At 42.8% G+C, this 71,631-nt stretch overlaps 5 protein-coding genes across 6 annotated transcripts in view; 3 read left to right on the top strand and 2 right to left on the bottom strand.

Moving 5' to 3' along the window:
• lmnl3 (lamin L3) overlaps positions 1-4,030 on the top strand; it is a 7,178-nt gene extending 3,148 nt beyond the window's left edge. Inside the window, exons 7-12 of the mRNA XM_072660753.1 lie at positions 110-329; positions 613-720; positions 980-1,099; positions 1,291-1,401; positions 1,809-1,875; positions 2,992-4,030. Of these exons, the coding sequence (XP_072516854.1) occupies positions 110-329; positions 613-720; positions 980-1,099; positions 1,291-1,401; positions 1,809-1,847 (598 nt within the window). The 3' untranslated portion in view covers positions 1,848-1,875; positions 2,992-4,030. The remainder of the gene's footprint in view (positions 1-109; positions 330-612; positions 721-979; positions 1,100-1,290; positions 1,402-1,808; positions 1,876-2,991) is intronic.
• A 269-nt stretch (positions 4,031-4,299) lies between these two features.
• On the bottom strand, positions 4,300-8,745 carry LOC140538195 (E3 ubiquitin-protein ligase MARCHF3). The gene is made up of 4 exons (XM_072660644.1): positions 8,582-8,745; positions 8,256-8,460; positions 5,319-5,519; positions 4,300-4,706 (listed from the first exon to the last, which is right to left on the bottom strand). Exons 1-4 carry the CDS (start codon positions 8,743-8,745, stop codon positions 4,548-4,550), a joined length of 729 nt encoding a protein of 242 aa, XP_072516745.1. The 3' UTR covers positions 4,300-4,547.
• Positions 8,746-13,672: 4,927 nt separating this feature from the next.
• Positions 13,673-15,606, top strand: gjd6 (gap junction protein delta 6). The gene is made up of 2 exons (XM_072660046.1): positions 13,673-13,982; positions 14,855-15,606. The coding sequence occupies exons 1-2, from the start codon at positions 13,673-13,675 to the stop codon at positions 15,604-15,606; spliced, it is 1,062 nt and encodes a 353-aa protein (XP_072516147.1).
• Positions 15,607-17,033: 1,427 nt separating this feature from the next.
• On the bottom strand, positions 17,034-51,731 carry sh3gl3a (SH3-domain GRB2-like 3a). Of its 2 annotated transcripts, XM_072660690.1 has the most exons (11): positions 51,542-51,731; positions 32,033-32,101; positions 31,533-31,605; positions 30,315-30,458; positions 29,321-29,454; positions 28,948-29,106; positions 28,362-28,465; positions 27,726-27,850; positions 26,663-26,695; positions 24,541-24,603; positions 17,034-23,391 (listed from the first exon to the last, which is right to left on the bottom strand). In XM_072660690.1, exons 1-11 carry the CDS (start codon positions 51,584-51,586, stop codon positions 23,186-23,188), a joined length of 1,155 nt encoding a protein of 384 aa, XP_072516791.1. In that variant the 5' UTR covers positions 51,587-51,731; the 3' UTR covers positions 17,034-23,185. The 2 variants fall into 2 exon arrangements, with proteins under 2 accessions (XP_072516791.1, XP_072516792.1); XM_072660691.1 differs by lacking the exon at positions 24,541-24,603.
• Positions 51,732-62,762: 11,031 nt separating this feature from the next.
• On the top strand, positions 62,763-70,214 carry fth1a (ferritin, heavy polypeptide 1a). Its single transcript, XM_072660525.1, has 5 exons — positions 62,763-63,036; positions 66,914-67,019; positions 68,428-68,574; positions 69,352-69,477; positions 69,760-70,214. Exons 2-5 carry the CDS (start codon positions 66,918-66,920, stop codon positions 69,916-69,918), a joined length of 534 nt encoding a protein of 177 aa, XP_072516626.1. The 5' UTR covers positions 62,763-63,036; positions 66,914-66,917; the 3' UTR covers positions 69,919-70,214.
• The last annotated feature ends 1,417 nt before the right edge of the window (positions 70,215-71,631 follow it).

The following is a 71,631-nucleotide window of genomic DNA, read 5'->3' on the forward strand; positions in this document are numbered from 1 at the left end:
ACCGGGAACTCTTACTGGTCTAGTGTGGCCCAGTCTCCCACAGAGAAGACTGGTACACACTGTGCTACACCAGTCTGTCTGTGTGTCTGTGTGTCTCGGTCTTTCTCAGGTTGAACCTCTCTCCAAGCCCGTCCCAGCACTCCTCCATCCCCCGCACACACGCCCAGGCCACACGCAAAGCCTGGGCCAAAAAACGAAAGCACGAGGGCAGCTCCGGCCTGTCTCCCAGTTATAAAGTGTCCCAGCGCTCGTCCTCCCGCGGCGTCGTGTCCATCGACGAGATTGACCTGATGGGAAACTTCATAAAGCTCAAGAACAACTCTGACACGGTACGGCCTCCTCGCACAGAGAAAAATGTTCCAGAAATCTTACCGAAGTGAGAGATGTGTGGACTGGGGTTAGGCCTAGTCTCCACTCAGTGTGTGGTTTAGCCCAGGACTAGGCTTAATCCCTGTATGAAAAAGGACCCAAAAAGTCAGTGTTAGCCTCTTGAGATTTTCTGATGTAGACATGTGGAACAGCCAGCTCTACTGCCACCATCCGTTTCATCACCTGTAGTTAACTGTTGGATGACCTGGTGTGAAGGCTGCATCTAATGGGTGCTGTTTGCAGGATCAGCCACTAGGGGGCTGGGTGGTCAGGAGGAGGCAGGCAGGTACTCCTGATATTGTCTTCAAAATCCCCACGTCCTGCGTTCTGGGTGCTGGAGATAGCGTGACGGTAAAAATACACACACTTAAGCATACGTTCATACAGTCCTTGGAGAAGGGGAGCTCCACCCATTCTACCCAACCAATGCACAGATACTGTTTTATGGGCTGAAATTAATATTAATCATAAATAAATAAATATACATATATATCTGAGTAGGCCTGTCATAGCAGGAGGCTCAGCAGACCATGCTGGTCCCCATTGCTCATCCCTGCGGTTCGGTGTGTCTGGTGCTCTGTTGAAAGTTACCTGTGCTGTATCTCGTCAGATCTGGTCTGCGGGAGCCGGAGTGGAACCGAATCCTCCCACTGACCTGGTACTGAGTGGCCCAAAGACATGGGGAGCGGTCAGCGATGTCCAGGTTTCTCTGCTCAACACACTGAATGAGGTAAGGGACCTTCATATTCATAAGACATCTCTGATCCGTCCAGAACCAGGACTGGAGAGCGCGGGATTTAATAACCGGTCGTGCAAACTCGTCATCCAGGGCTTGTGTAGATCAGTATGTGGTAGAATCCCCCTATTTCATTGAGAATGCAGTACAATGGCTGTATGTGTACGTGTGTACGTGCGGTCCAGGAGACAGCAGAGCGGAGCGTGGTGTGTGTGCAGAGCCGAGCTGAGGGAGACTCAGATGTGGAAATTGATGAAGAGAGCGGCGTGGGCTCAGAGATTCACCTTCGCCGACAGGTCTCTATATACACACACACACACACACACACACACACACACACACACACACACACACACACACACACACACACTGCAGTGCATTCCAAGCCTAATTGAAATCACACCAGGTTTAAAACCTCACTGACCTATTCAGGACCATCTGAAGCTCCTGAACCGAAGCTGAGACCCAGCTTAAACTGTTAAAATGACCATTTATTAATTTGTTTCATTTTATTAATTTATTATTATTTATTGTGAGATTATTAAAACCAAGAAAAAGGAGCATTTCCACCAAACCCTTCCTTATATCCTATTCCTTATTATGTCCAGAGAAAATGTGAGACATTGATGCCACATGACCATCATGTCCATCATGATAAAATGCAGCTAATTAATTATTTTTTTATTTCTTTTGTTCTAAAAAGCCCAAAAGAAGGAAAAAGAAATGTTGCTCTCTGTCCTGACCTGCTAAATGACCAGTGGGAGCAGTAGGTGAGACAATGACCACAGCAGCTGCCTGCTTTTGTGCTCTGCATGGATGCTTGGCTTTGCTCTTGTTCTAACCTGCCTGCAGCTTCTGGGTGCTGGAGCTCAGATGCCTTGTATTGGGCTTATGTAGTCCAGAACATCCCCAGATCCCCCAAAAGAAATGCTGGCCGCAGTAACACAGAGCTGGATAGTAAGGGGCTGGGGGCTGGGGGCTCGGGGCTGGGGGCTGACTCCGGCTGCTTTGCTTGCTTGCTTCAGTTTCTCGCTCGTCAAAACCAGTAGCGCAGAAGCTTCCTCATAACTTCATAATTTTCCCCTGTTTTAATCAACACCAGCTGCTCTTTTATACTGTGTGTGTATATTTAATGAAAAATGGACCAGGAGAAATCTTCAGACATTTTTGTAATCATATGGATCATATGTCATAACAGAAACCTACCTAAAGGGTTAACTATTACGAGGACCCAACCTGTTCAAATAAGACTTATTTTATTTTATTAACCATTTATTAACTAAGCTAAGCAAACAAACTAAGCTTGTGTGACCACATACACACACACACACACACACACACACACACACACACACACACACACACATTACGTTTACATATCCAGCCACTCCTTATTTACCTTTTCCCAATTATGTAATTGATTCAGTTGTGACTGCTTTTTCAGTAAGGCATAGTGCAGGACAGCCAATCAGAACAGAGCTTGTTTACATATCAATCTTAAAGGTACAGTAATGAACAGTCGGTTTAATTCTGAGGCAAAAAAAGAGGTTGAAAAAATGGTCAGAAGAAATTACAGTCGTTTATGCTTCATTAACCATAAACATGAGCCATAAATAGACTCCAGAGGAGTAATTCAGTAAGGACAGTGTTGGATATGAGCTTTTGTTTTATTAATGTGTGATTATTATTATTATGATTATTATTATTATTATTATAGTAGTTTATAATTGGTCCTTTTAAAGGCTAAAGTGCAGCTGGTGCTTTTTAATTATTATTTTTTTAATATAAATTTTTTATAATCCCCTTGCACAAAATAAAACCACAGTTTTGAGAGGACTGTAAATATGATCTGTATATGTGAGTAAACTGATGTCCTGTTTTTACAGGAACGTGTGGGGAGCCAGGAGGCCAGCTGTATGGTCATGTGACACTTGACCCACATCTAAATGATCAGTATGGCCAGTGGTGTGGAATTATCGCCATATCTCCTTCAAAACAGACGTAAACGCAGGGTTCATAAAACGGACAACCAATTTCTTTATCCCTCAGGCTTCCATGTGAAAGACTAGAACTTTTGAGCATCTGGTCACTTCCTTTGAGATTTAAAGGACTAGAGACCCTGAGGATAACTTCAAAGTAAAGACGCCCAACTGTTTCCTGTACATGTCAAAGTTCCTGGTGTTTACATTTATTATTATTATTATTATTATTATTATTATTATTTATTTTATTTTTTTTGCAAAAGTCCCTTAATCAGCTCCTTTAACAAACAGTCTTTACACCTGGTCTTGGACTAAGCTGCGACGCCAGTGGTGATTCTGGGCCTACTTTTTATCTGGGTCTGGAAATCTGGTCTGCTTCATACTTCTCATACCTTGCTTTGTCATGCCACAGTATCCCTAGATTTGCATTGTTTAAGGCTAAAGCTAATGCTCTACCTGTGTACAAACAGGTGAAGGGTCTATTTATGAGTAGGCCAGACTCGCTGCTGATGACCAGTAAAGATAATGGTGCCTTTTATAGCCAAGTCGTGCAAAATGTAGCACTTCAGTAAATCGGATTTCCAGTAATGTGTGACTCATTAATGCAGAAATGGACTAATTAGCATCTGCTGTGCCTTTTGTGACCGGATGGTGTTTATGATGGATGGCTCAAAGGTCGGTTTAATTTGAAGTGAAGGGGACCAACCTAGAGACATTGTCAAAAGCTCATTTATTGTTTTGTTCCCTTTTTTGGTTGAACAAGCCTCCTTCCAACACTCCTAGAACATCACGACAGATCAGACACATCTCCAGATCTAGACTCCTCACGACCTCAAGGTTGACCCTGAACGTCACTATTGACTATTTATTGCATTTACGTTGCTGGTGTGGATACTTTTATATGTAGAAAGTCAATAAAGAAAGATTGCAATGACGTGGATGTGTGGGTGGTGCTGATTATCTGCAGCTGTTTTTCTAAATGGAGAAACTTCTAGCAGGTATAAATTACAGTACAGTTCCAGTACGGTCATAGAAACGGTCATTTCAGTGTTTCAACATAGAAATATTCTTCATGCAAAGCAACAAGAGTCATCCTCTGTCCGATTTGCTGCTGCAACTCATGGTGATGTCCATCATGATGTCCTTATTTTGGTCAGCAGAGCTCCAAAACACAGTGTTCTTGCAAATGCCTTGTATCCACTCTTGTCCTTTATTGGCCCGATGTCATCCTTTGCTGTACTGACCTCAGGCTGTGCTGTGAGGATCCTGACCAGGCCCAGCTCCAGCTGAGTTTCTGAGTATTTGGATGAATCTGATGTTCATGTAATCCATCAAAAGTCAATGATTTTGGTCAAAATACTGCATATATTAACTACAGGGTGTAGCAACATAATCTCAATGCTGGTGTTCTTTGTCCGTGTCCTGCAGTCCCTGTCCTTGCAGGCCTCCTTTCACAGCAGCTACACCACAGTCTCCTTCCCTTTGTCCTTGAACAAGAAGTGCAGTGCCAGGTTTTGTTGGCGCTGGGGCGTCTGTTCGGGTCTGGGAATCTGCAGCCTCACTCTGGGGTTGGTCTCACTCCAGCTCCTGAACAGGTGAAGGTGGTAACGTAGGGACACCTGGGGGGGACAGAAAAAATATGGTCGTTTTCTGATCCTAACAGGACGTGGCCTAAAACTCAAATTTGTCAGAATAATTGGCCTAACAGGGCGTCTCCGTCATTCGCACTCCGGGCCGGAGCGCTGCTGCTGCTACTGCACTATGGAGCTTTGGTGGTGGAGCTGCAGGAGGAGAACCTCTCTCCAGAACTGCTGTGTAACGCTGCAGAACCCATAGAGTTATATTAGTGTAGAATCCTGTAGTATTACTCTACCACCTCAGCCCACGTGCTGCTCCACCTTCAGATCAAGCTTCTGAAGCTTGTCTCAGACTGTCCAGAAATGCGTCTGTACTGCTGTCCATGAGGGAGTTCTCAAAGCGTGATTTTGTATTTACTGCAGTGGAGTAAAGGTGAATTACACTCCCAACCCATAGGGGGAGCCCAGGAGCAAACTGTACCAAATCTTGCATAATGCTGCTTTAAACGCAAGTCATCATAGCATATTAATTAAAAAGCAAAATTTATGTTTTACTGATGTGCAACAAACTGGCAAAAGTTTGTGGACGTTCCTATCAACTATACATGTATATTAGAAAGACACTTGTGCTTCTATGAATAAGGAGGAACTCACAACAGTCCAGAAGAGGTAGATTGTGAAGAGGGCCAGTGTGAGCATGAGAAGTCCAAACGCCTCCATGCCGTTGCTGTAATAGAGGTCCAAGGCCCCCTGAACGCACAGCCAGCCAGACAGACTGGCCAGTGGCGTTATGAACAGGAAGCAGATTACGTCTCCACACAGCGTCCGCCTCTGCATGGATGGAGTGGCCAGCCACTAAAAGCAGCAGAAATGACCAGAATCAGAAAAGCTCTTCTATTTATTTACTGAGCAAAACTTTCTAATGTTACGTAACGTTGTCAGAAAAAGTGTGTAAAGCTTTGTTTTCAGTAACTGGTGTGACTCCATTGAGCAGCAATAAGTATTGGCCTCACTGAACTACTTCAGCTCAACTTCCGCTTCGTTACATGAGCTGTTGCAGGTACCTTTTGGGTCCTCCAGTGGCATTTATATTTGGGATTTCACTTTGCAATTTAAAAATGTGGAATTTCTCCTGCTTTTACTTTCATTGTATGCTTTCTATGTGCTGGGGTCATTGTCCTGCTGCGTGGCCCTTTCATGGTTAAGCTTCAGTTCACAGGAAAATACCCTGATGCTTTCCTGTAGAATTTGCTGGTAAAATCCAGAATTTATAGGTCCATCAATAACAGCCAGCCATTCCAAACCATTTACTCCCACCCCGTGTTTAACAGTCAGGATGAGGTCTTGTTGTCGGATTGCACCAATTAAACACTTTTTATTAAAACCAAAAAGTTCTATTTTGGATTAATCTGTCCAGTACATTTCCAGTACATCCACACAGTTTTCTCTATACCCCAAATGGTCTGAGAAGAAAGTCTGATGCCTGAGGTTTGCTTCTTTAGCTTCAGGCTAATGTAGCTAACTATAATGGAAGCATATTCCCCAGCCAGTGTTATCACATCGTTCATCATTAAAATAAATAAAAGTCACACTTCTGTATATTTTAGTCATATTGGTTTATTTTAGTCTGTGAGAATTATTAATACAAATTAACAAGTTCATACATACTGCTAATATGTTAATGCTATAAAAAATTGACGTTAATATGAGCTAACCTCATATACTGTTTATATACGCTTATATATAGTACTTGTTATATTGTTGGTTAGAATTCTAATAAAGATTTTTCATTTTGTGGTCACTATTGCAGACGTCCAGCTTATCCATGTGGCCTTGAGTAAACTTCAGACAGGCAGCGGTGTTCTTTTTGGACCGTAGATGCTGGTCTGACACCATCACAGACATTGGCGGGGAGGACCAACCACCTTTATTTAGATCCCGATTACAGATTATTACAAGAGATTAAAGGTTAACATAACATGATGCCTATTGAAGCAATCAGGTCGGCTCAGTGTTTGTGTTGGGGCTTTAGTACGAATAAACGATACGATAATAAATCAAAAGGCCATCAGCGACATTTCCTTTCTTTTATTATAACCCATCGGAGCACTGTTTGTTTGTTTCTGAAGGGGTTGAGGTAATTATAGCTTCTCGTACATTAGATACAGCTCATATTCGCCCACAGAAGCACAGAAGTGTTGCTCAGATCCAGTCCTTGGGCCGCTGTGAAGCTAGCATCACTAGAAAGAGTGGTGTTTGATTTTTCTGTCCTGTGGGCCCCAGCAGACGGGCCGTAATCGTCAGCTTACTGGGTGCCAGTCCACACGGGCGAGATAAAGGACATTAAGGAAGCAGAAAGCTGAAAGCCCCGGCCGGGCCTTGCTGGAATACACGCGCCATCTAATCTCATTACATGCTAAGTGGCTTTAGTGGTTAAAAGCAGCCGAGCTGCAGCAGACCCTCCAATGTGAACTCTGCCTATGGGTCTGGCCGGGACACAAGGACACGACTTCAGAGCCCTGCTGTTCACAAGTTTACAATCACTGTGTTCAATATTATAAATGTGCTGCAGATAAATGTGTAAACTTCATATAATTAGAAGTTTTAATTAAACAAATATCAGTAATAAAGCTCTAATAATATCCTCTAATAATATCCAGTATGAAGCTCTAATACCATTAATACCCAGTATGAAGCTCTAATAACATTAATTTCCAGTATGAAGCTCTAATAACATTAATATCCAGTATGAAGCTCTAATACCATTAATACCCAGTATGAAGCTCTAATAACATTAATTTCCAGTATGAAGCTCTAATAACATTAATATCCAGTATGAAGCTCTAATAACATTAATACCCAGTATGAAGCTCTAATAACATTAATTTCCAGTATGAAGCTCTAATAACATTAATATCCAGTATGAAGCTCTAATAACATTAATATCCAGAATGAAGCTCTAATAACATTAATTTCCAGTATGAAGCCCTAATAACATTAATATCCAGTATGAAGCTCTAATAACATTAATATCCAGTATGAAGTTCTAATAACATTAATATCCAGTATGAAGCTCTAATAACATTAATATCCAGTATGAAGCTCTAATAACATTAATATTCAGTATGAAGCTCTAATAACAATAATATCCAGTATGAAGCTCTAATAGCATTAATATCCAGTATGAAGCTCTAATAACAATAATATCCAGTATGAAGCTCTAATAACATTAATACCCAGTATGAAGCTCTAATAACATTAATATCCAGTATGAAGCTCTAATAACATTAATACCCAGTATGAAGCTCTAATAACAATAATATCCAGTATGAAGCTCTAATAACATAATATAGAGAATTAACATTGGAATATTTACATCTAACATTAACATTAATATATAAATTAATTCATACTAATGTTAATAGTCTGAATTAATTAATAGTAAAAATATATGTATAATAACAATAAAATTACAATGTGTATTTAAAACCGAAGCTTAATATTTTAAGATGTCAGAATCCTCTCTCGCTGCCCCTAGTGGCCTAATCAAGCATCCCTCCATCCTGAGGAAGTGTTTAGTGCTGTGTTTACCTCAGTGAGAGGCTTTGGCAGGCGCTCCAGCGCAAACTCGAAGTGGCAGAGCTCACAGTGGCCGGTGCCAGAGGCGGTGAGCCAATGCTCCAGACACACCCTGTGCACCATGGCCAGCGTCCCTGCACACTCACACGGGGATAAGAGGTCCCCTGCGCTGCGGCCTTCGTGGCAAATCCGGCAGAAGGGCTCCTCTCCATTCAGACTGAGAGAGACAGATTGTGTTAATGGCCAGAGAGATTAGCAAAGCATGAGTAAAGAGCTGCTTTCCTGAACTTCCCTCTAACCATGCGGAGAAACCTTATGAACACTGACAGCTGACCCACCTGCTGCAGCTGGTTGCCGGGACCATCGATGGTACGTGAGCTGGAGAACAGATCACCTCCTGCAACACAGTTGTGGAAGCCTCCTCTGCTTCATGCTTCGTCTCGGACTCCTCCAGCCCTGCTGGGCCTGCCTCGGGCCCCGCTGACCGTTCCTCACCCTGCATTGCCTCTACACACGCTGCCCTTCATACCCCAAACCTTCACTGAGCGAGAAAGGGGAAGAGGACATCAGCCATCTTCAGGCTGACCTAAGCAGCCCAGTACACTCATGTTTACAAGCAATTCATGCTGGTTCTGAAATTGGAGCCGACGTTTTCTTCAGCTTTCTAAACTGGTAGCTGGTTTCAGAGGGTCTAAGCTGGTGTTTGATGGTCAAAGTGGTCCATGGTGCAAGTGGACATTCAGATAACATACCCTATACATACCCTAACATACCCTATACTGGTAAGCTAGCTGGTCTATGTGTATGTTGCTGGTGGACCTGCTTGGTCATGCTGGTCATTCTGGATCAACCTTGGTCTTGCTGGTGATGATGGTCAACCAGCTTGGTCTTACTGGTCAGCCACCCTAGTTTTACTGGTCATGCTGGTCGACCAGCTTGGTCTTGCTAGTCATTCTGGATCAACCTTGTTCCTGTCAGTGATGCTGGTCAACCAGTTTGGTCTTGCTGCTCATGCTGGTCAACCAGCTTCGTCATGCTGGTCATTCTGAACCAACCTTGGTCTTGCTGGTGAAGCTGGTTAACCAGCTTGGGATGCTGGGCATGCTGATTGTCCAGCTTGCTGGTGATGCTGGTCAGCCACCCTAGTTTTTCTGGTCATGCTGGTCAACCAGCTTGGTCCTGCTAGTCATTCTGGATCTACCTTGGTCTTGCTGGTGATGCTGGTCAACCAGTTTGGGGTGCTGGTCATGCTGGTCAACCAGCTTCATCATGCTGGTCATGCTGGTCGACCTGCTTGGTCTTGCTGGTCATTCTGGATCAACCTTGGTCTTGCTGGTGCTTGTAGACCAGCTAAACCAACAAACAACAAACTTGGCTATGCTAGCTAAGAGCTAAGCTGGTCAAGCTGCTGAACCAGCTGGGAGCTTCTGCAGGGAGGTTCTCACAGGATTTAGGCATATACACAAAAAGCACTCTGGACCTGCTTCACACTGTAGGTCCAAATGTTTAGCTAGCATCTAAAGCTAACCCGTTTCTGTAGTCCCAGTTCAGACAAACAGTCACTCAGAGCAGTTCCGCTCCATTCTGGAGAAACTGTTCACAGTGGTGCTGAGCAGAGCCATCTGCTGAAGCCTTCACAGAAGGTGATTAGTTGAAATACATACATTTACCACTGTTTTACCATCATCACCATTCCATCTAAAACTAAAACAATGTTCTAGATAACCTCCCCCAGTCAAATCTGTTCACACGTCTGAAGCTCTAATAAAAGCTCCTCACAGAAAGTTCTTCACCTAATGGTGATGAAGACGCTGCCTGATGCCTGAGACACGGTTCTACCAGAGTTCTGTGAAGAGTTCGGCTCTAGAACCTGCTTTTAAAATCAGATCATTAAAATGGTGGAGGGATACATGCTGCAGGGTGTAGTGCAGCTACAGAAAGTAGTCCCTAAAGAGAACTGGATTAGTGGAGATTCTCTATTCACTATTTTACCTTCATCATCATCATCATCATCATCATCATCATTCCATATAAAACTCAGAAGACTCGTGTTGTAGCTTCACTGGTGGGTTTGGATAGGAACTAAACTATGGGCTGTATCTGTGTGGTAGTCATGGCAACCGACACCTGGTTCTATTCACCACCACTGTAAAGAAATCTGAGTAGGTAAGTTTCTCTAAAATGAAACATTCAACACCAAATCTCGACATTTTCATGTTTACATTTCAACTTTTACATTATTTAGAACCTTAAAAAAATCTGTTGAATTCCCCTTCAAGAAAAACTCAGCACTGTTCTAATTGCCATAGAAACGTATTATAACCTTATGGTACGCATTAAAGGGTTAAACAATGACTGTCACAACACCATTCACAACTCTTACCAGCCTGCCATCCAGAGTGTGGAAACGAAGAGTCCCAAAGCCCTGGAGATGCTAAGCTTCAGTCATCCATCCCAGCCAGATGTAGCGGTCCTGTTTCTCCTTGTGTAAAACACCAACGGCTTACAGGCATCATGCGTCAGATCTCACAAACTCCAAGAACTAACCCACTGTAAGATTCCCAGAGGACTGAAAAAGAGTGTGACTGACTCTCTCTCTCTCTCTCTCTCTCTCCCTCTCTCTCTCTCTCTCTCTCTCTCTCTCCCTCTCTCTCTCTCTTTCCCTCCTCACTCTCCCCAGGCCTTTTCTTTGGCTACTCAGATTAGCATTGAGCTGAAGGTCGTTGGTGAGAATAGCCAGGGATTAGCACAGGGCAGACGAGCCGAATGGAAATCCTTTTCACATCAGCAATGTTGGACTATAGAAGCAGCTCCTTTGCCCAAACCCCCCTAATCCAGTTAGCCGCTGGCAATAGCTTTCATTTGTCTGACATTAGGGAACTTTCTTTTTTTTTTTAGGGCCTGCTAGCCAAGTTCAAACATAGTCTAGGAGCCTATATATAAGTGTTTGTGGAGAAGCTGTACACATTAGATCACACAGGCCTAAAAAAAAAGAAGGGTTCACTAAATGGTCCTTGGCTTGGATGTACAGTTCTTGGACTACACGTTTACGTCATGTGGACTTTCGGTAAACTTTTTAAAGACAAATATTAGTTCTGAAGGGAAGCAAACGTCCATGTGGTAGACCAGGGTTCGATTCCTGGTCTGGGTGACTATATACTGCGCTGCACCAACAAGAGTCCTTGGGCAAGACTCCTAACACTGCATTAGCCCACCTGTGTGATATGAGTAAGTCGCGTTGGATAAGAGCATCAGCTAAATGCAGTGTAGTGTGAATCTGGCTAATGTTCGTTATACTGAGTAGAATTGTCGTGATGAACGGACCAATAGAAATGCTCCAAAATGATTTCCCTTGAAAAATCCTTCTGCTGTGAAGTTGCCATTGTGGATTTGTGCTTTTACAGAAAACAGTCCTGGCACAGAGCCTTAGAACCTCCAGAAGGTCTTGAGTGTTAAATCTAGAGAGGGTAACAATGTTCCAGTGGTTTGCCGTTAGCTTACCGCTAACATAGTATAGTATAAATGCAGAAATCTCAAACTGAAATTAGCATTACATGTGGCTATACATCAGAACGTGATTGGTCGATTCGTCTGTCACTCCTGGTGGTTAAATTTGATGCCTTTAGGCCGTTGTACTCTTGAAGTCCCAACCAATAGGAGAGCGTGCTTGGCCACATCTACCCAGACAGCTAGCGTAGACTGATTGACTGCACTGGTTTTCATTTCAACCCGCTTGCTGCCAATCTGAACTTTGAAATAAAAAAACAGTCCCGTGATACTGGTGAGGTTAACATCCATTTCTAAATCCCAGTAATCAGAAATTAGGCCTTCTCTGACCTTGCTAAAACCAGTGCTAGCATCGCGAGGCCTGATTTCCGTCTGGACTTGGGTCTATTTTTCTCCGGGACGTTATTTATGTAAATCCCCCAGACACGGGCATATGGCCTCTGAGGCAGACAGATATTGAAGGTGTAGAAACATGGGGCTTTAATGCCGTAACCAGACAGTCGTGAATGCAAACAGAAGAAAAGGAGAACGAGCGATTTCCTCTGAAATGTGAGAAAGTGAACTCCCACCAGAGAGAGCTTAGGGAAATCAGCCATGAGGGCAGCCAGTCACTTCCATTCAGGCTTATGGGCGGCTGTGTCTGCGTCTGCAGGGCCGCTCAGATGAAAGCTCAGAAGTAGGAAACGCAGGAGACTCAGTGTGTTTGCTTTATCTCTATCTCTCTCTCTCTCTCTTTCTCTCTCTCTCTCTCTCTCTCTTTCTCTCTCTCTCTCTCTCTCTCTCTCTCTCTCTCACTCATGCTAATCCTGTCTCCTATTCAGCTCCTTCTTTGAAGGCCTGTGGAGACGGACATCATGGAATTCCTTCATGAATGGAGCGACTGGGTGAATAATTCCTTTAGGCATTTAGGGGAGACCCCGGCGCTGTGCGTTGTGGAAGAGCACTTCTGCTGCCCACTAGGTGTCCAGTTTTTAAGAGGTGCTGGTTGACTGATTTTCCAAAATTCATAGAGAACTAAAGGACTAAGATGTAAGCAGACTCATTTAGAGTGGGGGGTTGGTGTGAAACGTTCGGTTCTAGATAACCTGGAGCAGACGTCTGAAGCTCTAATAATAAAAGCTCCTCACAGAAAGTTCTTCACCTAATGGTGATGAAGACGCTGCCTGATGCCTGAGACACTGTTCTACCAGAGTTCTGTGAAGAGTTCGGCTCTAGAACCTGCTTTTAAAATCAGATCATTAAAATGGTGGAGGGATACATGCTGCAGGGTGTAGTGCAGCTACAGAAAGTAGTCCCTAAAGAAAACTGCATTAGTTCAGATTCTCTATTCACTATTTTACCCTCATCATCATCATCATCATCATTTTATATAAAACTCGTGCAGCTTCACTGGTGGGTTTGGATAGGAGATAAAATATGGGATATATCAGTGTTGTCGTCATGGCGACCAACATGATGAATGGAACCTCTAACAGCCTAATAGTTCTGAAGATTTTGGGCCTATTTTGAAAACACCAGTTCACATGTGGGCACTTACTGTACTAAACCAGCGAACTGCAGGAGGTTAGCGAGCGTATTTAAAAGCACCTGCTATCTGAAGCATATTTTTAAACCCCTGCCCTTTTAAAGGAAGCCCCCCCGTCTCTTCGGACAGCGGTGGGCTAAAAAGAACCCCTCGGCTGGCGCTATCAGAGCGCTATCTAAAGTAGGAGAGTGCCGTCTCCCTTCCCGGACGTTTTTAAACATGGAGCTCTGAAGACATGAGAGGACAGGAGGAGGCACCATGTGACCTGCTGTGAAGTGGCCAGTGTCGGGGGCCTTATCTCTGAATGGAGGAGGGATGGCTCTGGGCAGTGATGGAAACTAGAGTGGATCTATTTGGGGTGCTCTACTGGGCCTTACTTCATCGGCCTCTCAGAGCCATGACCGAGTGGACTCTGCTGAAGCGGCTGCTGGACGCCGTACACCAGCACTCCACCATGATCGGCCGCCTCTGGCTGACCGTGATGGTCATTTTCCGGCTGCTGGTGGTCGCCGTGGCGGCGGAGGACGTGTATGCGGACGAGCAGGACATGTTTGTGTGCGACACGCTGCAGCCTGGATGTCCCAACGTGTGTTACGACGCCTTCGCGCCCATTTCTCAGCCTCGGTTCTGGGTCTTCCACATCATCGCTGTGTCCACGCCTTCGCTCTGCTTCATCATCTACACCTGGCACAACCTGGCCAAGAGGGCACCTGCACCTGGGCAGTGAGACGCTTTTCTTATTGTTATTATTACAAGACTTGTAAGGTGTTCTGTTAATGAGTTAACCTAGGGCTGGTAGAACGTTGCCTGGACGGGTCTTGGTGATGCACATTACTAATAGAGGTATTGATAGATACCTGACTGGATCTGGTTCCAGTGACTTCTGTCAAGGGGTGGATCTATTAGGCAGCAGGTGAGACACTTTGACAAGAACCCAACTGTGATGTTCTAGACAATGACAGGGCCAGAACATCTCCAGAACATCAGCAAGCAGGTCTTGTGGGGTGTTCCTGGTATGCAGTGGTCAGTACCCACCAAAAAGTGCTCCAACAGGCTCCCAAGTTTCACTGATGCTCATGGAGGTCCCACCTCAGAACTTATAGGACTTAAAGGATCTGCTGCTAATGTTTGAAGGTGGCCTGATAGATACCACAGCAAAGGTCTTCAGAGTCCATGTCTTGATGGGTCAGCTATTGGGCTCATTGATCAAATGGGGAGTGAAGGCTTGACACTATGATTTAAAGGGCCAGAGCTGTTTTAGTGGCACGAGGGGGATCTAGACAATATTAGGCTGGTGCTTTTAATGTTATGGCTGATCAGTGTATAACATTTATTAGTAGATGGTTCCAGCTACAGTGTAGAGCCATCTAACACTTTGGACATTGGCCAAATCTAAACATCTGAGGATCAATAAAAAAAATATGATATGATTACGATATCATCCCTAATTGTAATATTTCAATGCAATTCATTTCCCTCAGGTCCAATAAGAGCTTGGGCCAAAGCTTGGCTGATGTTTTGGAGGGCATTGGAGCCCAGAGCATCCAGAAGAACATCCAGAAGAGCGCCTGTGTGTCTCTGACCTGCTCCCAGGCCAAGCAAGCTTGCGGCCTGAGCTGTGACTCCGACAGCTGTTCCATCACATCCCACAGGCACCTGGGCCACAGCCTGGTCAATGTTCTGGAGGGCATCGGAGCCCGCTCTGGCCAGAAGAGCGCCCCGAAAAACGCCTGCGTGTCTCTGACATGCTCCGTAGATCGCGGAGCTCCAGACGGAAGCTCTTCCGGAGTCCTGTCCAAAATCTATGTTTTCCACGTGTGTTTCCGGGCCATGCTGGAGGTGGGCTTCCTCGTGACCCAGTGGCTTCTCTTCGGTTTCCGCGTCCCAGCTCATTTTGTTTGCGCCGTCCCACCGTGCTCACAAAGAGTGGACTGCTACGTCTCACGGCCGACGGAGAAGACCATCTTCCTCATCTTCATGTTCTCTGTGGGGGCCTTCTGCATCTTCCTGAACTTCCTGGAGCTCAACCACCTCGGCTGGAAGAAGATCAAGAAGTCCATGAGGATGAAGGACGGGTACGGAGCCACGAACCACGACGGACAGTCCGTGGCCTCTCTGACCTTCAGAGAAGTAACCAGCACCACTTCTCTGCCCACGCTGGACCTGGTGCTGGATCACAGGCCTGACTGGACGTGTGCTGGAAACTGTTCTCCAGTCAAAGACGGGAGGGAAGACAAACCAGTGCACAAACCAGTACAGCCACCCAAAGGGAAAGTACAGTCCCATAGAGGAAAAGTGTCCAAACCGAGAGGTGCTGAGGTGTGGATATGAGTTTATGGTCCAACATTTCAGACTTTGTGACTTTGTGAACTTTATGGTGAGTCTTAAAGTTGTGCAATTCCAACACCATCTCGAAAACCAGCCTCATTTAACTGGTCTGTTTATACTCCACCCATAAAAGTTTGGTGATGTTTGGTGACACTTCAGTTTAAAAGGACATTATCGTGTAGATTTAGGCCATTTGCTGAGTCTCTTATCCAGAGTGGCTCACATTAGAACCATGAAGTCAACCACATTGAACCATTAGAACCAGGTAGAAGAATGTAGTAGTCAGGTTCCAGCCCAAGGACTCTTAAACCAGCCTAGTCGCCGTACAGGGGGGAAATGTAGGCCAATTCTGAGGGCCTGTGATTGATTGGGGCCCTAAAATGCATCAATGTAGTACTTCTAGTAAGAATATTAATATTTTAGGGCCCAGTGTAATATCTTTTCATGGGGCCCCCAAATCTCTGGCAGTGCCCCTGGCCCCAGGTAAGTTCTAGGTAAAGGTGTACATATGTGTCTGTCGCATTTTACCCATCTGTGGTATTAAACACACACACACACACACACACATTAGTGAACTAGGTGTGAGCACACACACACACACACACACACACACACACACACACACACACACACCAGAGCAGTGGGCAGCCAACTCCAGCGCCCGGGAAGCAGAGAGAGGGTGAAGGGTCTTGCTCAAGGGCTCAACAGTGGCAGCTTGCCGAGAACGGGTATCGAACCCACAACCCTGTCATCAATAGCCTTGAGCTCCAAACGCTGAACACCACTCCCACCACAAGTTGTTGGTGTTCTTAGCTGCCCCAACTAAGTCTTATCCTTCCAGTAAAGGGTCTATGGCTACTAATTACTACTTAATTAAGTAATAACTATAGTAATTTACGCATTTTAGTGCCATCTACCCACCCTACAGAGAGAGCAAGGCCAATTGTGGCTAGCAGCGTGAACAGGATACGAACCAGCGACCCTCTGATCACAGGGACAGAGCCTTAGTCTCTCTGCCGGGCCACCCGGGGCCACGTCTTCACCTTCCAAGTGTTGGGGGCATTGCTAATCATTGGGGGGAGTTGACATGAACAGTAATTGGGAAATTGGCCATATAAACTGGGCAGGAAATGGAGTAAAATTAGAAATACATTATATAAGAAAAAAATTATATATAGTATGCTTTGAGAATTTCTTCATTAACATAAATAGTCACAGCTTAATAAAGCTGTATTTAACAGCCAGTTAATAAACAACTCCTGCCTTTATAGAGGCTTTATAGTGTCCACCTATATGAAGTGTTACCAACTGTTTATTCATTGCTATTCAGTTCACTTAAGTTATGGCTGATTGGTGTCATGTGTAAGTCTGGTAGTTATGAGAGTTAAATAAGGAGTAAACACACAAACAAATATCAGTCTCCACAGGTCTACAGTATTTGTCATTTATTTATGCAATATACAGTATGTAATATATTCATTTACATCTATAAAACACTTTCTGTATAAATTATACTAAGAAGAGCAAAAAGAAACAACAAAAGACAAACCACCCATGTCCTCCCTGTCCTCCTCACTGAGTACTGTAGTGACAGAAACTGGGATAAAGGTTTGGAGTACAAATGCTGGAAAGACACAGGTGGTAACCAGTACAGAGAAGGGTCAGGGGTCAGGGGTCAGTAGTAGTGTTTGGTAGTGAACAGTCCACTTTGACTGGAAATTGTTCGTTCAAGCTAAAACCGCCTGAGCACCAGAGCTGTAAGCAAGAGGATTTCACATTAAGGCCTGCGTCACGTCTGCTTGTCTAAAGCTGCGGTCATTAAAACCACAGAAATGGAAAGAAGGACAATATTAAAGGAGAACTTCAGACTTAAGCTCCATTGGCTGCGTCTGAGCTGTATGATCAGTTACCAAAAACAGTCCTTTCAACACATTTTCCTTTACTTCGAAAAGAGCAGAAAACCTCCTGACGTCAAACTCATTTATAATAGAATCCAATGGGCAGCTGCTGAACTTTGCAATTATATTTTTTCAATATGTGACAATGAAGCAAATTTGAAACTGTTTTTGAGATTTGAGAGAATGATTTAACAACATTTAGAGGAAATGGTTCAGTTTTTAACTCGGCGTTTAGGAACTACATTGCACTGTTAAAACAATTGTGTTTTTACCGTAAATGGTAACCAGGGAGCCCTAAAGTTTTACTTCTAATTAGGGAAATCCCAATTTAATTGGCGCTGATACACTCATATTTTAATAAATCAGATTTTAAGATCGATCCAGCTCTGATGCTTTGTTTTTACTGCTGTGTTCTAGCAGAGTGCCCTCTGGCGCCCTCTACCACCCAATATGTAATAACATGGAAAACATGCTGGTTGCCACTTGTTGCCACTTGGGCTAACCATACACACCCAACCTCTCAGGATCTCCCAGAATACATCTTATTGGCTTGTATCTGGCGATGAATAAAGGTGAATCTAATATAATGTAAACTGATCTAATCTAATCTACAAACCACATGAAGTCGTCCATGTGGAAAACCAATCTACAGATTTTCAAACTGAAAAGTTCCCCAGATAAATCTATTTGGCACAAATGTAGGATAGGGCAACATGACGATATTTTATCAAAATCATGATTAAATTTTGCTATTGTGATACACAATATAATTATCGTATATAATAATACATATTACATAATAATAATAATAATAATAATAATGATAAAATATAAAATAATCATTAAAAAGTGTATTGTGGATATCGTCAGTGTTTAAAGAACACTGATCCACTCTAACTGGATGAAGTTCAGCACACTTTGAATAGAAATCACTGTACTAATATTGTGATGTAGTATTTTTATATTAAAATAATTACTTGTAGCTGTTCTCTGCATCAGATTTAAAACCTTAACTCTGGCCTACAAAGCCAAGACTGGATCAGCCAGACCCTCCGTACTTGATGGCGATGATCAAAAGCCGATCTGCACCAAGAGCCCTTCCAGCTTCAAGTACTCGACTTAAAGCTGGGCTCGGCTCGACCCGCCATTCCTCAAAATCTGCGGAAGAGTCCAACACTCGCTGTCCTCAAACCCAGACTGGAGGATCAATATGGAGACCATAGTACTCTTCTCTTCGCCTGAGTACTCATATTGACCCTCCTTTTCCGAGAGTACTCAAGCGAAGAGAAGAGTACTATGGTCTCCATATTGACTTGTGTTTAGTACAGTCTAAGATTAGAGGATCTTTAAATTTTATTTTAAATTTAAATTTCTGGAGAAGAGCTAAATGCCGTAAATGTAAATGTAAATGTTAAAAAAATCAGCAGCTGCCCACTGAAGTGTGTTTTGAGGCTGGGAGTTTTTTGCTCTGTTCGAGGTGTTGGAATTATCTTCTGTGGTAACTGCCAATACACCACAGACCAAGCAGACCAGTATCAGGTGGAGAGAGGTTGGAGTATTTTTTAATATTCCAAGACCTGGTGTCCTGAGCACAACTGGCTGATTCTGGGCATTTCGTTCAGACAGTGGACTTCGGGATCTGAGCTCTGATACTAACTCCCCTGGATTTCTCCAGTGATTAATACTGTAAGCGAGCCTCTCGTCTCCCTCGGCACTCCTAATAAACATCCATCCGACCAGCAAAAGCAACGACGGCAGACAGAGGAGCCAAAAGAAGTTCAGTAAAATCGCTTTAAAAAGGTCGAAGCCATGCGAAAGCGCCGTGTCTCCACACAGCAGACACAAGAGAACCCCAAAACAAGCAGTGCAGGTCAACAAAGACAAGGTCTAGATCATGGCATAGCTGGAACGTGGCCCTCTACCACCTTCTGGAGACGCTGGGACGTTCCGTTCTGTCAGTTTACAAACAACCTTCCAGCATTCAGAGCTGGATCTGATCAGGACTCCTCCACTGAGAACAGCATCCCAAGAATAGCTCATTCACATTTTCTCAAATCGGGCAAAACATTACTTACAAGGCGAGCAAATAGTGCTTACATTACATACAGTCCAGCGTACAGTCAGTGTACGGTCAGCGTACGGTCTCTCTCTCTCTACACACACACACACACACACTCACTCACATATACAGAAACCGGTCACTTCATGAAAACCACCACCACCGTGTTTCTACACCCACTGTCCATTACATCACAGCAGACTGTAGTATTTGGGTGGTGGGTCAGTCATTCTCAGCACTGCAGTGACACTGTGACTGACCTGGTGGTGTCCAGTATGTTAGTAGTGTGTGTTATGGCTGGTGGTACAAGTGGATCAGGTGCAGCAGTGCTGTATCTGACCACTCGTACCACCAGTGCAACACACACTACTAACACACACACTCGCCACCACCAGGTCAGTCGGTGTCACTGCAGTGCTGAGAATGCTGACCCACCACCCAAATACTACAGTCTGCTCTGTGGTGGTCAGTGCTGTGGGGTCCTGAGCAGTGGAGAACAGGGTGAAAGGAGGCTATGCAGAGAAACAGATGGACACAGTCTGGACTTATGGAGCTACACAGTGCTCCTGTATGGTCAGTGGAGCTGATAGACTGGACAGTGAGTGTAGAAGCGAGGAGGTGGTAATAATGAAGTTTGTTAATTAGGTTTTTGGTCTGTATATATATATATATATACACACACATCATTACTGTCATGCAAAAACTTTGCATCTCCTTTTTTGATGTTTTCCACTTTTCTCCATAATGTGAATCTGGCAGTTGTTCTTTACATTGTATCAGAATTCCATGATGAATGGACCAATAGGAACGCTTCATTTCTCGGAATAAAATATGTTTACATCGACTTCCATTGAAAGTTAAGAAGGAGGATGGAGATGTAAGGTTTTTGCATGACAGCAAATAATAGATACGTGCATGTGTGTGTGTATTTATCAACAAATAAAGCTGATTATATCAGGTGAGACTCGTATACCTGCACTGACTGACATGGCGGAGAGTTACAGCAGAAAGTGCAATGTTCCAGAGACCAACACAAACAGAGATGTGCCACGGGAATGCGTGTCGCTTCTAAAGCTTTAGTGCAAAACAACCACCATCTCTAAATAACCAAAAAAACAAAAAAATTATAAAATAAAAAAATACAATAATAATAAAAAAAAAAGCACTTGAGGAAGTGAGAGTATCCCGGTCTCCGCCCCGTCCAACACAACACTGTGACGGCTACTATGATTCCCTATAATCACAATACGCCACATGTAAACAGAGACATAGAGAGAGAGAGAGACAGAGAGAGAGATCAGCATACTGTTACTGGAGCGGGATCAGTTTGACTAAGGCTTTCATAATTATTATTATTAAAAAAATAAAATTCTAGGTTAATACATTCCTTTTTGATTCATATCAAAAGGATTCATACGCTGATAATGATTCATTCATTCAGCCTCTTCATTTATTCCTGGTCAGGGTTGTGGCGGGTCCGAGGCTTCACTGGGAATCACTGGGAGCAAGGCAGGAATACCCCCCTGGGCAGGGCGCCTGATAATAATGCATATGTTAATGAGAAAGACGAGCTAATTATCTTAAACTTCCTAATAATGTTTGTAACCTGTGCTTCTTATAGTCCATCTTTAATGTTTCAGTGATCAGAAAATTAACTAATTACTAATCAAAACCAATGGTGACATTGACTGAGTCAGACGGGGGTGTGAAATGTGGTGTATGTTGGGATTTGATTGGTTTATTGGTTCATGATAAACTGCAGGTTTGGTCTGGAATTAGGGGACCAACAGCCTACATACATCAAAATATCCATAAAAGCAGATGCCCAAGAATCACCATTCTATATGTTGAGATGTCAATATTATCAGAAATATTACCATCTAGGAATGTCACCATACCACACATTTGGTAGATGATTCTTTAATTAAAAACAATTAAATTAATATATTTCCAAAATCAACCTTTTTATTTTAAAAATCTCCATGTTTTTTTTCCAGCCACAAGAGTGGGCGGAGCCTCTAGTTAATAAAGTGTTCTCTTCTCTTCTTTATAAAAAGTCATGAAAAAGACTAGCTGTTAGGACTCTTAGATAATTTTTGTGGGATGTTTTGATAAGTGTATGTACCCTATTCACCTGAAAATTTTGGTTTTAAAGTATTAATTAATTAAAGTAATTATAGGAGATGTTCACTCAGTCCAGATATTGTTATCTTCAGGAGATTCTAAGCTACTCAGCTAGGTCTTCCTGAGATATTGAGTACATATTAACAGAATTTAGATGAATAGATTATTCAAATGTACTTCATGTCTTCAATTATTGGGTATTTGTTTTTTTTAGACTACAAAAAAGTTCTAGTTCATCTCTTAGTCTGGTTGGAAACTGATCATTTAGAGTGTTTTGGAGCTGGAAATGCAATACTTTTGAGGAGGTATTTGTTACACTGATTAGACTGATGGATATTTATAATATTTATAAGAAGTTATTTATTATATGTGACAGTGGTCTAAATAATAAAAAAACAACAACAGAATATTCTTCATTATTTATTTCTTATTTGTGTATTTAATAGTATTATCTGTTTGTATTATCAGGACTTTTATTCTGAAATTTCTACTCTCTGAGCAGTTCAGCTTTTGTCTTTAGGTCCAAAATGGCAAAAATAAAAAGCTTATCAGGATATTTAAATCTGATCTATTCTGATATGCCGTGAGTAATCATCTCATCTGCTGATTTTAGACACTTTTGAGACTTTTGGGACTTTTAACTATTCGGCCGTGTCTCTGTGTGTGTGTATGTGATCCCCCGTGGCGCCCTCCTCCACCGAACAGATTTCGGTGGCTTCGGTATCTTAGAAAACCAGCATCATCACGTTTTTAGAATTCTGGTATCGGATTGGTACAGAAGTACCGGTTCTTATGACGTCACTTTTAACAACACGGGCTTTGAATTTCCATCGTCTGTCACTGAAGTCATTCGTATAATCTACCGTAACAGAACCTACTGCAGAAAATCCATCCATATTTTTCTCTTTAGCTAAAATATGTCCTTTCATTTGGTTAGCAGTTAGTGGTGGTGGGGTTTGGGTCAGGCTCAGACAGTATCTTGCGAGGTCTGAGACAGATTTGGAGCCAGAGCCAAAATTTCAGGCCCAATTGGAGCTCAGCCAATCAATGAAGCAGCAATTCTGCAGGTGATCCATATAGGATCAAACTAAGTAGTCAAACTAATCCAGGTCCAATAGGGCTGAAGATAGAGAGAGCAATACAGAGAGATAAGTGAGAGAGAGATTAAGTAGTAGGAGAAAGACATTCAGATACTCACAGTCCATGAACATGTGTTTCAGCAACACATAAGGCAGACAGACAGACAGACAGACAGATAGATAGAAAACCCCTAAGAGACGAATGCAGCCACCCTACTGGATGCAACACGTTTTCAGAACAACCAATGAGCAAAATTCAACGGCTAAAATCAGAAGCCAACACGGGTCACTGCATACCACCAACGGAAACTGTGGGAAAGAAGAGAAATAAATACTGGGAAATAAACCGTCTGAGAACGTCTGTGGTAAAACGCGGCACGTCCACGGAGAAGAAAGCGGCAGAGTCCACGACAGGGCAGGGCTCATTGGGGCAGGGGCACTAGGACCTCCACGTAGTTTATGGGGAAAAAGCCGGACTCTCCGTTGATCATCCCCTCGTACCAGTTCTCGTCGATCTGGTTGGTGAGGATGATGATGTCGCCCTCCTTGAAGCCGAGTTCTCCCTCGTTCTCCGGCTCGAAGTCATACAGCGAGCGGCAGCACGGCTGGTCCATTTGCAGCTCCGTCTCTGGAGAACGAGAAGACACAGAAGAACCATTTCAATGGCTGGTTCTTAAAAAAAAAAAAAAACATCTACAAGGTCTGTGAGTGTGGAGAACCTTCTGAAGGTCTATATAATAGATAAAGGTTCTAGGAAGAACGCTCGCTTAAGTTGGTAAGCTGCATACCAACATATCCAACATATATATTTTTAATCCTAAAGAGGTTCTTCTACACTATTAAAACAGGGTTCTTTAGTGAGGAGAACCATTAACAAAAATGTTCTTCAAAGGTTCCTTAGTAAATGGATGCATTTTTGTGAATGCTTAAATGGTTCTGCTCTATGATAGGGTATTTATATGGTTCTTTAAAGAACATGGCTCGTGGGGGATCCAAATGTGGTTCTCCTACACTTATCAAAAAAGTTCTTCAAAGGTTCTTTAAGAAATCATTATTGGGTGGATAAGCATGGTTCTTTAAAAAAAAACACGGTTCTTCAGGGATCCAAAAGTGTTTTTAAATGTACAAAAGAGAACCACTGGCTTTACAAAAGAACCTTTTTAAAGCTTGAGGGAAAGTCTTGAGGAATCCAAAAGTGGTTTATCCTCACTCTTCCAAAAAGGTTCTTCAAAGGTTCCTTAGTAAATGGAACCATTGGCTTTACTAAATATATTGTGAATGCTTAAATGGTTCTGCTCTATGATGGGGTCTTTATATGGTTCTTTAAAGAACATGGGTCGCGAGGGATCCAACAGTGGTTCTTCTACACTATTAAAACAAGGTTCTTCAAATGTTCCTTAGTAAAGAGAACCATTGATGGGACACATCCATGATAAGAACAGTGGTTCTTCTACACTTTTCAAAAAAGTTCTTCAAAGGTTCTTTAAGAAATCATGATGGTGATCATCCTCCAACATCCTGACCCCACTAACGCTCTTGTCACGGAATGCAATCAAATCCTCACAGCAGTGCTCCTCCAAAATCTAGCAGAAAGCATTCCTTCTTCTCTGGACAGTAGAGACAGTTACTCTTTTTTCAATACCTTTGATTTCAGAACAAACAATGAATGAGCAGGTGTCCCAATACTTTTGTCCATTTATAGTTCTTGGACTGTACTGAATAAAACAGTGTAAAAACGGCCTGTGCTGCACAGAAATACAGATCTGCTGATACTCACGACTGTCTCTGGGGCTTTCAGACCACGTGTGAGTCATGGGGGGGACGTAGGTGACATGATCAGCTGAGAGTGGGACAAAGGACACGTATGAGATGCACACACACACCACAAACATACACACACACACACACATATACACATATACACATACAGTGAGTCCAAGAAGTATTTGATCCCTTGCTGATTTTCTTTGTTTGCCCACTAATAAAGACACTATCCTTCTGCACTTTTAATGGTAGATATATTCTAACATGGAGAGACAGAATATCAAGACAAAAATCCAGAATATAATTTTAAAGAATATATTTTAATTAATTTGTATTTCAATGAGGAAAATAAGTATTTGATCCCTCTTGCCAAACACACTCAATACTTAGTGGCAAAGCCTTTGTTTGCAAGCACAGCGGTGAGACGTTTGTTGTAGTTAACCACAAGTTTAGCACACACACCAGGGGGAATTTTGGCCCACTCTTCTTTGCAGATCCTCTCTAAATCATGAAGGTTGGTGGGCTGTCGCTTGGCAACTCTGACCTTCAGCTCCCTCCATAGATTTTCGATCGGATTGAGGTCTGGCGACTGGCTGGGCCACTCCATGACCTTAATGTGATTTTTCTTGAGCCAATCCTTTGTTGCCTTTGCTGTATGTTTAGGGTCGTTATCATGTTGGAAGACCCAACCACGGCCCATTTTCAGATCCCTGGCAGAGGGGAGGAGGTTGTCCCTCAGGATTGTGCGGTACATGGCTCCATCCATCTTCCCAGTGATGCGGTGAAGTAGCCCTGTACCCTTGGCAGAGAAACACCCCCAAAACATTATGCTTCCACCTCCATGCTTGACGGTGGGCACAGTGTTCTTGGGGTCATAGGCAGCATTTTTCTTCCTCCACACATGGCGGGTGGAGTTGAGGCCAAAAAGTTCAATTTTGGTCTCGTCTGACCACAAAACCTTCTCCCAATAACTTGGTTCATCTTTCAAATGATCATTGGCATACTTGAGGCGCGCCTCCACATGTGCTCTCTTCAGCAGGGGTACCTTTCGGGCACTGCAGGATGTGAATCCATTGTTGCGCAAAGTGTTGCCAATTGTTTCCTTGCAAACTGTGGTCCCAGCTGCCTTCAGGTCATTTGCTAACTCCTGCCGAGTGGTTGCAGGACGATTTCTGACTGTTCTCAGCATCATTGCCACCCCACGAGGCGAAATCTTCTTTGGAGCACCGGGCCGAGGTCTGTTGATTGTCATGTTATACTCTTTAAACTTTCTGATAATTGCACCAATAGTTGTTACTTTCACATCCAACACCTTACTAATCTTTTTGTAGCCCATTCCAGCTTTGTGAAGGTCAACAATTCTGACTCTGAGGTCCTGTGACAGCTCTTTGGTTTTACCCATGTTGGAGACTTGAAATCTGTGTGATCTGTCTGATTCTGTGGACAGGTGTTTTTCACACAAGTGATTAGTGAGAACAGGTGGCTTCAGGTCAGGTAACAAGTTGATTGGGAGTGTCTAACTGGTCTGTAAAAGCCAGAACTGCTAATGAATACTAAGGGATCAAATACTTATTTCACTCCATGAAATACAAATCAATTAATATATATTCCTTAGATTTATTTTCTGGATTTTCTTTTTAATATTCTGTCTCTCCATGTAAGAATACATCTACCATTAAAAGTATAGAATGATCATGTCTTTATTAGTGGGCCAACGAAGAAAATCAGCAAGGGATCAAATACTTCTTGGACTCACTGTATATAGACGCACACACACCACAAACACAAACCCACATATATACACATATAGACACACACATATATAGATGCACACACACTTCATATGGATGAACATGGATGGTTACAGTCCAAAAGCTACATACAATAAAACGTATTGTCACAGAAATGCTGGATTTGTGGCTAAATGGAGCTTTTGTCTTCACAGATTCCCTGAAGGAACTGGCTGGAACATGATCTACTACTGAAAGGGTGACCCCTGTCCCACAAAACACTGCCAGCTATACATCTGTGAAGACAAACTGCTGAAACAGTCAACATGGACCAGACCACTCTCACAGCTTCTCGTATTAAACTCCACCACAATCTAAGAACCAGTGCAGGAGTGAAGAACCTACTTTTTCCATTTACACTGTGGCTGACTTGTAGATCTGCAACAGAAAACAGAAAAAAAGGTTCACAAACAGCGAGAAATACACTCCCTGGCCACTTTATCGGAAACTCTCCGTCCCTCCCACCCGCACAGTAAGTTAGTAAGTTAGACTGTAGCTCATCTGCTGATGCATAGATTGTGTTAGCTAGCGACTAGACCTTCGTCGGTGGCCGGTTTATGAGCACGGAGCCGCTCTTGGGTGGAGGTGTTAGGGTGGTGGACCCACTCTCCACCCCAGTTGTTTTAAACTGAAATGCTTAATTTTATGAGAATTTCATGAGAAAGCAGTATTTTTAATGTAGATTTGAAATATTCTGATATTAATTTAACCAGTTATATATTATATTATAGACATTATAATATTACAGCACTCTAAAAAGTCTACAAATATTATTTCTTAATATTTTACACCAACGTGTAATGAAAACTGGCAACAACAACAATAAGTAACAATGCACATGCAATGCATTTACACAGTTTGGCCAGCAGGCGGCACCAGCGAGTTCGTGATTCCAGTGCTTTGAAACTCACAAAGTGAATCATTTGTCAAAACGATCGATTCAGTTGGTTAAAGAAGCCCGAAAGCCAATCCTGGACTCCGCCAATCAGAACGATCGTTTTTCAGCTTAGCGTAAAAATCAGATGTCTAAGTGTGGGTGGAGCATCTGAGGCCGAAACCATGGCTGCATCCCAAACCCATGCTACACTACTGTGATTGATAGTGTGTAAAACAGCACACCGCTATTAGCAGCACATTCCTGATGGTGTGCTCGGGTCTGGACGCAGTCCGTGTTTCCTGGCTCGTGTCTTAATTGAGAAAGTGCTTCACACGCTTTCGCGCTTAGCGCTGAAACGATGCAGCGCTGGGACAAATCTGCGAGGCCTGGCAAACACTGTGAGAACTGGATGAACTTGTGTGGATTCCTGCAAACACAAGATCTTAGATTCCTGAAGGAACGGAGAAGAGTTGTTACTGTACAGGGGAACCGGTCCTTGGACCAGAGGCATGTGCAGGACAGGTACGGTACCTGAGGACTTTAGAGAGGAACTGTAGGAGAGGCCGTTCTGTTGGGTGCTATCGATGGTCTCCATGCTGGACATGAGGGACTTTGGTTTGAACTCTTTCCTGGGCAGGCTGCTCGCTGTGGCTATCCTGGGGGGTGAATGGTCACAAAACAAGAGCTGATTATATATACTATACGGACAAAAGTATTGGGACACCTGCTCATTCATTCATTGTTTCTTCTGAAATTAAGGCTATTAAAAGTTGAATCTGCTTTTAACTGTCTCTACTGTACAGAAAATAAATACTAGAAATACTAGTTTAGGGCATGGAGCATTGCTGTGGGGATTTGATTGCATTCAGGGACAAGAGCATTAGCCCACACCTGGCATTAGGCAGCATGGTTCATGCCAACAGGGTCATGTTTATTGTCTACCCCAGAGAGTCCTATTCTATTGACAGTACTTCTTCTCTACAGAGACTAGACAAGCTGTGTATGTGGGTGCAACTTAAAGTAGCTGAATGCATTCATTAGAGGGGGTGTCCACAAACATTTGGACATGCAGTGGAGATATGGGCCCTTTAAATAAACGTACAGTTCAGGGGCTTCTGGATCTTGAAGATGAATATTAAGGAGACGCGTCAGTGGCTGAGGAGTTACCTGCTCTGTAATTTACTGTTGAGATCCTCCAGAATTTCTGAGGACTGGCGGTGGTATTCCAACGCTGCCTCGATCAGAGCCGCTAACTGGCTCACCTGCTCCACCTGGAGGTGGGGTGAACAGGACACCAATGAAAAAAAAACACAAAAAAAACACAAGGGCTTCTACGAGTGGTACGAGATCAGCCTGATTTATAGTTGCATTTTACTATTGATATAATTATATTAATTATATCATTTCTTGTGATGTAAAGGACTGACAGTTTGGTATGGTGTCAACAACGGTTCTAATACAAAAAGTATAAAGATTATACTTTACTATAAGATCAAGAATAAAGTTAATTTAAAATTATTATTACAGAAATTCTTATTGATAAAACAAATATTACTATTATTATATTTATAATATAATAGTGCATAATATATTGATTTGCATTTCTAAAAAAAAAAGTGAAATAATGAAATACTGAACCTAGTCTAGTTTATAAAATTAATACTTTTATTATAAATTACAAATAATTTAATATTAAGAAACTTCAGAGTGCTAGTGTTTCTAAAAAACTGCTCAGATTTCCTGGAGAACTCACATCGTTCTCTAAGAAGTTGAACATGCTCCGCTCTGCCAGTTCTTTGGATTCCTCGAACTTTTCCACAGCCTGTCTGATCTCCTCGTCTGGAATCTTCCCCTGGCGCTTCTTCTTGTAGTCAAAATCTAACCGCCGTCCCTCCAGCTTCTTTAGATGATGCTGCAGCAGAGGAGGAACCGAGAGCAACACTGCAGTCTCTAGCATCCATCAGTGCACAGCGGCTGCACCGCTATACCTACTATATACTTAGGAACTGGATAGATGGATGGGCAGACAGACAGAGCAACAGAGAGACAGACAGACAGACAGACAGATAGACTGATCCATCTGTGGCTGTCAGAGAGTCCTGTTTCTGCCCTGGTCAGTCTCTTACCCCGATCTCCTTCAGGTCCTTGTCCTGCAGGGTCTGCAGCGGGTCAATGAAGTTCTGTTTCACACTGATGTCAAGAGAGTCCTTAACATCTCCCATCTGCTTCATGGCCTCACCAACGTCCACCAGAGCACAACCTGCAGCACACGGCACACAGCACACTCCCATCAGTACTCCTATCATTCAGCTCACGGCTTCATCGGACCCTCTTTACCCTGTTCATTTATTAACATATTATATCATATTAATGGGATGTTTATTATGTATTATTATTGAGTTCTGTGATTTAGTTTTGGCCACATTACACAGAAATTAAAAAATGATGTAAATCAGGAGTAAACATAAAACATTATGTAACTAATTAATTCATTAGTTATGTAATTCTATTTAAACAGTGCAGCAAATCAGTAACAGTAACAGCCCAGTGACCACTAACACACCAACCACTAGGTGTCAGCATTGAGTTACGGCGCGCTAGAAGAGCTTTGTGATCATAAACCCACATTACAGGAAGCCTGATTCAGACACACACACAGAAAGAGAGGCCAGTCAGTGAGAGACTGTGTGTGTGTGTGTGAGTGTGTGTGTGTGTGTGCAAGAGAGTGTGTGTGTGTAACAGACAGAAAGCGAGACAATGATTTCGACACCACCACAGAGCAGGATATCCGCTGCAGTTGGCCTGTGGTTCTTGTTTAAGGGAGAACGCTAAAGGGACGCCACAGTATATCGATTTCACTACAGTGGCTGCAATGATTAAAATTAGGCATCTGGGTGCAGCCTATCAGAGAAGAGCGTGCTGGACAGTGGGCGGAGCTTATGGGACACATCCACACTCAAACACCTGGGTTTTAAAGAATCTACAAATGAAGGGTGTTCTAATAAACAGCTGTAGTAGGTAGTTCTGGACGACGTCTAGACGCTGGACACTGCTGAGGTTCTGCTGGAATCTACTGGATCAGACTGGGCCGTGCGTGTGTGTATTCGTGTGGTGTCGTACCAAATGTAGAGTCATCCCCGAGTTCCCGGCCGTATTTCAGCATGCAGTCCCCTAGAAGCCCCTCCGTCTGCGGGTAACCCGTCGTCTTCACCTGCCCTCTGATCTTAGACATGGTGTTCAGCATCCCCAGCTTGGCTCGTGATGCTGCAAAAGTCCAGAGTCCAGACACACAGACATGAGCTCAAACCTGCCTCAGATCCCTGGTTAAACTGTTTAAAGTTCCAGATTTGAGATCTTCCAAGATTTACTGTGGATCAGAAAACATCAGGGTAGGACTAAATTTACCGGGGAACATCTAGACACACACCAGGACCTGGATCAATGCACTGGTGTGGTCTCTTTCTGATGGCAGACGCTGTACTTTGACATCAGCTGTGATGAGGGCTACCTGTAGGCCCTTTGATGACAGTTGGAGACTTCTTTGCTGATCTTGAGGTTCTGCTTCTGGGCGGAACTTGCTAGGACGGTCTGACCCGGTCGTGCTGGTCAGCTGTTTGGAACAGTAGCTGATTTCTAACTGCTCTGAGATCTTTTTAAACCCATTCTCAGACTCTGAAGGCCTCAGGGAGCTCTTCGGATCTGGCCAGGGTGATCTTCACCACAGTCCTTGGACAGAGGACTTCTTGGGGGTTGCTAATGACTGTATAAACAAGCAAACATGTCCAAAAGTATGTAGACACCTGCTTTTATTTTCCTAAATCAAAGGAATTATTAGTGATGTTTGCCCCCCTTTCCTGCAGACTTTACACTTGACGTTGGAATTTGATTGCATTCAGCCTCACAAGAGCGAGAGCATCAGTGAGGTCAGGTTCTGATGTTGGAACCCCACAGCCCAAAGCTGGGGGGTGAGGCGTCAAACAACTCAACTAGCCCAGTGGTTCTAACCCTAGTCCTGATGGACTGGTCTCCTGTCCAGACTCCCAACACACCTGACCCAGCTAATGAGCTCCTTAGGAAGCCCTCCATGAGCTGAAGGTGGTGTGTTGGAAGCAGGACATCAGTGAAATGTGCAGAGCTGGGGGGTTCTCCAGGACCAGGGTTGGGAACCACTGCTGTAGCCCACATTCTGCATTCAGCATGGTGACCCTGGATCGCTTTGCTCAGAGGGTGCACCAGAAAGAAGCTTAATCCACCAGTCTGGAGATTCATTTGGACTGTATGTGGTTTCGAAAATGTAACACAGCTCACATTTCAGTGAGCAACAACTGCATCTCTTACCTGGGTTTGGCTGGAGGTATTCTGTGGTTTTGGTCAGGAGCTCAAAAACAGACTTGTTGGTGACGTCTATTTTCTGTTACCAAAAAAACAAAACAACAAACACAGAAAAGCATTTTAAGAAGAGAGGAAACAACATGATTTGGAAATGATGCTGATAGAGCTGAAACAGCAGGGCTGAATCAGGTCAAGTGAGTGAAAGCAGCGAGGAGCTCCTGGAGGAACTGTGTTTGTTCTGAAAGTCAGTGGTACTGTTATGTTCCCATTTCTGGAGGAACAAAAAGACATGGGGTTTCCCCATCAGTCCTTCTTCAGAGAGTGTGTGTGTGTGAGTCTGAGAACAAGGCTGGACGAAATGCTACATTTAAAATGGTCTAAGTCACTATAACCAGAGCATCGCTGGTTCGAATCCCAGCCATGCTGCTTGCCATCGGCAGCCGGGACCCTGAGAGAGCACAATCCTGATGTAATTCTGATCATGATAACTGCACTGCACGCCTTACCCGCTCCATCTCCATGAAGTCCTCATCGAGCTTCGTTCCTTCAGCACCACTTATCTTCTCACTCAATAACTGTGATACAGAGAGAGAGAGAGAGAGAGAGACAGTTAATTAGACGAGGGGTCTGGAGGCGTGATGCAGGATGGCGTTGACCAGCATTAAATTGCATCATGCAGCTTTCGGGAGCCAAACCAGAGGGATCTACGTCATGCTCACCAAGAGGAACTGCATCTACTCATCTCCAAACCACCTCTCCAATCACAAACTGTAGATTTCCACTGTAAATCAATTCAATTCTGTTTATTTCTACAGTATTTCCATATTCGATCCATAAAACTCTGCAGTAAAGCCAATCAAAAAGCACCCTGCACTGTTTTTAATGCTGAAATAGTCCACAAAAATAAGCAATCCCCGAAGTACGTCCCAATCATTCCCAACGTGAGTTATCTTAACACCTCGAAAACCATTCCTTGAGACACAAGCCGAACCTAAATAAGGCATAAAAAAACAATTTACACCAAAAGTTATGCAGCTCTTTACCACTTAGCGCGAAGGCTATGTGTGTGTAGCCTTTAGGCCGTAGGTGAAACTGCTGGGATCAGGCTACTATCAGGTCCCTACTAACCTGTTAGAGCAACAACTGAAGTCCTGACCAGCTTCAATAAGCATGAATAAGACTCAGTAAGAAGATTAACATTGTGAGCATAGCAGGGCACAATTAGCCTAGCATTCCTGCCAAAGCAGGTCAATCAGCACACTTACACTACAGTCCAAATGTTTGTGGACACCCCTTCTAATGAAAGCATTCAGCTACTTTAAGTTGCTGACCCGTTGCTGACACAGATTTGCTGCCAACAGAATAGGATAAACATCATGACCCTATTGGCTCCATGCTGCCTAACGCCAGGCGTGGGCTAATAGAGGGGTATAAATAAAGCCCCCCAGCATTGAGGAGCTGTGGAGCAGTGGAAGAACTGTGTTCTCTGGAATGATGGACGGTGGTGGAGCTCCATCCAGTACTTTTGGATGGGATAAGTTGGAGACCCTCTTTTTAATAGCCTTGATTTTGGACAAAACAATGAATGAATGAGTAGCGTCCCAATACTTTTGTCCAAATAGCTTACTTCTTTCTTGTTTCTGAGGGAGCACCGTGTTTTTTTTAGCACCTTGCTGGACACTTTTGGCACAGTTGGATGTATCGTGCATCGATGCATCGTAGCTCCATCGTAGCACACTTCAGACACCGGCCATGACCAGGCTGTTTGTTTACAGCTGAGTAAAGGAGGTAAACACACAACGGCGTCGTTTTGATGTGAAGAAACCCAGCCATCAGTCTCTCACTTGCTTTCTGATACCTCTCGCGCTCTCTCTCGCTCTCGTTCCAATTTCAGTGCTCCATAACAAGTGCAGGCTGCGGTTACAAAACCACCCACACATGGCTACATTAAACACCCACAAGCTGTACTACTAAATTCAAGTGAGTGGGGAGTGAAACGGGGTGTTTTTTTAATACTCGATCATCAGAGAGTTAGTTCAAATTAAAGAGCCCGACCTCAACATGACTCAACTTTCTAAAATGACGACACATGAGGCCTGCTGCTTTGTGTAATAGGCACTTTCCTCAGCGCTCAGGCAAGTCGATTCAAGCTCAAAACCAATCTCTGGGTCTTCCTGATGATGACAGGGGTTTATATGTCATTTCTGATCCGTGGGAACGACAAGCAAGAGCAATAAAGGAAACAGCAGCTACTTTCTAGACCTAAACAAGGAAGGAAGCGAGACCACAATGCATGTCGCTCACTTAAACCGGGGGGAATTTGGCCTTTATAATTAACTAAACTATATGGACTTATAAAAGTATTGGGACACACCTCAGGTTGGGCTGGGAGGCATGATCAAAAATTTATTTGCATGTGTTAAGATTTCACAGTATTTCCTTATTTAACCCCTGAACACTTTAAAGCTAACTACAGGGACTTCTGTACAAACTGGTGGGACGATTCTTTGGATATCTAGTACATTTACATTTACAGCATTTAGCTGACGCTCTTAATAAGAGTGACTTACAAGGTTACTCGTATTACAGAGGTGGGCCAATGTGGTGTTAGGAGTCAGGCCCAATGACTCTTATTGGTGTAGTGCAGCACAGTCACCCAGACCGGGAATCGAACCCCAGTCTCTACACGGTATCTGTTGCGCCACACCAATCACAGAAAGCCTAGTACTGTCCTTCCTCCCTGGACAGTAGAGACAGTTACTCCAAGAAAAGCAGGATCAATTCTTTAATACCCTTTAAAACCATTTCTGACAAAACGATGAATGAATGAGTAGGCGTCCCAATACTTTTGTCCAAATAGCTTACTTATGTTCTTCAACTACTTTTTTAGCATCTTGCAGGACATTTTTGGAGCATTTGATCGTATAGCGTAGCTACATTAGTGGCTGGTGGGACGATTCTTTGGTATAAATACCTAAGGCAGCGGCCCATAGGCTTTTTTAAGGGGTTAAGTAAGGTGGACATGAAAACTGAAAGCTGTTTTGAGAATCAACCACCAGTGAGGGAACTGGGCAACACAACATTATTGGAGAAGCTGCTACAGGCCACAGTGCCTCAGTCGAAGACCTTTAACCATCAACTCTCTCACTACTATCTACTATTAACTTCCTATGTGTACCAAAAGCATGCAGACAAAGAGTCAATTCAATTAAGTGCACGCTGAATTGACTCATTAGAGTCTAAGGTCGTGTCCAATGCAGAGCATCAGCTAGAAGGGCCCAGTCCTCCACAGCCTTGGCCATGCCTGGACTGATTAGGCCCCTAATCCCATTATTTAACCCCCGTCTCTCAGCAGTGAGAGAGTTTTACTGCAGAAGCTCCAGATCTCATCAGAGGTGAACATAAATCAGTAAAAAGGAGAAACAAGAGCTTCTCATTCTGAAGAAAGTAGTGAGATCTTGATGGTGAGCTGGTCTGAAGAACAGAGCTCGGTTCCTCCAGGGTTCTCCTGGACGCCCCCCCTGGACGCCCCAAAACCAGGTGTTGATCTGAGGAGAACTCTAAATAATACTAGCCTCCATGAAGAGAACTTTGGAGATGTTCTAATGATGAACACAGTGATGGAGAACCTCCACCACTTTCTGTTTACACATTCTGAGTTTTACTGAGGAGATAAGATCAGCTTCTACTTCTGATATATAAATGAACCCAGATACGAGCATCTGGACGTCTTGTCAGAGGCAGGAGAACAGAAGTTAAGGTGTGGGTGTTGAGAGAACCTCTGGCTGTAGTTCCTCCATGCAGAACGTTCTTGAAAAGCCACATCTTCTCGCCCAAAGAAGGTGCAAAACACACTGCCGCCTCAGCGCCACGCAGCGAGCCGCCGCGTGAAACAGAGGCTAAGAATAACGGAGTGCTGACGCCGTCTAGCACGGCAGCGCTGCACTGCTGGGATCAGACGTCCAACATCTGCGCAATTATCAAGACCAGCGTCATTCTACTGAACCTCGGTCACCTCCACAGAGAGGAGACAGGTCACATGACACTAAAGCAGAAGGCAGAGCAGTTTCAGAGTTAGTGGTAACAGCAAAATAGAGAACCAAACAAAAAGGAACGAAACAGAATAGAATTCAACCCAATAGAACAGAATCTATTCAACTCCAGAACAGAATAGAATGGAATGGATCAGACAAAATAGAATATATCAGAATACAGACATAACAGAAAAGAATGGAACAGAACAGAAATGATCTGAATAGAATAGAATAAAATCTTGTTTATTAATATAGAATAGAATAGAATAGACCACACCAAAATAAAATCTAATATAGAGAGAAAATAGAACAGGCTACGTTACAATAAACTAAAATAGAACCAAATTGATTAGAAAATAACAAAATACAAAATAACAGAACATAACAGAAAAGGTCAGAGTAGAACAGAATAAAATAGAATTGAAGAGTTAGGTGACTAATTTATTTAGACTATTATAGAATAGAATAGATCAGTTATAACAGAGTAACATATAACCAAACTGAATAGAAAATAACAGAATAGAAAAGGACAACATAGAACAGATTACATTAGAATAGAATTAAATAACACAGAACCGAACGGTACAGAATGGAATAAGAGTAGAGTAGAATAGAATAGAATAGAGTAGATCATTGTGGAACATAAGCCGTGTTACAGTAAAGTAAAATAGAACAGAATGGAGTAGAACATAAAAGGACGACATAGAACAGACTACATTAGAATAGAATTAAATAACACCGAACGGAATGGAACAGAACAGAATAGAGTAGAATGTGACTAATTTATTTAGACTATTATAGAATAGAATAGAATAGGATAGAATAGATCAGTGTGAAATAGAACAGGCTGTGTTATATAACTAAACATAACTAAAATGAAAAGAATAGTATAGAAATAAATAATAGAATAATTATAGAATAGAACAGAAATAATAGAATAGAACAGAAAGGACAACATAGAACAGACTACATAGAATTAAACAAAACAGAACTGAATAGAATAGAATTGAATAGAGTAGAATAGAATTAAATAGAATTGAATAGAGTAGAATATGACTAATTTATTTAGACTATTTTCGAATAGAACAGAACAGAATAAATCAGTGTGGAACAGAACCGGCTGTGTTACAGTACTTTAGAATAGAATTAAATAAAACAGAACCGAATAGAACAGAATATGAAATAATAGAGTAGAATAGACTACATCAGAGCACCCCCTCCAGCCCCCCCCCTCTCCTTTTATTACTGGTCGGTTTCGGACATTTCCCCCATCAGAGCTGCTGTAGCTCACCAGCGCACTGTGCAGCTCGTACAGGAGCTCACACACTCCCAGTTCAGATGCATTCTGGCTCCAGTCCAGAACCTGCTGGAGGCTGGATTTCTGCACTGTACTCAAACTGTGCAGATCTCTATCACACACTCTCCCACACACACCCTCCCCCCCACACACACCGCACACACACCAAACACACACACACACACACACGCTCACCAACCTTTTCCTTCTTCTCCATATGCAAGCATGCACCTGCACATTCAGCGCCACACACACACCTGCCTGAATGTTTAAGTTGCACCCATCGCTAACACAAATGTGCAAATGCACACACACACACACACAGCTAGTACTCTGGAATGATGGTGCTTTTGGTGATCATCATCATCCAACATCCTGACCTCACTAACGCTCTTGTCGCTGAATGCAATCAAATCCTCACAGCAATGCTCCTCCTCCAGAATCTAGTAGAAAGTCTTCTTCTCTGGACAGTAGAGACAGTTACTCCAACAGAAGCAGGATCAGCTCTTTTGAATAACCTTGATTTCAGAAGAAACAACGAATGAATGAGCAGGTGTCCCAATACTTTTGTCAATTAACTTTATTTTAAAAAGATGAGACTGGTGACAGTCTTAATTAACTATACTACAAAAATAATCATCAGTTATCAGGATTTTTGGCTGCACTGCACTGTTCACACTGCTGGAACGGAGAGAAGAGAAAGCACTCAAGCATGTTCCTGATATTGAAGCAGATTTGACCCCCGGGTCAGACGCAAACCACAAAAACCACCGTATGGTGTGGGACAGCAGCGGCTATGGTCAGGAAACATGACTAATGTGTCCTTTGTGTGAGGGCCACGAAGCACAGCTCCACAAAGCATCAAAGCGTGGTGGGAGCAAAACCTGCAGGCGGCAAACATCAAACACACAACAGAGGAAGAGGGCTGCTGTCCCGGCGGTGTGTTTACACTAGAGTGGAGAAGGCCTTTCTTAGCACTGAGGCAACAGGAGCTCAGTACTGAGGGGATTTTCACCCATATTCAGCCTGCAGTAGAGAGAAGTACACACACAGATCAGCCAGAACATTAAAACCACCTACCTAATATGGTGTAGATCCCCCTTGTGTGGCCAAAACAGCCTGTAAGTTGTGAGGTGGGCGGGGTCTCCATGAGCATCAATAAGCCTTGGGTGCCCATGACCCAAAGTTGTCCTTCCTTGGGGCACTCTTGGTAGGTACTGACTTCACACCTCACAAGAACCTGCTTGCTGATGTTCTGGAGATGTTCTGACCCAGCCATTGTCTAGAACATCACAGTCTGGTTCTTGTCAAAGTGGTTCAGATTCTTACGCTTGTTTATTTTTCCTGCTTCAGCAACTTCATCACCTTCAAGAACTGACCGGTCACTCGCTGCCTAATGGATCCACCCCTTCAGAGGGGCCACGGGAACCAAGTTAAAATTAATGTTGTTTTCATCACTGGTTTTAATGTTATGGCTGATCAGTGTGTGTCTATTCATGTGTTTGCCTGATCAATCATGCTGTACCCACTGAGACACTGAGCTTTATAGGGTCTGTATCATATATATATTTTTAATAAGGTTCAATTCAAATGTTTGTGTGGCTTTATAATAATAATAATAATAATAATAATAATAATAATAAAGCTGCTTGAGTTTGTTTATCCAATGGAAGCAGTAATGAACCTAGGCCCTGCCATGGCCTGAGTGCTGTTCTGAAGAAGTGCAATCAAGCAACGGTTTGAATGCAGACTGAACATCAATCAATTTTTATTTAAAAAAAATATCAAACATGAACTTTAATAAGAATAATATCGACCTCAGAAGATCCACATCTCGTCCCAGCCCCACAGCTCAGGCCCACGGTTAGGCCTTGATTAGATTAGATGCTGTACAGTTCAGCTACACCATACTGCACATTCCTCAATGTGCTGAGTAGACCCAGTTCTCCAGGGTAGCCCATCTGGGTCCCTTCTCTTACACACTTTCTGAGGCTTCCTACAAACTGCACGCCAAAGCGATCAACTAGGTCAGGGTAAAATTAGCCATCGGCCTATCACAGAGAGAGGAAATTAGCCCAATATGGTAACACAGCCCCCGACTGGAGCTACTCTCTGAGAATCTTCTCAGGAAGACTTCTGGAGAGCAACTGCAGGAGCTGTGGCTGTGACTCGCTGACACCGCCAATCAAAACTAAACTTATTTTAATGGATGTTTCATAATTAAAGTGTTTTGGATCAACACACTCCTAAAAAAATATATAGAAATAATAGAACTTAGTTCTAGACATATAAAAACTTCATTCTGGACTTTGTATTAATTAGCTTGGGGTGAAAATGCTCAGATGCAGTTTTACAAGCCTATTTACCACCCTGTTATTTTACTTCACACTGGTTTTCCCCAGGACTCGGCTCTGACTGGCTTGTTTACAGCACCGGCAACCGCTAACTGAACCCCCATATTACTGTCCTCTGTAATTAAGAGGTTGTAGACAGTTAGCTAGCTTTTAGCCTAGCCCCCACTCGCTTCCCTGGGGTTTGTCTTCCTCGAGTCTCACTGATCAAAATAAACCGCCGCTTTCCCTTCTGCTGTGAGTTGAGCCTCGGTTCGGTTCAGCTGAGGGAGTAGAGAGCTTTAGCTTTTAGCCTAGCACAGATCCCAGTTGGCTCCCATTGGTTTTCGCTTCATTGCACGCCGAGTCCGCAGATACTGGCACAGGAAAAGCCGTGGTTACGAGGCCTGATTCCTGGTTCCCGTAGCAACCCATATTCAAATAACTAGCACATTCTGGAGGTGATGAGCTGCTCTCCAGTATCAACAACACCATGTTCTCCTGAAGTCGCTGTCGCGTGTGTGTGGGCGGGGCTTATTTAATTTATAGGGGTGTAAATATAGAGTCAAGACTGTGATGTAACAGTTCTGGGGTTTCTGAATTGGCCCGTTTTAGAGCTCTGCTTTGGTTCGGCTGGATGTTCTTTTGAAGGAGTGACAGCAGCGTTTATTTAGCTACCATCCTTATTTAAGAATTTATTTTATGAAGTATACATTTACAAAAAAAATATTTCATAATTGTATTAATTTTTTGAATGGCAATGTTTTTATTCTGACTTCACAGAAATTTACAGAAAAATCAAAACACTATGAATTTGTCAGCACTCCAGTTATCATTTGACCTCTGGTGTTTAAACGGCCTGTAATTACAGACCGGTACGTCATGGCACGACATCCAAGCCAGTTGGCACAACAGCGTTACACCAGTGAGGGAAGCGGTTACTATCGGCAGGGAACACAGCTGTGCAGAGTGTGTAAGAGTGTGTGTGTGAGTGTGTGTGTGTGTGGGTGTGCAGTGCATTTGTGTTGAGTCTCAGGAAACAACATCCAGCTGCATTTACAGTAATTCACTGCTATCACTGCTCACGATAACAGCAGGGAAACTGCTCGACATCAGCTCTGCTCTGCTCCAAGAGGCCGTTTCCTCTCAAGAGTTTACAGGAAGGTCATCATGACCCCTCACAGAATCTCACAAACTAATTCAAGGCAAAGTGGAGCTGAGATTAGATACAAAGACGAGGATAAACAGGAGTCGCTGTGAGGCCGAGCGACGGCGTGGGAGAGCAGAGCAGAGCAGAGAGAAATTGGGCATCACTTGCATGAACACTTAAATATAAGTAAGAAATCATGCAAAAACCTTCCAATAAACTTAAAATGGGCTTTTTGTAGAATTTTGTCGATCAGTTTCTATAAATGGGCTGCAGAGTGAACCGGGGATACCATAGCAACCACCTACTAACATCATAACAATAATGTAGAAACATCACAGGAACCACATAGTACCCATTTAGCAATCCAATAGCAACAACCTGGGATACCATAGCAACTGCCTAAAAACTGCTAAGTAACACCACAGCAACCACTAGGAACACTATAGCACCCATCTAGCAACGACTTAGCGAGACTACAGAAACCAGCTGGGAGACCACAGCAACTATCAAGCAACCGCCCAGCAAAAACGCCCTAGTTTTACCCTACTGACCACGGCACAACAGCCTAGCCGCTGCCTGGACGTGTGCATTTCTAGTTATTATTAGTAGATCTGGTTATTATTTTTTTAAGTTTAATAACTTTTACATTTTTACTAGCTACATCTTGTTTTTCTTTTTTTTAAACATGAGGAAAATTTGTTTTTAAAATGCTGTTGTGCCCCGATGATTGATGTCCAGCCTGTACGAGGGAATGTAATGAAAAGGGAGCTCCGTCAGAAGGCCAGTAAACCTACAGGAAGAATCCAGGGCTCCACAGGGGGCCAAGAACGAAGGACGACAATAAAGACCACATGTTCTTTCTCTCACAATGTAATTTCCGGCGTCCCGGCCGCCGCGGTGAAGACGAATGATTACAAAAGAGCTTTTTCACGAAGCAGGCGCTCCAACCTTTTTCCTCTCCGAAGAATGAAGACAATACAACCCCGTAACAAACAGACAATCCACAGTGCCTTTCCTGGGTTGTCCAAAACAAACAATCGCAGTGTGAAAACCATGTTCTTCGCTCTGCTTTTCTGTGTTCGCGAGCAGAATTTACAGCAAACGTGTGATTTCTGTTTTGATGGGTCGCTAATTAGCCTGTTTTAGTAGTAGTAGACTGTTTCAGTTTGGCAGAAAACCTCATTTACACACTTACCCTGAGCGTAGTCCATCAGACAAGGCATGTTTGGTGGCTGAAGGTGGCTACTGTAGCTTTAGAACTGGAGCTATGAGGCTAATGCTGCTACAAGCACAATGCTCGGTAATGTCTGATAGACTTGTCTGTGTGTTTTCTCACACTGAATGACTCGTTCCTTGTTATTTTTAAACGTGGTGAAAGTACATTAGCATAGCTAAACACAGTAGCGGCCACCTAGAGGCCTGCTTCTGGCCACACTTCAGTCCATGTTTAAAGATGTGAGAAACCGTGTAAGCTAGTCTATAAGACAGAGAGTTTAGACACAGTCATCCAGGACATGTTTGCCATCTGTTTACAACAGGAGATGCTAAGCTAACTTTGCTAACAAACACTGGACTTAGACTCATCTCTGTAAACCAATGACTGTAGAAAACACGGATATCGTGGCTCCACTCCCTTCCGTTTTGTCCGCCATATTGACAAATCTGCAACTAGAGTCTGAGCCATTGAGGCCAGAGGTAGACCCGCCCCCTTCTACCAGACCAAGCTCAGTGTCTCAGACCGTCTTCATTGAGCTTCCAGGGGGGATTTGGAGCCCCCCTATATTCCCAGTTTATCCTGTAAGTTCATATTTTGAGAATCTCATTGTCCAGTCCAATCCAGCCACTGCCTGGACGTGTGCGATTCTAGTTATTTTTAGTAGATCTGGTTATTAGTATTTTTAATTTGAAGAATTTTCTTACAATTTGGTTTTCTTACAATTTGGTTTTCCACAATATGATCATTTTTAATCAAATTAGCCCTTTTTAGTTAGCAAGACGTTTCCATTACTTGCTAGCTGTTAGCTCCAGTGCAAAGCTAAAGTAGTGAGTGATCATGTGATGCTGCGTACAGGTTGCTAACATAGCTTTGTTTCAACAAACCCTGCATTTTTAGATGTTGTTGCCATATATTTAGCAATGCGCTAACGCTCAAATATTGGCAGTCTCTTTTTCTCCTGGATGGAGGGATCTAACACCTTCTTTGGAAACATCTTGGAAGTTCTCTAGTTCTCTGCAGGCCTGTAAGATGTAGAGCCAAAGACATGAATCAAACGACACCATGAATCAAGTGAGGTGAGGAGTATGTTTTAGAAGGAGTCACTCTAAGGCCTCGAGCTGAGAAGTAATGGCACATCTTCTGCCTCCAAGCACAGAGTCAATCTCTTTAACTGCCACCGCGGAGACAGGGGCGGCGCTGGCACCCCGTAAATCTACAGCTGGCTGATGGAATCCATCAATATCCATCACCAGAGGTTAAAACGCAGTCATTCACACCTGAGATACTGTTTATGCCAAGGTGTTAGCTGTCAGCCACTTCAGAGAGCGTGAACGACCAGCACATCCTGCAGCTGTTGTAGAGCAGACGCAGGTTTATCAGTAATTTGGTCAAATCATGTAATTAATAAGGTGAATTACATAGATAGTCGCAGTTTTTAAAGAAGGGCCTGTATCCTTAAAAACCTCATTTTCCCTTCCTTTCACACATTCACGCTAACCCAGAACTTTTCCGGAGATTACTCGGAGGAGCTGTATGTGTGAACACAAACGTCCGGATTGGCTGGTCAACCTGGACATTACCTGGACTTTATCCTGCCAGCCACCTAGTTCAAAGTCTGGGTAATGTCCGAGTGAGCCCATGTGTGAATAGAGCATCATTATGAATTAGTATTAGTACGGCTTCGTAGATTCACCATCTTTAAAGTGCTGTAAACAAAACACTGCTGTTTTTGCAGGATGTGCTTCTGGGGTATATGCCCCAGGTATGTGTCCCAATACTTTTGTCCCTATAGTGTAACAATAACAGTAGGACGCCTGGAGATCTGAACATGACACAATCTTTCAGGAATTTCGACAAAACAAACAAAATCAGCTGAAGCACAGAAACATGGCCTGCCAATCCTCACAAAATGGGCAAGCTGTGACTTGGAGCTTCTACTTTCATTCTGAGAGCGTGGAGAACCGCCTGTGTCCCAACAGCGGAGTAAACCTCCTTCCTTTCATTCAATTGTGTTACACAGGTAGAGGAGTTAGGAGTCTTGCCCAAGAACTGAATTGGCAGGGGCACAGTCAGGGATGGGGCCCTATGAGAAGACATTACACTGGGCCCCACAATTCTGCCAAAATAATCAAGTAATAAATTTTTAGGGCCCCTGTCAGTCACAGGCCCTTAGAATCGTTCTAACCCCTGCTTATTGGTGTAGAGTGGTGGGCTTGGCTGGATGGGGAATCAAACCCTAGTCTACCAAGGGTACCAAGGCCATGCTGTTATCCACTACGCTACACTTACCAGGACGACAACCAGATAGGCCTAGATCAGCCTTCGGATTTAAACCAGCAAGCTCACGTCTTATACCACTAGGCTACCAGCCGCCCCAGCATGTGTTCCAGTATGTGTTCTTCAGTCCTGCTGGTGAAGCATCCCAGGTTGTTCTTCAGACTCTCTTATCCAGAGCGACTTACAAAAGTGCTTTGCTATTTACCCAAGAAGAACCTCAGCTAGTTTGAATAGACTAATAGTTCAAAGCTCCTCTAATCTTAGACTCTACTAAACACAAGTCAATATGGAGACCATAATACTCTTCTCTTCGCCTGAGTACTCTCAGAAGAGGAGGGTCTTCAGTCTGGGTTTGAGGACAGTGAGCGCTGGACTCTGCTGTTTGGACACCCAGGAGAAGTTCGTTCCACCACTTCAGTGCAGGACAGAAAAAAGCCTGGACGCTCGTCTTCTGTGGATCTTAAAGGATGGCGGGTCGAGCCGAGCCGTACTTGAAGCTGGAAGGGCTCTTGGTGCGGATCGCGGTACGGAGGGGCTGGTCCTTTCAGGGCTTTGTAGGTCAGCGTCAAGGTTTGGTGGTTCTACAACTTGGCATTTCCCCTTGCCTGACAGATTCCGAACCGCACTACGATGCATTGTGATCGGATTGCAATCAGATCACTCAAACCAAAGGTGGTCAGAGGCGGATTCATCTGCATTTAATACAAGTGTAAAAGGAGTGCGGTTCCTGTGATCGGATTCTGTCAGACAAGCGGAAATGCCAAGTTGTAGGACCCCCTTTTCAGCAGGACAGTTCTGAGGAGAAACCGTTGTTTACAGGAAGTAAAACAGGAAGTGATGTATGTGTTGGCTTCTAATCTGGTCACACTGGGACGCATTTTAATGACCAGTGTAAACAGAATCCGGTCAAAGTAGATCCAGATACCATCCGGATGCAAGATGCGCGTAAGCAGGCCCTGTGATTCTATAGGTGTTAGACGCCGTTCCGATGTCTTCACTCCTGTTACTGCACATTTTATGTGTGGGCGTGCCCACCTTGTTTATTTGACCCATTTTTTCTCGGGACAGCTGTTTTCAGCTGAAGACAGACACTGCTGCTCTTTCCGCCAGCAGAACCCAGGACGTATGGCTCTGAGGAGCAGTTTACATTCCTCGCATTTCTCAGAGAGATAAACTCCAGCCGCAGGATGAGGCAGGCCTTCACAGTGTGCAAACTGAGGAAGCACTCAGTGATGTGGGTAATAAACAGCTCTTCTGAAGGAGTGGACGTGTGTTATTGATCAGCTGTGATCAATATTGAATGAGGCCGGCGTCAAGCTGGAGTGTGGAGTAAACAAGGCCTCTGGATCGGGTCACTCTGACTGGAGAAGAACCACGGCATTTGTGGAAGTCAGACTACCACTGACTACTCTGACCAGCCTTACTAAAGTCTTTAGAAAAATAAAGGTCCTACAAAGGGTTCTAAGAGCGATGGCAGAACCACATTTATTAATATCATACAGAACCATTTGAGTGTAAAGAACCTTTACAGCTAATCCTTTATAAAGTTCTCCACAAATGGTTCTTCCATAGCATCATTCAAAGAACCCCCTGTAGAACCTTTATTTTTAAGAGTATATTCAGAATTATGAGAGTGATATACTATATTGACAAAAGTATTGGGACACCTGCTCATTCACTGGATTTTATTGCATTCAGCAACAAGTGTGTTAGTGAGATCAGGATGTTGGATGATGATCACCACCACACCTCATCATCCCCCACTTGTCCCAAAAGTACTGGATGGAGCTCCACCACCATCATTGCTCCACAGCTCAATACCGGGGGGCTTTATATACCCCTCTAGACCACGCCTGGCTAATAGGTCCATGTTTATTATCTGCTCTGGAGATTCATATTCTTTTGGCAGGACTTCTCTACATGGACTAGACAAGCTGTGTGTGTGTGCTATTGCACATCTGTGTCAGCAATGGGTGCAACTTACAGTAGCTGAATATGACCAATAACAAAGATTTTTAAAACTAATAGACCATAAAAAATGCCTCGCCTTCTCAGCAGCGCTTGTGTAGATCAGTAATGATTCACCAGCTCTAGATTCCCACAGCTGTACTGACACCCTGAGCCAAGCCTCTTTTCCACCTATCCAAACACTTGTAGCTCAAGAATACAGCACTCAAGCATCCCTGTGTACGAGACTCTCCGCTAAGAGATGGGAAATCAATCTGTCTATTAGCACGGCATCGATCCGACGTCTGCAAAAACAACAAATCTGATTCAATTCTGTATCGAATCAGGACCGAAATATCACAGAACTGCTGCTACTGCAATGTAACAAAGAGCCCAGCCTAACAGTGAAGTCACCCTGACATTGAAATGAACCCTTTGACCCTGTAGGTTCATGCCCTCGGTCAAATCTAGCTACAGTAAAGAATTTTGTTTTAGTAAAGACTTACATTTAAAACATACTTGGGAATCAAAAATTGCTCACTGCACACAGGAAACGACACTGTGGTTGGTTAGGAGCTCCCTATCGCAGCTTTACTATTCCATTATTAACAATATGCTGCACAAAAGTGCCAACATGTTGCCTGAAGCAGATCACATCATCTGTTAAACATGGCGGAGGTAGTATTATAGCATGGGCATTCCGACTGGAATACCTGGTGAAAGTCAATAACCACTTAGTACACAGTTATATGCAAATTCTTGACTGTGCATACTTAATTAGACTTTTGCTAGTGCCGCCCTGGCTTGGGGGTGTAGACCTGATTCAGTTATGTCATAACCACACCCACAGACCACACCCATATGATGATGAAACAGGAGGTCGGACTAAGTATATTTTTGCCTTGGACTTCGGGTCGGCTTTCTTGTGGTCTGGCTGGAAAAGAGCGGTGACCTGCAGGACCTGCATGGCGCCCCCTTTCTGTTCAGTAGATGGGGTTTTAGAGGAACTTCCATGAGCTGCACTTTTACTGTTGGAGCTGTTGTCCACTTACTGGACAAACTGGGAATCTAGGGGGAAATCTGCTCTGCTTCTGCGCTGAAAGCTCAGTGAAGACGGTCTGAGACACTGAGGCTCAGTCTGGGAGAAGGGGGCGAGTCTACTAAATAGAAAATTCAAACGGCTGAGATGAAGTCGGGTCGGTTTCCTGGATGTAGGAATGGTAAGAAAGTTTGTTCAACACGGAGTTAAACTCAGAAGCAGGGGTATATATTTAAATATGGCTTAAGGGGCCAGGAGGAGGAGTTCAGGGAGTCATAACTCCACTATATGAGCACAGATACGCTCATTAGCATATCCAACACAGGTCAGGTCACACGCTAGCATTATTTACAGTGGACGGAACTCTATAGTAAAAAAGCTATAGTACTGCATACTGTACTTCTCTGTAACTCATCAAAACGAAAATGTGCTTAAAGTGGAAAGGCCAGAGTGGAGACAAGAGGCTTTATGAGGACGGACTGAGGCAGAAGTACACTATAACAAGTTAAGCTTCGTAATATGACTAATCCAGTGTGACTAATGGCATCTGACGATGAGAAGTGAATCTTTTAAATCCATTTCAATTGATTCAACACCCATAACTAATGAGTGTGCAACCATTAAAAGGGTGAAATTCAGGCGATTTTCTGGCAACGTGATGTTCTGCTGTCTATAATGCAGCTACAGCTTAGTGCACACTACCTGCCGACTGTGTTTCTAGCTGAGGTTTGTTCAGCCTCATGTTGGAACATATTCCACTAAAGCCTAATAACAGGAAAGCTGATTCCCTGAGATTCACTGCTGTTTTCCCCATCAAATCCATTCAACCAGCAAAATTACAGCAGCAGGGGTTAAAAAACACAAAGCTGAAGAACAACAGCACTGGATCAGAAGATAAGCGACGGCGTGAACAGATAAAAAAATAAACAACGCAGGAAAATACTCATGCTCTGTTCAGGGAAAACCCAGTACTGTACCCGGTACTACAGATATTCTACTGTAGAATGACTCATGCACTCGTCACACAGCCGGACGCAAGCGTGAGTAATTCGTTGGGAAATAACAGTGCACAGAACTTAACAATATGCTTCGTTTTGCAGCAATGCACAACAAGAGTGGCGATCCTTTATCTGGAGCGTTCCACAACATCTGTCAAACATGGTGAAGGTAGTGTAACGGCAGGACTGTAGACTGTAGTGCTGTTTGAAAGCCTAGAACCCCTTAATAACTTAATGCAAATTAAACTGCACATAATAATGTGACTGACATGAGCAGAGGCACAATTACTAGCATGTATAACATAACATATACCTGTCCAAATGTTTGTGGACACCCTTTCAAATGGATGCACTCGTTGCTGACACAGATGTGCAAATGCACACACACACACACACAGCTTGTCTAGTCCCTGTAGAGAACAGACTGCCTTGGCTGGAAGAGAGCGTTGGCCTACAGGACCTGCATGGCGCCCCCTTTCTGTTCAGTACAGGGAGTTGAGCTGAGCTGTAGAGGAACGTACATGAGCTGCAATTTTACTGTTGGAGCTGTTGTCCACCTACCGGACAGACTGTGAGTCCAGGGGGAAATCTGCTCTGCTTCTGCGCTGGAAGCTCAATGAAGACGGTCTGGGACACTGAGGCTCGGTCTGGGAGAAGGGGACGGGTCTACTAAATGAGTCTGGTCTCTACTGAGCAGAGTCTGGTTTCAAATTTGACAACATGGCGGACAGTTTTGGCTTCATTTCTATAGAACGGAGGGGACTGGAAGCACGGTGTCCATGTTTCTGCAGTCACTGGTCAGCCTGGCTACCACAAAACTGCTGATTCTAAGAGAAAGCACCACAGCTTACACTCAACAGGCTGTAATTAGGAAAGTGCTGATCGTATCTGATACTGCTAACACAGCTGCAGTTACAGAGGTGAAGGAAGGTAAGCATGCTTCTTTTGAAGGTAATGGCTTTGGGTTTTGCGGGTCACGTAGTCCTGGCTCTCTGCTGACCACACAGCTCAGGAAAACATCTAACGGAAGTTCTAACCTGTGCAGACACAAAAGACTGACATCTTTCACTTTCAATATGAATACATGGAACACGTGCTAATCTTATATAATCCTCGGTTACATATAGGGAAGAGGAATGTAATGATATATCATAATTTTTAGGAAAGATTTCACTCCTGTGACACAGAGCGCTGCACTAATTAAGTGTGCAATCAGTCCTGGTTAACTGGGTGTAGTGTCAAACATGGCGGAGGCACTGTTGTGGCAAGGGCCACTGACTGCATGTTTTTATTATAAACAGCAGAATTATTCCTATTTTGTTGGGTTTTGTGAAGCAAATTATGAATTTAAATGATTGTATTTAATATTACATTATTAGGGGTTTTGATAGCACTTGGTTAGCTGGTGTATTTTGTCCAAGTCATCATATATCATATATATAGGCCATGAAGTATATGGTAAAAAGGCATTGCAGTATTTATTTTCTGAGGTATACAGGATATATTGGCATATTTAAAAATACAGGAATTTTCACTAATTTTCCCCCAAGATGAAATTATCCAACATGTCATGATGTTAATAATGCACTCTGTGTAGGGGTGGGCAATATGACAAGTATTTTATCTTATTATTAGTGTTGCACCGATACTGATACCGCATCGGTATCGGTGCCAATACTAGCACCTTCACACAGTATCGTATCAGCAATAGCACTGGTAAACACTGTTCTTTGAAGCTTATTAGATCTTATTTGGGATAAACCACCTATAAAAAGTGGAACACTGTAAATATCAGGATTTACAGCAGTTTATTGAGCATTTAAGTCAGAGCTGGCATCGGTATCATTACTCGATATCTGCAGATACTTAAAAATCTGGTATCGGTATTGGAAAGGAAAAAGTGGTATCGGTCCATCCCTACTTTTTATGATAAATGTTGCTATTGTGATACACAGCATGCTTTTCTAAGCACATCGAGGATTTAGTAAGTACTTAACGAACACTGGACAATTCATCTGGGTTCACTAGATAATGTGCAGCAAATTTGTTATAAAATTCACAGAGTACCAGGGCAGACTGATTCTATGACAAAAGTAATGGGACACCTGCTCATTCATTCACTGTTTCTTCTGAAATCAAGGGTATTAAAAGAGCTGATCCTGCTTTTGTTGGAGTAACTGCCTCTACTGTCCAGGGAAACTGTCCTAGATTTTGGAGGAGGAGCATTGCTGTGAGGATTTGATTGCATGCAGCTTATACCCCTCTAGCCCCAGCCTGGCAGTAAGCATAGTTCCAATAGCTCATGTTTATCTGCTCCAATTCTACTGGCAGTACTTCTCTACAGGGACTAGACAAGCTGTGTGCAACGTAAAAAAATAGATGAATGCATTCATTAGAAGGGGTGTCCATAAACATTTGGACATATAGTGTATTTGCCTTATTCAATGTTATAACACAGAAGTTCAGTCTCTTAAAGGTACTCTGGTACATGAGCTCTGCTCTCCAGTACAATGGTAATGGAGTAAAGTGGACAGGCTTGTCCAGAAGGAGAGTGAAGGCCACCTGGGCAGATAGTAGAGCCATATGTGGTGCTTCTTTATTTTATTTGGATCATTTGGATAATATTGTTTATGGTGATAATTATAAGCTTAATCCCCATATGTCGACTCTACAGTGTCATTGTCAGTGTAGCAGCGGGGCAGATCCACCAATCTGGGTAAGATAAGGCCTCCATATCTCCATACCATCTCCATCTCCACTTATATGCTTATATCCAGTACTGTGGTGTGCTTGTCCAGCTAGGGACCCGAACCCTAGCCTGCAACATGGACAGTGGTGTCGTTACCCACTACACTAACTAAACCGAGCTCCACCGGAGGAGACGGACCCTGCCGTATAACATCCATACGCCTGCTCGGGTCCTATGCCACCTGTAGGCCCTCATTTCCTTCCTACGAGAAAGACGACGACCAGATGGATCCAGATGGTCCCTAGATCCTGCCTGCTGGCTGAGCCTCCCTTCTCACTGTGGGCCACAGGTCCTGTGAAAATACTCATGTATAGAAATCTATTATTAGTCACCAACACCTCCAAGCAATTACCTCACAAGGGCTTTCAGGGCTTTTTTGAGTATCTGAAAGCCAAAGGAAGTCGTGAGGAGCATCTAGGCCCAAACAATTCTCATCTCCAGGCCTGTGTGTAGGTGGCATGAGACGGATCTGATGGGGTTTGGCTTCGCTTATGTGCCGAAAACCAGCTTCCTCTACATCTCATCCTGGAATCAGCTCTGGAGAGACCTGAACATCCAGCATCCAGACCAAGCCTGACACCATACTGTTAGTCCCAGCTCATTGTGTAGCTTGGTGTTAGCTAACCTGCTAATAATGAACAAGAAAGAGAGAGTGAGCAGAGCCAGGAGGAGCACACATGGACGAGGTGCTGGGTCAGGAGCAGGGTGAGCAGGGTAAACTGAGGACCTCGTCGTGTTGCAGAAAGAAACCCGAGCTTTCTGAGAAGGTTTTAGAAGATTTCAGGACAGATTAGATGGATGGCGCATCTCTGCTGCTGCTGCAGACCCATCAGCCCCACCATCTCCACACCGAGGAGGATGGAGCTCATCTCAGCAGCCCCTCACGACCACCCCAGGCGTGAAGAGGGGGGATAAAGGAAAGCCTGAAGCCTGGAGCTGCTCTGAAACCAGCACAGCGGAACTCGGGCGTCTCCTTACCTGACTGGCTTTGTGGAACTGCTTCTTCAGACCCGCCACAGACATCCTCAAGAGTGAACCGAGCAGCAGGGAGCCGAGCAGAGGTGAACGGTTCCGAAAACGTCCAGTAATCCTGCACAGGTCGAGCTCTTCTCTGGACGGGTGCTGAAGCCTGCGCTGCCCGTGGCTGCAGCTCGCGGGGGGCTTTGGACTGTTGTGTTGTTTTTTTTAACAACCCACCCGTTCTCCAGTAAACCCCGCCTCCAGCGCTGCGATTGGCTAGAGACTGCCCGCCTCTAGCGTCTGATTGGTTAGAGGTTCAAATTCACAGGCAGGTCGCCGATTGGACGGTGCGGCGGTCTTTTGCGTTACCCTGGCAACCGTAAGCTGGGAGCTAACGTTTTAGCATTAGAATCGGTTTATTACATTTTAATAAATGATGAATATATTTTCACAAATTATGAATACATTATATTTTAAGAAATAATTGTAGTAAATAATGACGACTGTGATTTAAAACAAGTTGTCAATGTTAAGCAAACAAACAAACAAACAATGCATGTTTACAACAAACAAAAAACTAATGTATTAAAATGTATTAAAAGGTTACTATAGGCTCATTATTTGAATATATGTATAGATAAAAAAGTATTAATGAATTAAAAAATTAAATTAAAAATATATATATTTATATATACGTGTGGGTTATTTATTTATTTTTATAAATCTTTCTGGGTTTAATTTCTGAATTATATATATATATATAATTTATGTACCTACACACACACACACACATATATATATATATATATATATATATATATATATATATATATATATATATATATATATATATATAATTCAGAAATTAAACCCAGGATTATACCCAGGATTTAGGCAATATATATATATATAAGTTATGTACCTACACATTTACCTACACACGATATATATATATATATATATATATATATATATATATATATATATATATATATATATAATTTATGTACCTACACATTTACCTACACATTATTATGTATGATTTCTGAATCGCTTGTTAAAGTCTAATAAGACTTAGAGATCAGCATCTTTTGTGAACTTTTAAAAATATTTGTAGTGATATAATATAGTGAAATTTTGATATTTGTGCATTGCCTTTTTATTGATTGTATTTTTGCCAGATCTAAGCTTACAGGCCGCTGGTAAGCAGGTTAGCCTGACGTATCCCACCGGTCACGTTCCCTTCAGTCCCAAGCTAACGCGGAAGTCTGTTTCGGGTTAAAACAGTGTGATTAAATCTATAAAGGACCCATATCATCACAAAGTGAATGATGTTCCTCTTATTTTCTATAAAAAAGTTTTTTTAAAGGCTCAGTTCGTGAATTCAGAGAATATGTATACAGCCTTTTTTTCAGATGTTTACCTGTGGCCGTTTGCTCTGAAGTTCTAAGGAGTGTTTCAGCCTGGTCTGATGGTAGCCAATCATTACAAAGCTCATTTACATATATCAGTCTTAAATGCATAGTCAGTTAAATTCTTATGGATAAACAGAGGTTGGACCACAGAATCTGAAATATGAGGAAAATGCTGCATATGGAGCCTTTAATCGTTTCCAGGGCGGCTGCAGAAGTTCCTCGAGCCTTTTCTGGACCGGATCATTTCAGTACTTTTTTACTTCGAGTGCCTCACTTTCATTGGAGGATGGTTCAAGCTGCAACTCCCAGCCAATCACGGCGCAGGAGGCGTGGCTTTACCGGAAAACAGGTGGGAAACGAACTCACAGTGCTGCTGAAATGAATCACGTGGGTCAGTGGAAACCCGGAGACGTCAGAGGAGAAACCCCTCCGTAAAACAGCCTTAAAACGAAGAGCGGCTGTTTTCAGACTGCTGGACAGACCCGTCTGAGGAACAGCTTCTCAGAAGGTTCACACCATGAGATATGAGGGGCTGGAGAGCTGATGAGGAGGAAGGTCTCAGAGCTGAAGATGCTGCTGTGGGGACAGAGGGTCGTTTAAGTTCGGGGTGTAATGTGGCTCTTTGCTGCCCTCCAGTGGCCCAAATTGGCCCTAACTAAGGATGAGGAAGACTGTAAACAACAGAGGGATGGATGGATGGACAGACAGACAGACAGACAGATAGATAGATAGATAGATAGATAGATAGATAGACAGACAGACAGACAGACAGATAGATAGATAGATAGATAGATAGATAGATAGATAGATAGATAGACAGACAGATAGATAGATAGATAGACAGACAGACAGACAGACAGATAGATAGATAGATAGATAGATAGACAGGCAGACTGATAGATAGATAGATAGATAGACAGGCAGACTGATAGATAGATAGACAGACAGGCAGACTGATAGATAGACAGACAGACAGACAGATAGATAGATAGACAGACAGGCAGACTGATAGATAGACAGATAGATAGATAGATAGACAGACAGGCAGACTGATAGATAGATAGATAGACAGACAGGCAGACTGATAGATAGACAGATAGATAGATAGATAGATAGATAGATAGACAGACAGGCAGACTGATAGATAGACAGATAGATAGATAGATAGATAGATAGATAGACAGGCAGACTGATAGATAGACAGACAGACAGATAGATAGATAGATAGACAGACAGGCAGACTGATAGATAGACAGATAGATAGATAGATAGACAGACAGGCAGACTGATAGATAGATAGATAGACAGACAGGCAGACTGATAGATAGATAGATAGATAGATAGATAGATAGATAGATAGACAGACGGACAGAAAGACAGACAGATAGATAGATAGATAGATAGATAGATAGACAGACAGAAAAACAGACAGATTGATAGATAGATAGATAGATAGATAGATAGATAGATAGATAGACAGACGGACAGATAGACAGACAGATTGATAGATAGATGGGTGGATGGACGAATGGATGGATAGACAGAAAGACAGAGATATACAGACAGATAGATCGATAGACAGACAGATAGGTAGATAGATAGACAGATAGGTACAGAGACAGACAGATAGGTAGATAGACAGTAAGACAGGGACAATAGTAAAATAGAAAGGGCACTGGAAGAGACAGAGATATAAACAATATAGTATATTTATCTGATCGGACTGTGTGTTTATTATAACGTCATACAGAGTTTTACAGGCAAGAACACACTCATGTCCCAATCCCAGTCGTGCTTCTGTCCTTAATCCATCCTATTAAATCCATCATATTCATTCCAGGACACAATCACACAAATGTAATTAGTAGTGGAATTCCAGTACACGATTCCAGTACACAATTACACAAATGTAACTAGTTGTGGAATGTTTGGATGTTATTATGGACACTTTGTTCTGAACAGGGTTCTGTATAGAACCGTTGCTTCTGCTATAGAACCCTTAACTGGAGTCTAGACGTGCCGTCTCTACAGCAGGTCATTCTCTGTGGGAAGAAAGGGAAGTGTGTGTTTTCTGGGATTAATCCTCAGCACAAACACACTGATGACCCGCTGTGGGAAAAGCCACATTCCACAGGGATGTGAGGGAGACTGCGCTGAAATCCACAGCTCCACTCCTGCGGAAGTGGTTCAGTGTATAAACTCCGGCTTAAGCGCCGGGTTTAAGGGCCTTTACACCAGGAACAGGAGATGATTTCCTCTCAGACGGTGGGAGAGGGAAGTCCAGCACTTCCTTCACCGTGTGAACAGCAGGAGTCAAACTCATTAAAGGGTTAACTCGCTTCAGCAGGCCTGGCTATCATTAGCAGACCGCTTTGTCCAGATGTTTTGGAAACTTGGCTGTTTGGTGCCCTGTGGTTCCTCAGCCAGGCGTGGGAATTTTACCGTGTTGGGCAGAGTCCCGTCAGAGCTGGCAGTGAGACGAGGAAGAGGAGGAGCTCAGGGATGCCTGCAGACACTTGTGTAATGCTGATATAAGCAAAGTTTTACTGTCATTTTAAAACATCATCCTCATCATCATCTTCCTCATATCTGTTGAGGCCAGTTCAGACTCACAGTGGCAATAAAGCAAGCGCAGAAGCCACAGTCTCTTCCACCAGCTGCTCCTGGTTGATCCTCAGGTGCTCCCAGCCCAGACAGCAGATATAACCCCTCCAGTGGGTCCTGGGTCTTCCTTAGGGTCTCCTCCCAGTTGATCACGACTAATCCACCTGACCAGGGGCTTCAGATAAAAGCACCTTTGAAGATACCCAAGAACACTGTGCAAACCATCATCAAAGAAAAAGATCAATAACAAGCAGAGAACAAACGGCACATAGAAATAGATTAGTATTAAGAATAAAAAAAATACAGAATACACATTTATAAATACCCATACACACTACATGTCCAAATGTTTGTAGACACCCCTTCTAATAAATATATTCAGCTGCTTTGAGTTGCACCCATTACTGACACAGCTTGTCTAGTGCCTGTGGAGAAATACAGCCAATAGAATTGGACTCTCTTGGGTGTGTGTGTGTGTGGTGTGGTGTGGTGTGTGTGTGTATTTTATATAAATAATATAAAATAAATATATATATATAAAGGGAAGAGTCAGAACTGGGAGAGTAAATATATATAATTACACACACACACACACACACACACACACATATATATGTGTGTGTGTGTGTGTGTGTGTATGTAATTATACATGTATATATGTGTGTAATTATATATATATATATATGTGTGTGTGTGTGTGTGTGTAATTATATATATATATATATGTGTGTGTGTGTGTGTGTGTAATTATATATATATATGTGTGTGTGTGTGTGTGTGTAATTATATATATATATATGCAAATCTATGCTCAATATGTTCACATATCATGTTTGGTTGATGGTAAACATACTTAGATATAATATTCATATAAACATTTTTTCCGCTGTAAGGCCCTAACCTTAACGAATAAATGCACCATTAAGACCAATAAGTCGTCCTTCTGGAGAAAGCTGCATAGACAGTAAACGCTACATGATGTGGTGCAGTTATGTTGTAGGGCTACAATACATGACTGTCCTGGAGGATTAAAACACAGCAAAGCCTGCAGTTAAAAATGAAGGCCTGCCTCCACGTGTCTAGACGTTGTTTAGTTCTCACCCTGCGCCTCCTATAGCACGACTAATGCCTGTAATAAATGGCTGGGTGGGGATGACTGTGTGCGCTGTGGTTAATGGTGTTAATGGTGTAAGTTCAGCTCCTGGACTGTAGATCACTCCTATCACTCAGAAGCAGGACGGGCTAGAAAGCTCCACTGCATGTTTTATTTCATTAACAGTAGCTTTGACCCCATTCCACACGAGCTGTAGACCAGCTGGACGTGCACTAGGCCTTACACAAATACAAAGAGATATGTGGGTTGTAAAAATACTGCTATATCTAATATGCTGCTAACAATACTGTCCTGTTTTCATATGCATTTCAGTACAGTAGTGTGCCACACTATCAGGAGTGGACTGGGTAATGGAGGAGGAGGGTGTTGGGCCATTAGCTGCTGTAGTGTCAGCACCTTCTCCCTCACTGTATCGTTTTTCAGGAGCAAAAAAAAAAACCTCAGGATGAACGGATGTGCCTTTCTGAACAGTACGAACTTTCTAACCACGCGAAATCTGGCTGAGTCATCGTGGAAGATGATATTACACAATAGCATGTGATCACTGCTGACACCAGTTCTGGTAATGGCTGGAATTCCTTCACTTTCCTCACTGCCCAGATGGTTTCTCCCCATGTGTGGTCATACCCGAGCTATGCTGAACATTACGCTGGCGTTATTACGCTGACCAGCACACGTGAACTGAGTCACATACAGTCACTGGCCACAATGTAGAAACACCTACATTGTGCTTCCACTCACTGGCCACTTTATTAGAAACACCTACCTTGTGCTCCCACTCACTGGCCACTTTATTAGAAACACCTATCTTGTAGATCCACTCACTGGCCACTTTATTAGAAACACCTACATTGTGCTTCCACTCACTGGCCACTTTATTAGAAACACCTACCTTGTGCTTTCACTCACTGGCCACTTTATTAGAAACATCTACATTGTGCTTCCACTCACTGGCCACTTTATTAGAAACACCTACATTGTGCTTTCAATCACTGGCCACTTTATTAGAAACCCCTACATTGTGCTTTCAATCACTGGCCACTTTATTAGAAACACCCACATTGTGCTGACTTTCCATCACCCAAACAAACCCATAAGTGTCTCTGTGGTCAGAAACTGGCCGCTGACGAAGGTCTAGAGGAAGGCTAACACACACTGTGCATCACGAGATGGGCTACACCAAGGGAGGGGTTTCTGATAAAGTGGCCAGCGTTTGCATGCACCCTGTAAGCCCCAAAAGTAAACCGGCCGCTCTGTCAGAGGAGGTGATTTACTGCCGGGACTCTGCGGCATTGTGATTCTGAGGCCAGAGTGGTCATGTGGTGCTCCAGCATGACCTTGTGACACTAAGTGCTGAGATATATCTGCAGCAGCTGTTCAGCATGGATACAACACACACACACACACACACACACACACACACACTTTGTAAACACATACAGACATTGTTAAATCATCAATATCATACAAAGAACTTGCATCTCCAAAACTGAAGCTTTACAGAAGAAGGAAAAAACCTTCTGAACTTTCAATAGAAGTCAATGTAAAAAGATTTCACTCCAAGTCATTTTGGAGCATTTCTATTGGTCCGTTCATCATGAAATCATGACAAAATGTGAAGAACAACGGCCAGATTAAATTTCTGGCAAAAAGTGAAAAATTAAAAAGCAATGATGACAGCGACGATAAATCTATATTCAAATTCAGCCACTTTAAAGGAACATTTTGGCCAAAAAAATCAAGTAAACATGATTCATCTCTGACTTCAGATACAGCCGATCAGCCAAAACATGTCGGGTATCTGACGTGTGCTTTTGTAGTTATCAACGAGAGATACTAGGCTAACAGTGCTAACAACCACTGGGATTAGACTGTCACCAAACTTAAGTTATGAAGTTATAAAGTAAGTAAGTATTTTTTTCAATTACTTATATATATATATAAAATATACTTAAATACTAATACATTTAAATAAAATAAATATGTTTAAATCAAATAAAATAAAATATTTTTTTTATATTTATATTTTTTAATAAAAACTTTATTTTATAAGAAAATGTAAGCTTTGTGGCAAGTATTTATGGACATAAAATTGGTGACAGTTTAAGTCCAGTGTTTGTTAGCTGTGTTAGCCTAGCACACGTCAGATACCAGACTTGTCTCGGCTGATTGACTGCATCTTGGGTCCGCGATCAATCATGTCCATTGGATTTTTCCTTTAAGGTTCACCCATTGCTGACAAAGCTGTACAATCTCCATTGAAAAGCACTGACCAATAGAATGGGACACTCCAGAGCAGCTGTGAGCATGTGACCCTAAGGTCACCGTGCCTGATGTCAAGTGTGTGCTTGAGGCCTATAAAGCCTCCCTGGGACTGTTAAGCATTGACCACTGAGCTGTATGGTTAACTGGAGTGATGAGGGAGCTCCATCCATCCAGTTCCTTTGGGATGAGTCGGCATGTCAGAACTAATGAAGCAACATCAGCACCTGACCCCACTGATGCTCTTATTAGGCTGAATGCAATCAAATCCTCCTCACAGCAATGGTCTAGTGAGAAAATCTAATGCTAACCATTCTCAGAAGAGTAGAGGGGTTGTCCTGGATTTCAGAAGGAAAGCTGGAGGAGCAGCTGGATACCAGCGCTGCTTTACAGCAATGCAGGGTTCCCCTGTTGGGCCTACGTGCTGATACCAGCGTGCCTGGTAAGGTAATTGTGAGTTGAGCCAGTGCGCGTCACTGAGGGAATATTACAGATCCCACCTGCTTATTTCCTTCATGCCTCTAATTAGCCGTAACGTGGTCTCGGTTGGCCTACTGCTGTACGGTCTAGACGTTCCAGGTGAAGCCACAATCAGGGATTTCAGAAAAACAGGGCTCAAACCCTGCCCTCGAATTTTCTAAAGTGCTGAAGGATCACAAACAGAGATCTCCATATAATAACCCAGAGCCAGTGACATAAAGATGGATATTTTAGGGCTTTAAATGGTTTGTTTATGTTTGTAAGGTTGTAAACGATGGTGTTCGACACTTCTACAGCCCACGATGGGATGTGATCCCAACAAGGTACGAAAGAACATCTCCAAAATAAAACTCATACGGACGATTAGGGTAAATCAGAAGGATTTGATAAGGGTGTGATTATGGCCTTAGTCTACCTCATTTTTTGGTATTTACCCAACTATGATCCCTGCGCTACAAAACAGCTGTTAATGCACGTTCAAGTGTCGATGTGTTTGGCTGTTGTTGTTTAAACAATGATTATTTTTATGTTCCTCTAAGGCCTTGGGCATGTCTGCACCCCACAGACCTTGGTACAGTAAGCAGCGCCTTTCAAAACAGCCAATAACTCCTCCTGTGAGTGTGGGGAACTGCTGGGTCTGCTATTCAAGCGTTTTACTTAATGAGAACATCAACGAGGGGCTTAGATCCGTCCTACAGCATCCCTATATATCTCTGATCATCTTCTCATAAACATCTAATCCAAATGCTACGGTGATCAGGACCATGTCTTTCTTTTCAAAAAGAGGACACTGGGGACACATTAGGATCCACTGTAACTGTAGAATGTTGAGGTGAGGTGTTGGGCGAGTGGGCAGGGTCAAGTAGGCCTAAGTTGGGTCAAGTTGGGCCTACTTGAAACCCCTCCTCCAACCATGACATCCTAAATATGATGGAAACCTGTGTCCCCCCAGTGTTACATATACACACTGTGTGTGGGTGGGTGTGTGTGTATATATATTTATATATATATAAAGAGCTCCAATAAAGGACAACCGGCAAACCTGTGACCAGGAGGCTCATGGAGGTCCCGCCTCACAACCCACAGGACTAAAAGGATCTGCTGCTGACGTCTGAATGTGTCTAGATCCCACAGCAGGACACCTCCAGAGGTCTTGTAGAGTCCATGCCACGCCTGGACGGGTTAGAGCTGTTTTTGATGCACAGGTGGTTTTAATGTAGCGGCTTATTGGTGTGGTTTAATAATTGGTGCAATAATGATAAAATATGGCCACATGATCCACCACACCACTACAGTTTACATTACTTATTTTTTTACAGAGGGCTTACAAAAATAAATACAATAAGCTCGACTCTGATTGGCTGGTTTATGGTTTATGACACCAGCTCATATTATTATACCATAATAATAGAAATATATAACAGCATAGTTGTAAGAGTTGGCTATGTTTTGGTTCCCCTATATGTTCTTCTGAAGGAAGGTTCCCGGTTTGTCACTTCCATCTCCTGAACTGCCGTCATTCTACTATGCCATAAAAATAAAGCTCCATGAAGCCAGGGGTGGCAGATTGACTGTGTGTAAATTTTAAAGGCCTCAGCGTGTTCATTTGTGAGGCCTGATGATATTAGCTAACACCAATAATTGCATAAAGCTGTAATTCCCTATAAAACGTTGTGGGTCATGAGGTCACTGTCATTGAATTTGACATATTTTCAGTGGAAGGAGACGCAGGAAATCCCAGAAGTGTGGGTCAGCCGGGCCGAATGTAGGCTTTGTTTTGAGGCTGGCTGTGTAATCCAGGTCAGAGTTCCAACACTTCAACCTAATGATGGATTTATTACCCTCTCCAAGCCTCTGGGTTTATTAATATTCAGTAATTACTCATGAATTCAACCTGCCGCAGGCCCTGTCTATCCCGGTTCACACAGCGGTCATTGAGTCCGTCCTCTCACTATCCATATCCACCTGGTTTGAATCGTCCACTCTAGCGCATAGTCAGGATAGCAGTGAGGATCAGTGGGTGTCTTCTGCCAACACTTAACAGCAGGATCATGAAGCACCTCTTACTGTGGCCTGGAACTGTACATCCCCTTATTGTGGTTCAACACTTTACAACCATTCCCTGAAGCTCAGACCTTTCCGAACCCCCTTACTGTGACCCAGAACATCAATGCATTGGGACTTTGGTTGGGGTGAAAATGCTCAGATATCATTTAACAGGTCTATTTACAACCCTGTTATTTTATCTAAGAATAGAACGTGCTGATTTTTGTTTAACAGAGGGCTCATTAGAAAAATACAAAAAAAAGCTCTGCTCTGATTGGCTGGTTTATGACACCCGCTCATATTATTATGCTATGTTTTGGTGTTGGCCTGGTTTTCAGCTCTGTTTTGGTTCCCCCTATGTTTTCTTCAGAAGGAGGAACAACAGGGTTTGAGGTTCCCGGTTTGTCACTTCCATCTACTGAACTGTCATCATTCTGCTATGGCAAAAAATAAAGCTCTCCATTCCAGAAAACCTGTAGAAGAAGCCAGATCGGTGGCAGATTGACGGTTTGTAGATTTTATAGACCTCTGTGTTCATTTGTGAGGCCTGATGATATTAGCTAACACTAATAATTGCATAAAGTCAGCTCAGAACTTTCCAACTCTCCTTAGAGAACTTTGGTCGCTTACAGAATTTCCTATTTAGGTGTTTTACAGTGATGCACTGGCGTAAACAGCTCAGATCCCTCGAGGTCGTGTGTTATCACATATAACACAGATAACAGATAACACAGGACCTTGAGTGTTCCACTGCTTTTATACAATAATATATAAGTAAATAAATAAGTAACATAAGGACTAAATAATAGGGTTAATAGGTTTTAACGTCTACATCTCCTTCCGCCAAATTATAGTTCCTTAACAGGCCGCTTGTTGCTACGTCACAGCAATGAACTCCACTCCCTCACTGCTCAGCCTCCAGCTCCCCTCACAGTTGTTTTCCTTCTCCCTTTGATGTTTGTTGTTGTTTATTCTGGTATTAATTCTTCAGGCTTTATTTGATGTCGTTCTTGTTGTTATTGCTCAGGGCTTTTGCGTTACTACTTTAACTACTTTAACTGACTAACTGATCTTTTTTTATTATTATTATCAAAATAAGTGATAAAAACGATAAATTACACTGAGGGAACGATTTATTACATTTAGAGAATTTTGTAAATATTATTATTATTATTTTTATAATCATGACACTCCCCCAAAACAGCGGAAGCGGACTCTGGTGCCCTGCGTTATGTATATTCATGAGTTACAGCCCCGTTCCTATCGTACGTCATGCATATTCATGAGCTAGCGCTATAAAAGCGGCTGCGCCACCCGCTTCAATGTCACAGCGCTTCTTGTTTTCGTCGTGCAGAGCGAAGGTTACCTGCTTCAACAGTGCTTGAACGGCAACCAAACCTCTGTCTCTCAACACCCTGATCTAGTATCTGTCTCCATCGACCGTATTTAATCTGTCACGGAGTGATTTGTGTAGCTAATTAGGCTGAAACCCGAGCGCCCGTCCCGCCACGTCGTTGTTTTCCTCCCCTGAAAGACCCGCGACCGAATCCTCCGCCTCGAGCGCATCACGCGTCTAATCTCCAGTAATCCAGGTAAGAGTGCTCTCAAATACTTACTTTAAAGTTAACAACAGCCTTTTAGGTTCTAGATAGCATCTTAGGCGCTAGCTAACGTTCTCCACAGGCCTCGTGTGTGTGTGTTACGTGGGCTGGCGTTACCGCTAGCAACCGTCCTCGCTAGCACAGCTAGCTAATAGCACAGCTAGCTAATAGCACAGCTAGCACAGCTAGCACTAGCTCACAGCAGCCGGGCTCATAACAGCGCGTTTCTGCAGAAATGAGGCTTTTCCTGATGTTTTAACCGCGGGTTTGAGATTTTCGACGGCTGAATGTGGCTCTGGGGGGAAACGCGGACTTGGGACGGTCCCGGGTTCGCTGTGTTTAATGGCGGCTCTGTAAAGCAGGTCAGTGTTTCCAGTAAAGCGCGCGCTGGTGTTTACCCACCCCGGGGTGACCTCGTGAGGGACCTGGGCCAGGTGTGTTTGAGCAGGAGGTGGGCTGAGAGATCTAGGACAGGTGGGACACAGGAGCAGGGTAGTCCAACATAATCTGGCCTGCTGGACCGAATGCAGTCCTGTACTGTAGTGTGTGTGTGTGTGTGTGTGTGTGTGTGTGTGTACATACATACATACATACATACATTTTGTGTGTGTGTGTGTGTGTGTGTGTGTGTGTGTGTGTGTGTATATATATATATATATATATATATATATATATATATATATATATATATATATATACACACACACACACACACATACATACATACATACATACACACGTATGTGTGTGTATATGTGTGTGTATGTAAATATATATATATATATATATATATATATATATATATATATATATATATATATATATATACATAAGGGATACACACATATATATTAATGTGTGTATATATATATATTAATGTGTATGTTTAAATATATATATATACACATATATTGTATTGTGTGTGTATATGTAGATTTTATTGCCTCTACTGTACTTATTTTACTTTTTTTTACATACACACCTCTATCTATATATTAGTCTGTATGAAAAAAAAAAAAAAATATATATATATACACACACACACACACATCTGTAGATTTTATTGCCCCTACTGCATGATTACTTTATTTTCCTGTAATTTTCATACTATATCCACCTTTTTGTACATTTTAATTAGTTAAGAATGATAGATTTGATGCTTAATAAAGTGTACAATAAAAGCTTAATTATGCTCAGATTCTTAAAAGTAACCCTACAAATAAACCTTTTTTTTTTTTAAAGAATCTACTGCAACTATGTCAAATTCAAATACTAAACATTTCATAAATAATGCTGAAACTATCACAGGGTGTGTAGACATGCATTAACGACTGAAAAATTGATATAACATTGAGTCATACTTGTTGTTATATCATCTTTGCTAATTTTCTTGCCAAGGTTTGTATGGGACCTGGAAAGTCAATGAAATGCACCTGCTGAAATCCAGTGCAGAATAGTCCTTGGGAAGTAGTACAATTGAAAAGTGCTTAAGTCATGGGAAATATTGTAATGAGCTCATGTCGTCACTTTATATGATAATATAAACCAAGCTTTTATTGCAGTGTAATTTTGAACGTGACCAGTTGCTGCCCATATTTTATGACCATGTGCAGTTTGGGTGTGGTATCGTGAACGTACATCATGATAATGGCTGGCCTGGACAGTCTTTCAGCTACTAGCCGTACTAAACAGTCTCGTAAACAAAGGAGTCTTTGTTCCTGGAATTTAGGTAATTGGTACTTGAAGTCATGGAAAGTCTTTGAAATTGGTTAAATGTATGAACCCTGTTACCGTACAAGAGGTGCTGAATAAAAGCTTGAGATTAAAAATGCATTAAATATTAAGTGTTTAGTAACGCAACCCCAGAAAAGCCAGAAAATGTGTAGAACAGGCCACATTATGTGAATAGGAACAGTTCTTAAACACTCGGGCAAAAATGTAAAGCTTGAAATTAGAACGCTTTCTAATTGACATTAAGGAAGTCTGACCTGTTAAAGACTAATAAAAAAAACAGGACATTTGGTAAAACAGTCATAGAGAAACCCATGACGTCAGTTTTGTGTGAGGCAAGTATACTGGCTCTTAGTCGTGGTTTAGGTATTAATGGGTTCTGTGCATCGTCCCGCTGGAGAAACCAGCCTAGCTGCCGGTCCCTCGCTGGCCTATCTACAGGAGCCAGCTGCAGGGTGTTGGCTTGGCGCTTTGTTAAAGCTAGCGATAAGAGCGAGCAGCGGGCTGTTTATGAATTTAGAGCCTCTCTGAGGTGACCGCAGACTCTGCATGTTGGTGATGACTGGGTTATTTAACATGGTCATTCTCCTAATAGTGATTAGATCCTGTCGGTTAACGGTGAAGATAATGCACTCATTCTTCATGAGCGCTGCCCCTGTGAAGAGGATCGTGTAGAAAATACACAAACGAAAGCAAGACTGTGAAGTTTGGATGTTCTAAATACAGTTCTTAGACTTATATTATAATATTTTAAGAAATAAAACAAGAGTGATATTTAATTAAACTTATAAATAGGACCTGGTATGTTTGACCATTCTAAGAGCTTGAGAAAATATAAAAAATAAAACTATTCAAATAAAAAATTAAGACGCTTCAAACTTGGCTGCTTGTTTGGGCCGTCCGTTAAAGACTGTGCCATTTTTAGGTAACACCCACCCTTTTTCGGTCTGTTATGGTTAAGTGTTTTAGTGCTCTTAGTCAATCTCCCAGTGACTCAGTTTATTCCTGATCACATCATCCATCTTTACTCTCCAGATTATTTCTGGATAAGGCCAAGTCAAGTGTAAACGCAACGAAGACCCATTCAAACCAGATCTGATCAGCCGTAACCTTCAGGAGGTGATCTGAGACTCCTGGAAGCCACATTTTATAGGGAGGAAACACCTCAGCCTCTCTGAGATGTATTCAGCAGTCGAAACTCCTGTGATTTCCACATGACTGGTGAATTTGTGTATTCCATCCCACACAGCAATTTCAACCAATTTCAGTCTGACTGACTGTAGACGCTTTTGACTGCGGAGTGTAAATACATGGGGCTAAAGTCTAAGCAAGATACAGTCCAGATACTAGTCAAATGTGACTACGTGTACACTGGATCAGTGGTTTCCTAATTCTTGTGTATAGACCTATAGATTGCCAAGCACTGTCTTGTGTCTTCAGCTTAGTTATTAAAAACTAGTCTGATGACTAGGGGAGGTCCTAGACTGGATTTAAGCCTGTTGTGTGCTAAATTACTGTGCCAGGACTACCTCTTTTGGAATTTGTCTAGGACTCTAATCTGTGTCTGGAGACCCTGACCTGTGCGTCTACTTTATGGCACTGTGTGAACAGTAATAACCGGGTTAAGGGTGTCCGGACGTGTCTGGAATGGTAAACACTGATTAGGGTACGGCTTTACTGAAGCAGACCTGGGTGGGTGGCGTTTCCTGTAATATGAGCGTATAAATATTAACTGAATGACCTTAATTTTGTGCTTCCTTGTAGATAAAGGAGTACGCCAGTGTTTTAACCTAATAACTACTGTCCAGTGTCTATTACTGGTAAGGACAGTTTCCCTGTTCTGGAGAGGAAGACTGGTTTAATAAGCCCTCATAAATGAAGCCAGTGGGAGGATGCTGAAATGAGGATGTGTGGAAACCTTTCCCTTACTTCCTCAATCATTCCCGCATGGCTCATGAGTCATGTATGATGTATAAGTCAGTCAGAGGAAGCTTGTAGGGAGCGAGTTGTGAAATCAAGGTCGTGTTTACGAAGCAGTTACTCAGACATGGTTAAAAGAGATGCATGTATTGACAGGCTGTGGGTGTGTAAAGGATGATGTTGTTTAATGGCTCAATCTTTGTGTTTGTGTCCACAGCATCATGAGCTCTCAAGTGAGACAGAATTTCCATCAGGACTGCGAGGCCGCCATCAACCGGCAGATCAACCTGGAGCTGTACGCTTCCTACGTCTACCTGTCCATGGTAGGAGTCCTCAGAGGGGTGCAGGGCCGGGTTCATTTAACTTGCATCTTATTAATGCATTAGAATTGAATGTATTGGAATGTATTGTTTTTGTAGCATCACAAATGATTGATTAAGCAGCCATTTGCAGTCTTAATTTCCATAAATGGTCCAGGGAGGCGATGTATATTTAGAAAAACAGTGTTTACACATTTTGGTGATGTGCGTCCTTTAAACTTTTAAACTGTAAAGGCCTGTATGTGGCTCCATACTTTCAATACTACACCTTCAAACCACTATATAAATGAATCGCTTATAGCTATTACAGAATCATTCATTCACTGAATCACTTAAAACACTTGGTGAATCCTTTACAGTAGAAACAGAATTATATTTGGGTGTTAAAATTAAAGCTCAAAATAAGCCTAGGTGTTAGTATGTGTTAATCATGAGTACTGTCAAGGCCAATAACCTGTTGCAAGAAGCTGGTATATGCTGAAAACTCCTTTAACCGACCAGTGTTTTTACTGTGACATCGGTCAGGTCGTCAAGGTGTTTGTAATCCCACAAGATCCTGGAATCACCAGTGTGCTAATATTTGAAGGTGTCATAATATGTAGGAGTACAGTCACCATCACATGAGGCGGAAGAGGAAGTATTGAATTATGATTAAGTGTTGAAATTATATAAAGTGAGCAGATTACAATATTATACACCTGATTACAAAACATCTCTTAAACAAAGGCAGCAGGTTCGTATTGCTCAACGTGAGGCGAAACAGCACCAAGTTCAGCAAGTGCATGAGCTTTGGTCTCTGATTGCTTCAGTTAGTGCACAAACCTCCGGTTAAAGTTCAGCTGTTTAATGGTTGGACCTTTCTCCTCGTTCATGGACATGTTAATCAATAGTGTTCAGAGATTCCAAAAGGAACCTTGTGCAGTTGGGGCAAAAGGTTGGATTGCGCTAATGGGAAAGTATTTAATTTGTAATGTACATATTCATACATCTATTATATAGAAGTATTTTAATGGTAACAAATAAACAGTGAAATAAATACTACAGTAGCTCAGCATCCCCTAAATGATGATTTCTGGAATTGATTTTGAAGCACATTATCAGTAATTTATTTTTTGCTTTCGTGTTCACTAAACCAGCTGTCCTTAAAGAACTTACAGCTCCACTCTGCAAATTTGTGGCTGTGCTTGGATGTGGCCCCTTTTTTTTTTTATTTTTTTTTTTATTTTTTTTTTTTTTTTAATATAACTAGACTTCAGTTGCTGTATCTGCTGCTGATCACTGCATTGCAACAGAGATGATTCTTAGTTCATTGCTTTTAAATACAAACTATTGATTATTTTAACCACCTGATTAAGTGCATGAATATGAAGGAGTTTGAATATCCTAATCTCAATCTTCCTCTGTTTTGCAGGCATACTACTTTGACAGGGATGACCAGGCTCTGCCCAACTTTGCTAAGTTTTTCCACAAGCAGTCTCATGAGGAGCGAGAGCATGCTGAGAAACTGATGAAACTTCAGAACCAGAGGGGTGGAAGGATCTTCCTGCAGGACATCAGGGTATGTGTCTCCTGGTGTTTATTAAAGCCTAAAATTAACTGGGTACTGGTGTTGTGAAGAAAATAAGATTATTAATTGATGCCTTTGCACGGTTTGTAGTACCTGCCAATAGTTTCAAGTGTTTCAGGTCAAAGGATTCTGGCCTTTTAGGATTTAAAGGTCTAAATGGGTAACTTCTATATAACTGGTGTATTTGCAGGAGATGGTTAGGACGAAAATATTAAGATTTTGAGCAACTTTAAGGGCAGTGAATCCAGCATTTAATAAACTATAGTCTTGTGTAAAGCATAGACATCGATGCCAGTGCTCGTACAACTGGGTGGTGGAGGAGTTTTGAAAGTGTTAAAGCTTTGGGGGGGTTGGTTAGGGAGTGGAGGAAACTGGTGGAGATATCCAACGATGGCTTGGGTGGAGTTCTTATCAGTCAGAGCCATTGAAGTGGAACCACAACTGCTTGAATACTGAGTTGTTGGACTTCAGCTTAATGTTAGAGGTAATTAGAAGCCAAAATCTTCAAACGGGACTACAAAACAGAACAGCTCCCAGCTTTGCCTCATAAAGAGGTTCTAGATTATTGGAAGATGGTGGCGAGGTTTTATAAGAAACTACTATGGTCCTATTTTCTACTTTTGGTGTTGAGCTCCTATTAGTGTGCCAGTATTTCAGGCCTTATTGTAAAGTTTGGGGAAGTGTAAATATGAAGTGAGAGCCTGTGGTAAGTGGTCTTTTCTGTGGATGTTTCCTTTGGTTTTATGATCCATTGTCTTGGTTTAACAGAAACCAGAGCGCGATGAATGGGGCAGTGGTGTAGAGGCTCTGGAGTGTGCCCTGCAGCTGGAGAAGAGTGTCAACCAGTCTCTGCTGGACCTGCACAAAGTTGCCTCCGACCGCAACGACCCTCATGTAAGCACTTATTTTACTCTAGCATTCAGCTGTTTACTTGGGTCTACAGCCTCTCTTCTTGGAGACCTTTTTCTTGTAGACTTCAACTCCAGCCTAAATCGAACACCTCATTCAGCTAATCAGGGACTTCTTTAATAAAAATAAATAAATAAATGATACTTGGATCCAAAGTGTGCGGGAAGGTGGCTCTCCAGGAAAAGGGTTGAAAACCTTAAGGTGTCAGGTTTGCATGATGCTACACTAGCTCCAGCACTGATCTTGCTTTCTCGTGCTCTTTTTCAGATGTGCGACTTCATTGAGACACACTACCTGGACGAACAGGTGAAGTCCATCAAGGAGCTGGCCGACTGGGTGTCCAACTTGCGCCGCATGGGTGCTCCTCAGAACGGCATGGCAGAGTACCTGTTCGATAAGCACACACTGGGCAAAGAGAGCAGCTAAAGCACCATTCTCTACCTCCCCCTAGCCACCCACCTGCTCCTTCCACCCTCCCTCCATCACTCTTTCTGCTCCGTCCTGCAGCGGCTCAGTGTCTGGCTGGTCCGCTTGTCAGACTGTTGTACTCATTTAAGTGCGCTAGCCTTCTTCTATATTCCTGCTTCAGTACTGCACTTCCCATAAGCCATTGCCTGCCAGTCTCTGACTTGCCCCTCGCTTTGCCCGTGTGTGCGCTGTGTGTATTTTATTATTGAAGTTATAACAACCAAATTAAACAGAAGCCTTTGGATTCTGAACAAGGCCTTGGGTTTTTATTTATTTATTTTTTTTTGTGATTGAATTATTTACCACGGTTTAGGCTGTGATCTCACAGAGGGTAAAGTGGCCCTCTGTGTTTCTTCTCTAGCATCACAGAAGAAGAGGCTCACTGTAAGAAGGGTACGTTGATTGGCCACGGCCACTTCTTAGGGTTGGTTTCTTAACTTCACTTAAGCTTTTTTATTTACCTTTGATGCTGCAGCAGTGCCCCTTGTGGCCATGTTTGGCTATTTCTTTAGAAATGTCTTTCTAGCAGCTTGCCATAAGTGAAAATTCCACAAAAATACCACAAATGAAAGTGACAATTCAGATTCAATATTAACACACAAAATAAACCAATAGGATTTGGGCTGTTTTTGCCTGCTGTGTGACTGTAGCCTTTGGGTTTTTAAATAAGGGGTTTGGTTTTAGGTTGTCCACTTTACAGGAGAAGTAAAATCTACAAAAGGAAAAACTTTCAATGGAGGTCAGTGAAAATTTCAGGGCCCTTTTTAATATATATGTTTGTCAAATTTATGTAATGTAAATTCAAGTAATTTTTTTTTTTTTTAGCCTTGAAATATACTTTTTCAATTGTATGTAAACTCTTTACAGTATTGATTGCTTACAGTGGTCATGCATACCTGCAATGCACATTTCTAAGCTTAGTATGCACAAAGCTGAGCTTATTAAAATATTAATTTGCCAGATGACCAATGAAACAAGATGAGTCATTGGTGCTTAATTTCATGGACACATGGTTTAATCCTCTGTACAACTGCTGCTGTTTAGCCTGAGATTATTGCACCTTTCTGAAATTGGTAAATCTTGGTAAATCAGTATGAGCACTTCTCACTGTTTAGTTTGCCTGAGCTCCAGGTGTTGAGTTTCAGTTACGCAGGTGGCTTCCATACTGATCCGCAGAGGTGCAAATGAAACTGCTCTCATCAAAGCTTCTATAAATAGCCACTTAAATCTACACACTTGTAAAGTTCAGAGAACCTCCATCAATGAAAAAAGTTCTAAGCTAATGGCTCTTTGCTCTAGAACCACTTTTCTATTCTTTTTAAGAGCACATGGACGAGAGGGTGAAATGCAGTAGTGTGTCCTTGCCCTCACAGGCCTGAACTTGGAAGGGGACGGCGAGCCTGTGTTTCTCCCAGCCGGGTCAGAAGCTTTCATTAGTGATTTCCAGAAGTCACTACTTGATGTGGTTTAATGGTGCAAATCAGAGTCTGGATTTCAGCCTGTGGTTTGATTCCACACTAAAATGCTGAGCCTTGATCAGGTGACGAGAGTCAGTGTGGATCGTTCATACAGGCTCAGATCAGAACCTTTTATACTGGAGGAATGAAGACCCCCTCGACCCCCTCAGAGCTTTACTGGTCGAAGGGGAAGTGAAAACTAATACACACCAGG

Source organism: Salminus brasiliensis, chromosome 17, assembly GCF_030463535.1.
Source record: "Salminus brasiliensis chromosome 17, fSalBra1.hap2, whole genome shotgun sequence".
Taxonomy (NCBI): domain Eukaryota; kingdom Metazoa; phylum Chordata; class Actinopteri; order Characiformes; family Bryconidae; genus Salminus; species Salminus brasiliensis.

Bases quoted from the DNA above. Each gene is read 5' to 3' on its own strand.
- LOC140538195 (XM_072660644.1), bottom strand. From the start codon at position 8,745: ATGCAGGGTGAGGAACGGTCAGCGGGGCCCGAGGCAGGCCCAGCAGGG. The intron at 8,461-8,581 runs GTGGGTCAGCTG...TGTCTCTCTCAG, and splicing joins CCGGCAACCAGCTGCAGCAG to TCTGAATGGAGAGGAGCCCT. The intron at 4,707-5,318 runs GTGAGTTCCTCC...TGTCCCCCCCAG, and splicing joins TCTACCTCTTCTGGACTGTT to GTGTCCCTACGTTACCACCT.
- gjd6 (XM_072660046.1), top strand. From the start codon at position 13,673: ATGACCGAGTGGACTCTGCTGAAGCGGCTGCTGGACGCCGTACACCAG. The intron at 13,983-14,854 runs CACCTGCACCTG...CCTGTGTGTCTC, and splicing joins GCACAACCTGGCCAAGAGGG to TGACCTGCTCCCAGGCCAAG.
- sh3gl3a (XM_072660690.1), bottom strand. From the start codon at position 51,586: ATGTCTGTGGCGGGTCTGAAGAAGCAGTTCCACAAAGCCAGTCAG. The intron at 31,606-32,032 runs GTAAGGCGTGCA...TTTTGGTAACAG, and splicing joins ACTTCATGGAGATGGAGCGG to AAAATAGACGTCACCAACAA. The intron at 23,392-24,540 runs GTGAGTATCAGC...CTCGTTCTCCAG, and splicing joins TGAAAGCCCCAGAGACAGTC to AGACGGAGCTGCAAATGGAC.
- fth1a (XM_072660525.1), top strand. From the start codon at position 66,918: ATGAGCTCTCAAGTGAGACAGAATTTCCATCAGGACTGCGAGGCCGCC. The intron at 67,020-68,427 runs GTAGGAGTCCTC...TCTGTTTTGCAG, and splicing joins CCTACGTCTACCTGTCCATG to GCATACTACTTTGACAGGGA. The intron at 68,575-69,351 runs GTATGTGTCTCC...TTGGTTTAACAG, and splicing joins TCTTCCTGCAGGACATCAGG to AAACCAGAGCGCGATGAATG.